Source organism: Bubalus kerabau, chromosome 13 (assembly GCF_029407905.1).
Source record: "Bubalus kerabau isolate K-KA32 ecotype Philippines breed swamp buffalo chromosome 13, PCC_UOA_SB_1v2, whole genome shotgun sequence".
Classification (NCBI taxonomy): Eukaryota; Metazoa; Chordata; class Mammalia; order Artiodactyla; family Bovidae; genus Bubalus; species Bubalus kerabau.
The window spans coordinates 74,719,051-74,790,672 of NC_073636.1; the positions used below are offsets into that span (position 1 = coordinate 74,719,051).

At 43.4% G+C, this 71,622-nt stretch overlaps 3 protein-coding genes across 3 annotated transcripts in view; 2 read left to right on the plus strand and 1 right to left on the minus strand.

Annotated features, from left to right (window-relative positions):
• The first annotated feature begins 1,272 nt into the window (after window positions 1–1,272).
• Window positions 1,273–14,685, plus strand: LOC129626003 (trophoblast Kunitz domain protein 1). Its single transcript, XM_055545117.1, has 12 exons — window positions 1,273–1,366; window positions 3,557–3,640; window positions 4,713–4,784; window positions 5,999–6,097; window positions 6,593–6,676; window positions 7,741–7,812; window positions 9,021–9,119; window positions 9,615–9,698; window positions 10,815–10,886; window positions 12,093–12,191; window positions 13,507–13,702; window positions 14,148–14,685. Coding segments are annotated over exons 1-12 (1,056 nt in total). The 3' UTR covers window positions 14,149–14,685.
• Window positions 14,686–31,997: 17,312 nt separating this feature from the next.
• On the plus strand, window positions 31,998–39,742 carry LOC129626005 (trophoblast Kunitz domain protein 1-like). Its single transcript, XM_055545120.1, has 6 exons — window positions 31,998–32,091; window positions 34,221–34,304; window positions 35,501–35,560; window positions 36,792–36,875; window positions 39,085–39,280; window position 39,742. Coding segments are annotated over exons 1-6 (519 nt in total).
• Window positions 39,743–65,229: 25,487 nt separating this feature from the next.
• LOC129625238 (trophoblast Kunitz domain protein 1-like) overlaps window positions 65,230–71,622 on the minus strand; it is a 12,238-nt gene continuing 5,845 nt past the window's right edge. Inside the window, exons 5-9 of the mRNA XM_055543351.1 lie at window positions 68,584–68,779; window positions 67,653–67,745; window positions 66,403–66,472; window positions 65,626–65,788; window positions 65,230–65,306 (exon numbers count right to left, since the gene is read on the minus strand). Of these exons, the coding sequence (XP_055399326.1) occupies window positions 65,230–65,306; window positions 65,626–65,788; window positions 66,403–66,472; window positions 67,653–67,745; window positions 68,584–68,779 (599 nt within the window). The remainder of the gene's footprint in view (window positions 65,307–65,625; window positions 65,789–66,402; window positions 66,473–67,652; window positions 67,746–68,583; window positions 68,780–71,622) is intronic.

The following is a 71,622-nucleotide window of genomic DNA, read 5'->3' on the forward strand; positions in this document are numbered from 1 at the left end:
TGCACTCTAATTTACAGCTTGCAGTGCAGCAGAGCGCATGTGCACGGACTCTAAGTCAGATCGCTGGGTCCAAATCCTCTCTCTACAAGCTATGATATAAGCTAATTGCTTTATTTCTTTATATCTCAGGTCCCTCCTCAGTAACACAAGGATATGTCAACAATTTCTCCCCCTTTCTTTAAAGATTTTTTAGGATTAGATGAACTCCATATTTCATGTGTCTAGGATAATGCTAGTTACATTAAAGAATCGAAGTTTTGCCTGGAGAAGTTACTCATTACTGTTTTTATTACTACTAGAAAGGACTTTGCCTTCTAGGGAGAAGGAAAATATGGCTGTTGCATCCATTGGTTCCATGGCAACCACATGGGTGCACAGCACGTGTCTCATGTGACTCCTGAAGACTTGGGGTTCTGAGAGGTTTAAATCCTCAGGCAAAAAGGTAGGAAAATGCAGAGCTGGTACCCAAACTGAGGTCCTATGGCCCCATCGACAGAGAGGGAGAGAGCAGGAGGAACTGTGTGGATACGGTGTTCTTCTGAGGTTGCCTGATGTCCACTCAGGGAGACCGCTGTCCTGTTGGTGAAACCAGGTGAGGGATGACTGCTGGACATGCTGTGGAGACAGATTCAGCTCCCTGTTTCCCCTGAGCCACCCCCATTACTCATTTTTTGATGCATAAACAGGGTTATTGCCCAGGACACCAGCACCTTCACCAGCTAAGTCCCTTCCTGGAGCAACGTCTGGTAAGGTGCACGTGTGCACCCACCGGAGAAGCTGTGGCAATGGCTGTGGGAAGGTGCCTGTGTCACACCTGTCATCTGAGGGGGGGTCAGGACATCGAGGTCCAGAGGAGACGACACCTGCAGCTGGCTGAAATGGAGGGCCTGGTTACCACACTGCTGGTCACTGGTCTGTCCTCTGATCTGCCCTCATCCACCTACTTATCATTCATCACATGCCAGGCGCTGCTGTAGGGGCTGGGATGCTCCCTGACTGTCCATATAGGACAAACTCCATCTCTCTGATCACAATCTGTGTTTACATGAGACCCACAGGCATCAATGAGAAGTGCTCTTTACTGGGCTTTTGAGCCCTGCAGACAGAAGCAGGAGGCATGGTTAGGTAGGGAGATTACGCAATAAACAGGACTGACCCAACTCCTCCCCTTGCCCACTCCCCTCCTCATCACCTGATCCCACCCCTCAGCCAGGATATTAAAGCTCAGTACATCCCCAGCATCCTCAGGAGCCCTCCTGCAAGGCCACCAAGATGAGACGCCTCTGTCTCTCCACAGCCCTTCTCTTCCTCCTGGTTATCCTGGTGGACAGCACCCCGCTGAATATACACCATATCCAGGATGAAGGTAGGTCCATCCTCACCTCTCTTCTACAGCTTCTGGGAAAATGATAGAAGTCCATGGAAGGGGGCAGGGCAGGTGTGGAGTGGTATTTCCAACCATCTCTGGATTTCTCCTGTCATGGTCAGGATTACTGTCTGTTTTTTCTTTGGTCTTGGCAGCACTGGTCTTCCTCCCTGTGGAAGGATATTCTCTAGTTCTGCAGTCTACTCTCTGGTTGTGGTGTGTAGCCTTCTAGTTGAAGTGGCTTCTTTGTTGCAGAGCAAGGGCTCTAGGAATTGGGCTCATAAGTTGCAGTTCACCTTCTTAGTTCCTGCAAGGCATGTGGAATCTTCCCAACCCGGGACAGAACCCATGTCCCCTGCCTTAGCATGAGCATTCTTATCTACTGGACAATCAGGGAAGACTTAACTTGCAAAGGTTTAACTCCACTGATATCTTGACTCTCATAAAGATATATATTACAATTTATACATATTTAACTCTACCAGATCAGGGTCCCCATTTTGGAGACTCTCTATTCCTGTTCCCTGTCATGTCCCTGAACCTCACTATAGTGTAGTAATAAAAGTAAGTAAAGTGAAAGTTGCTCAGTCAGGTCCAACTATTTGCAACTCTATGAACTGTATAATCCATGGAATTCTCCAGGCTGGAATCCTGGGATGGGATCCCTTTGCCTTCTCCAGGGGATCTTCTCAACACATATAGAAATCATGTCTCCTGCATTGCAGGTGGTTTCTTTACCAGCTGAGCCACCAGGAAAGCCCTGCATTGTAATAGAAAGCTTCAAATTTGTACCATCTCTTAGTTAATGGCCTAGTTCTCCTAAAACTGTTGGGGTTTCCTGCCGTTAGATGTCATGAGATGAGTCAGAAGAGGCAACTCAAGGGAATCTCAAGTGGTTGGTGTCCAGGAAATGACAAGCATGCCTTTACCGTTTGCAGTTTTCAACAACTGCCATTCCAGCACCTCTGAGGAGAAGGGAGGAAACTGAGAGTGAGATCAATCACAGTGGCTGACACTCCAGCCAACATACCTGCTCAGTGAACCCTCGGGAGAAATACATAAGAACTGGGCTCAGAGAGCTTGTGGGTTGATGAATACAGGAAGCTGATATGAAGCTGTGCTCACTAGGACACAGAGGCTGGGTACACCTCCCTCCTTCTTTGCCTGCACATCTCTTCCATTTTTCTGCCTCAAGTTCTATTTTGGGAATGCAAGCAATGGTTTTCCGAAGTTCAGCCACTGGTTCTATTGAGTTGTTGAATTTGAAGATGGGGTTATGGACCTGCAAGCCTCCCATTTTAATTATTTGGTCACAAGCATGCTTGACATGGGGTCTCATGGCTGGCATCTGAACTGAATATTCTTGAGCCCTCAACCTACAGAATCTGCAATAGCTCCATTGATTCCCCTCAGATGTAAATGGACTTGTTGGACACCTAGTGGATGTTTGGGGAATTGGTTGCTGTTGGTAGAGACACCACATATTTGGTGCCAGGGAAAAACACAGAATCACTCACCCCTGTGATTTGGGGCTCAGGTGATGCTCCAAAAATGGAGAGCAATGAAAGTACACATTGCAACCAGAAACTGATCTTAGTTATCTGTATTTCCAGAGTTCCTGGGAGAATCAGGGAGTGTATCAAATGGGTTGTAACATGCTAGTATCTTGTCCTGGCCCTGCCACCCGCATGCCATGTCCTGGAACAAGTCATCTGCAATTTTCTCATCAGAGCAGGAGATACATGTTACATGGGTTTTGGAACAGATTACCATTCATATGTATGAGGAAGTGAATCGCATTTCATGCTGATTTCCTACATTGTACACCAATATATGTTAATCTAAAAAAATTTGAAAAAATTTCCTTTACTATTTTGTGCAAGAAAGAATATTTATGTGTCAAATAGTGAGTGTTCATCTATCATGAAAAATAATCAGAAAGACCTGGAATAAATGTGTTGCAGGGAGTGTAAAAAACAGGCCGGTGTAGGTTGAGCACTGGGACCAAAGCTGAGACAGTATTAAGGAAGTGTCCAGGTCTTTCCCACGTTCCCTTCTGAGTATTGTTTATTATCCATATTTGTCCCTACCCTTGTCCAGTGTGGACTACTATTTTATTTGCATATTTGATTCTTACTTGGTTCATGTCCCAGACTTCCTGAAACTGTTAGAATTTACTGTCTTTCATAGGTGTGGAGACAAGCCATGGAAGGGGACCTGAGAAGCGTTCAGTCATAGATGTGGTTACAAGCATCATCGACGGTGTGGCTACAGGTGTGAACTTTCTGCAACTCTGGGGAGAGGAGAGGGCACTGAGATTGAGAACAGGCACCAATGGCCAATGATTCAATCAAAATGCCTGTTTGGTGAAACCTCAATAAGAATCGATAAATATGCATTTCAAGGAGCATTTGGGGTGGTAACACATGATGTGATGTGAGGGTCCTATGCTTTCTAGGGCGTGGAGGCTCCCCAAACCTCCACTTCCACTTTGCTCTGCACACCTCACTCATTTTGCTGTGCCTAGGTTTATCCTTTATGATAGTGTGACATCCATGTGGGGTGGTCATCCTCAGTATGGTCATCAGATTTACTGAGTTATTGAACATGGAGTGGGGCAATGGAACTTCCCAGTTTTAGACACATGTCAAATCAGGGGTGACTCGGGATAACATGGCTGGCATCTGAACTGAGGACTGTTCTGAGCCCTCAATTTACACAGTCTATACTAACTCCCTGGATTTGCTGTCAGAATTAAATGGCCTTGTTGGACACCCAGTGGGTGTTTGGAGGAATTGCATGTTGTTTCTAGAGACATCACAGGTTTGGTGTTGGAAACCCAGACTCATTCTCCCTGTGCTTTGGGAGCTCAGGTGAGTCCTGCGGACAGGGGAATAATGAAGGTAGGACACTGACCCAGAGGCTCTCAGCATTTATCCATATGTTCAGAGTTCCAGGCAGAAGAGGATAGTATATCAAGTGTTGTGACAGGGAAGTATCTTGTTCAGACCCTATCAGCCTCATGACGTCTCAGTCAGGTCATTTATAGTCCTCATCTGAACACCAGATAAGCGGTAAATGACTTCTTTGAACATCTACCAGTCATAAAACTAAACAGCTTTTCACATTTCATGACCACCTTTGGTCATTTTCCACCAGAGGATATTTATGAAAAGATTTCTCTACCTGCTCCCTTGGGCTCGTGTGACAAAGGCTGGCACAATATTAAAATTCTCCTGGCCTTTTCCTTTGTCCACTTTTGCCTATAATTTTATTTTCCATATTTGAAACTTGTCCTGGTTCATGGTTCAATATTTCTGAAAATTTGACATTTTTTCTTTCATAGGTACCAAGATTGTCAAAAATGGAGCCGGTATACTAACAGGATTGGCTGAAATAATCACTAAAGCAATTAAAGGTTTGAACTTTCTGCACCTATGGGGAGAGGAGGGCACTCACTGAGACTGAGATCAGTACCACTGGCTGACGATTCAATACTTATGCCTGTTGAGTGAAACCTCAGCACAAATCCATAAATATTGGCTGAGAGAGCTTATGAAGGGGGAGCAAATGGTCCTGAGGTGAGGGTGCTCTGCTCAGGAGGGCGTAGATGCTCTGCCTAACTCCACTCCTCCTGTGCCCTAAAGATCTCCTCCATTTCACCATTTCTGAGTTTTTTTCTGGACATTAATTTGAGAACAGTGATTAAGAGTTTTCCTGAGATTGGTCGCTTGTTCCATTGAGTGTTTGAGCATGGAGGTGGAGTGAGGGAAATTTCGAGTTTCAGTCACTTGATCAGAAGCATGATAACTCGAGAACACATGGCTGGCCTCTGAAGTCAGGGCATCCTTGATACCTCAACCTGTGGCATTGGCCCTGACTCCACAGATACGGTATCAGAAATCAAGGGACAGTGAGAGGCCTGTTGGGTGTTGGGAATTGGATGGTTGGGGGAAAAACCACGTATTTGGCATTAGGACAAAACCCAGACTCATGCTCTCTTTTGATTTGTGGTCTCAGGTGAGGCTTGGGGAGACATGAGTAGTGAAAGTAAGCACGTGGACCTGAAAACTGTCACCAGTTCTCTGTATTGTTGAGCTCCTAGCCAATCAATAGTGTATCAAATGGGTTGTGACATGAGAATACTGTATCCTGACCAGTCCACCCACATGCTTGTGTCCCGGCACAAGTCATCTGCAGTTTCCTCATCTGAGCAGGGGAAGCATGTACATGAGTTCTTAGAACAGATGATGAGTTATGAACAGAAAGACTTTACTCACGTCTCATGACCAGATTTGTCCATTTTCTACCACAAAGTGTTGATCTGAAAAAAATTCTCTACCTGCATGCTTTGGCCAAGTAAAAATATTTCTTTATCAAATAATGTTTATTTCTGTATTATTGAGAGTAATCCAAAGATATTGAACCACAGAGGAGGACAACTGCCTGGAAAGCAAGAAACACAGTCCCTGTGGGTTAGCCTGTGGGAGCAAGGCTGATACAATATAACGAAAGTCTCCAGGCCCTTTCCCTTGTTGTCTTTTGACTGTCATTTTCTTATCCATGTTTGATCCTTTTCCTGTTTCATGGACCAGGCCTCTTGAAACTCTTGAAATTTACTCTCTTTCATAGGTCAGGTGATGATTTCCAGAATACAGTTTGATAACCATACACGAGAGGAATTGCCAACACTCAATATTGAATACTCAACACTCAGTGAGGAAAATAAAGGTTTGTAGCTTCTGCATCTCAGGGAAGAGGGAAGGGCTCTGAGGTTCTGATCAATGACCAATGATTCAATCAATAAGCTTATTTCTTAAAACCTCAACAGTGCATAAATATTTCATGGTGAATTTTGCGCATGTTCCGCTAAGATGTGTTAATGTAAATAATTTTTTAACTACTTACTTTAGGCAGAAAAGAATATTTAGGTGTCAAGTAATGAGTATTATTCTTTCATGAAAACTAATTAGAAAAACCTGGGATGAATGTTCTAGAGGGAATGTAAGAAAGAGCCCTGTATAGGATGACTCCTGATACCAAAACTGAGACATTATTAGGAAAGTTTCCAGGCCCTTTCCCATGTCCCCTTTTGACTATTGTTTATTATCCATGTTTGTTCCCTCCCTTGCCTAGTGTTGACTACTATTTTATTTGCATATTTGATCCTTACTTGGTTCATGTCCCAGACTTCCTGAAACGGTTGGAATTTCCTGTCGTTCATAGGTGTGGAGACAAGTCATAGAAAGGGACCTGAGAAGCGTTCAGTCATAGATGTGGTTACAAGTATCATCGACGGTGTGGCTACAGGTGTGAACTTTCTGCAACTCTGGGGAGAGGAGAGGGCATTAGATTGAGAACAGGCACCGCTGGCCAATGATTCAATCAAAATGCCTGTTTAGTGAAACCCCAATAAGAATCCATTAATATGGGCACTCAGGGAGCGTTTGGGGTGGTAGCACACGGCGGTGATGTGAGGGTCCTGTGTTCTCCAGGGCATGGAGCCTCCCCACACCTCAACTTCCACTTTGCCTTGCACTACTCTCTCATCTCTCTGTGCCTAGATTCATCCTTGATGAAAACATGACATTCTTTTGAGAGTGGTCTTCCTGAGTATAGTCATCAGATTACTGAGTTATTGAACATGGAGTGGGGTAATGGAACTTCCCAGTTTTAGACACATGTCAAATCAGGCGTGACTAGGGATAACACGGCTAGCATCTGAATTGAGGACTGTTCTGAGCCCTCAACTTACACAATCTATACTAACTCCCTGCTGTCAGAATTAAATTGCTCTTTGGGCACCCAGTGGGTGTTTGGAGGAATTGCATGTTGTTTCAAGAGACACTACTGATTTGGTGTCAGGGAAACCCAGACTCACTCTCCCTGTGTTTTGGGAGCTCAGGTGAGTCCTGTGGACAGGGGAGTAATGAAAGTAGAGCCTCTCAGCATTCATCGATATTTTCAGAGTTCCTGGCAGAAAAGGATAGTATATCCAGTGGGTTTGACAGGGAAGTATCTTGTTTGGACCATATCACCCTCTTGCTTGTGACTTAAGGCTAGTCATCTGTAGTCCTCGTCTAAACAGTAAAGAAGTGCTAAATGAGTTGTTTGAACGTTTACCAGTCATAAAACTAAACAGCTTATTCTCATTTCATGGCAAAGTTTGGTCATTTTCCACATGGAGAGATTCATGAAAAGTTTTTTCTACCTGCTTCCTTGGGCTCCTGGGACGAAGGCTGGTACAATATTAGCAAATTCTGCAAGCCTTTTCCTTTGTCCACTGTTGCCTATGATTTTATTTTCCATATTTGAAACTTATCCTGGTTCATGGTCCAATATTACTGAAATTTTTGAAATCTTTTCTTTCATAGGTACCAAGATTGTCACAAAGGGAGCCAGTATACTAACAGGATTGGCTGAAATAATCAATAAAGCAATTAGAGGTTTGAACTTTCTGCACCTATGGGGAGAGGGGAGGGCACTGAGACTGAGATCAGTACCACTGGCTGATGATTCAGTACTTACGGCTGTTGAGTAGAAACCTCAGCACAAATCCATAAATGTTGGCCAGAGAGTTTGTGAGGGGGGAGTAAATGGTCCTGAGGTGAGGGTGTTCTGCACAGGAGGGCGTGGACGCTCTACCTATCTTCACTCCTCCTGTGCCCTAAAATTCTCCTCCATTTCACTGTTTCTGATTTTATCCTGTACCTTAATGTAAGGACAGTGAGTAAGAGGTTTCCTTAGTTTAGTCACTGGTTCAACTGAGTTTTTGAGCTTGGTATTGGGGTCATAGAAAGTGCACTTTCAGTCACTTGGCAAAACATGATAACGCGAGTCCACATGGCTGGCATCTGAAGTCAGAACAGTCTTGAGAACTCAACCTGTGGCATCGGCACTAACTCCACAGATATGGTATCAGATGTTAACTGACAGTGGTCTGCCCCTTGACTGTTGGGAATTGGATAATTGGTGGAAAATCCACGTATTTTTTTCAGGAAAAAACCCAGGCTCACCCTCCTCTGTGATTTGAGGCCTCATGTGAGGCCTGGGGAGAGGTGAGTAGAGAAAGTGAGACCCTGGTCTGGAAAATCTCATCAGTTTTCAGTATTTTCAAGTTCTGAGCCAATCAGTAGTGTATCAGGTGGGTTGTGACATGGCAGTATCTAGTCCTGACCAGTCCACACACAGGCCTGTATCCTGGGCCAGTCATCTGCAGGTTCCTCATCAGAACAGGGGAAACATATTCCATGAGTTCTTTGAATAGATGAAGAGTTATGAATGGAAAGTCTTTGTTAATGAATCATAGCCAGATTTGTCCATTTTCCACCACAAAGTGTTGATCTGAAAAAGATTTCTCTACCTACCTACTTGCTTTGGCCAAGTTAAAATGTTTCATTATCATATAATGTTTATTCCTGTATTACTAAAATAATAAAAAGACGGAGAACCACTCAGGAGCGCAAAGCAGGGAAACAAGAAACATAGCCTTTGTGGGGTGGCCTGTGGGAGCAAGGCTTATACAATATAACGAAAGTCTCCAGGCCCTTTCCCTTGTTGTCTTTTGACTGTCATTTTCTTATCCATGTTTGATCCTTTTCCTGTTTCATGGACCAGGCCTCCTGAAACTCTTGAAATTTATTCTCTTTCATAGGTCAGGTGATGATTTCCAGAATACAGTTTGATAACCATACACGAGAGGAATTGCCAACACTCAATATTGAATACTCAACACTCAGTGAGGATAATACAGGTTTGTAGATTCTGCACTCGGGAAAGAGGGAAGGACACTGAGATTGTGATCAATGACCAATGCTTCAATCAATAAGCCTAATTCTTGAAACCTCAACAGTGCATAAATATTTCATGGTGAATTTTGTCCATATTCCCCCAAGACGTGTAAATCTAAAAACATGTCTTTAATCTCTTACTTTGGGTAAGAAAGAATATTTAGATGTCAAATAATGAGGATTCTTTTTTCATGAAAAATAATTAGAAAATTTGGGTTGAATATTTTGCGAGGGATGTAAGAATGAGCCCTGTCTAGGATGACTCCTGATACCAAAGCTGAGACATTATTTGGAAAGTTTCCAGGCCCTTTCCCATGTCCCCATTTGACTATTATTTATTATCCATATTTGTACCCTCCCTTGTTCATAGTAGACTACTATTTTTTGTGCATATTTCATCCTTAGTTGGTTCACGTCCCAGGCTTCCTAAAACTATTGGAATTTCCTGTCTTTCATAGGTGTGGAGACAAGCCATAGAAGGGGACCTGAGAAGCGTTCAGTAATAGATGTGGTTACAAGTATCATCGATGGTGTGGCTACAGGTGTGAACTTTCTGCAACTCTGGGGAGAGGAGAGAGCACTAGATTGAGAAAAAGAACCACTGGTCTATGATTCAATCACAGTGCCTATTTAAAGAAACCTCTATAAGAATCCATGAATGTGGGCATTCAGAGAGCGTTTGGAGTGGTAACACATGGTGGTGATGTGAGGATCCTGTGCTCTCTAGGGCATGGAGGCTCCACACACCTCAACTTCCACTTTGCCCTGAACTTCTCACTCATTTTGCTGTGCCAGGATGTATTCTTTTTGATAATGCGACACTCCGATTCAAGTGGTCTTCCTGAGTATGGTCATCAGATTTACTGAGTTACTGAATGTGGAGTGGGGTGATGGAACTTCCCAGTTTTAGACACTTTATCAAATCAGGGGTGACTCGGGATAACATGGCTGGTATCTGAGCTGAGGACAGTTCTGAGCCCTCATCTTACACAATCTATACTAACTCCATGGATTTGCTGTCAGAATTAAATTGCCTTGTTGGACACCCAGTGGGTGTTTGGAGGAATTGCATGTTGTTTCTAGAGACACCACAGATTTGGTGTCAGGGAAACCCAGACTCACTCTCCCTGTGAGTCTCAGGGAAGCTCAGGTGAATCCTGGGGAGTAATGAAAGTTACTCATTAATCCTGGGGGAGTAATGAAAGTAGGACACTGCACCCAGAAGCTCTCAGCATTTATCGATATGTTCAGAGTTCCTGACAGACGAGGATAGTATATCAATTGGGTTTTGGCAGGGAAATATCTTGTTTGGACCCTATCACCCTCATGGCATGTGTCCTCAGTCAAGTCATCTATAGTCCTCATCTGAACAGTAGATCAGGCTAAGTGAGTCTTTTGAAATTTAGCAGCCATAAAACTAAACAGATTTTTTTTCATTTCATGGCAAAGTTTGGTCATTTTCCACCAGGAGAGATTCATGAAAAGATTTCACTACCTGCTTCCTTGGGGTCATGGGACAAAGGCTGGTACAATATTAGCAAATTCTCCAAACCTTTTCCTTTGTCCACTATTGCCTATGATTTTATTTTCCATATTTGAAACTTCTCTTGGTTCATGGTCCAATATTGCTGAAAGTTTTGAAATCTTTTCTTTCATAGGTACCAAGATTGTCACAAAGGGAGCCAGTATACTAACAGGATTGGCTGAAATAATCAATAAAGCAATTAGAGGTTTGAACTTTCTGCACCTATGGGGAGAGGGGAGGGCACTGAGACTGAGATCAGTACCACTGGCTGACGATTCAGTACTTATGGCTGTTAAGTGAAACCTCAGCACAAATCCATAAATATTGGCTCAAAGAGCTTATGAGGGGGAAGCAAATGGTCCTGAGGTGAGGGTGTTTTGCTCAGGAGGGCATGGAAGCCCCGCTCACCTCCACTCTTCCTGTGCCCTAAAGATCTCCTCCATTTCACTGTTTCTGATTTTATCCTGAACCTTAAAGTGAGGACAGTGAGTAAGAGGTTTCCTGAGTTTGGTTGCTGGTTCGATTGAGTTTTTGGGCATGGAGTTGGGGTCATGGAAAGTTCAACTTTCAGTCTCTTGGTCAGAGCATGATAAGGCCAGCCCACATGGCTGCATCTGAAGTCAGGGCAGTCTTGGTATCTCAACCTGTGGCATCGTCACTAACTCCACAGATATGGTATCAGAAGTCAATTGACAGTGGTCTGTCCCTTGGCTGCTGGTTTGGATGGTTGGTGGAAAAACCATGTATTTGGTGTCAGGAATAATCCCAGACCCACCCTCTCCTGTGATTTGAGGGCTCATGCAAGGCTTGGGGAGAGGTGAATAGAGAAAATAAGACCCTGGACCTGGAAAATCTCACCAGTTCTCTGTATTTTCGAGTTCTCAGCCAATCAGTAGTGTATCAAATGGGTTGGGACATGGCTGTGTCTTGTCCTGACTAGGCCACCCGCATGCTTGTATGCTGGGGCACGTCATCTGCACTTTCCTCATCTGAACAGGGGAAACATTCCATGAGTTCTTCAAATAGGTGACGAGCTATGAAGATAAAGACTTTGTTTGCTTGTCGTTACCATTTGTTCATTCTCCACCATAATGTGTTACTCTGAAATAATTTCTCTACCTACCTACTTGCTTTGGCCAAGTAAAAATATTTCTTTATCAAATAATGTTTATTCCTGTATTATTAAAGTTAATCAAAAGACGTTGAACCACGGAAGAGGGCAACTGCAGGGAAACCAGAAACAAAGCCCTTGTGTGGTAGGATGTGGGATGAGGGTGAGACAATATTACAAAAGTCTCAAGGCCCTTTATCTTATTGTCTTTTGACTGTTTCTATCTTGTCCATGTGTGATCCATTTCCTGTTTCATGAAGCAGGCCTCCTGAAACTCTTGAAATGTACTCTCTTTCATAGGTCAGGTGATGATTTCTGGAATACAGTTCGATAACCATACACTAGAGGAATACCAAACACTCAAGATTGAATACTCAGCATTCAACGAGGAGAATAAAGGTTTGTAGTTTCTGCACCTCGGGGAAGAGTGAAGGACACACAGATTCAGATCAATCACCAGTGACCGATGATTCAGTAAATATGCCCATTTCTTGAAACCTCGACAGTGCATAAATACATAGTTCAGAGTTTTCTGGGTGGTGAATACGATTGTGAGGGTGCAGTTCTCACAAAGAAATGGAGGCTTGGCACACCTCCACACCCCCTTTGCCCTACATGTCTCCTCCATTTCACTGTTTGTAAATGCTTCATGTATATTATCTGAGAACAACAAGTAAGTGTTTTCCTAGGTTTGGTCATAAGTAACTGTCAGTTATTGAACATGAAGGTGAGTTCATGGGCTTCCCCATTTTATCCATTTGGTCACAAGCCAAAGTAAGTAGGGACCACGTGTCTGGCACTAAACTGGGGACAGTCATGAGTGCTTAACCTTTGGGATCTGCACTAACTGCTTGAATTTCAAATCAGACGTCATTTCAATAGGGGACGCCCAGTGGGTGTTGGGGAATTCGTTGATGGTAGAGCCTGGTGGGCTGTGGTCTCTGGGGTCACACAGAGTCGGACACAACTGAAGCAACTTAGCAGCAGCAGCAGCAGCAGCAGAGACATCACAGATTTGTGTTAGGAGAAACCCAGGCTCGCTCTGGCCCGTGGTTGGGGGCTTGTGTTACCTTGGGTACAAGGAAGTAATGAGCATAGGACTGACTCCAGATACTCTTACAAGTGCACTGTATTTTCTGAATTCCTGGTAGAATTAGGTATTGTATTAGATGGGTTGTGACATCATAGCAATTTGTCCTGACTCTACCACCTGCATGCTCTGTTCCTGGGGAAAGTTATCTGCAGTTTCCTCATCTGAAGAGGGGAAATATGTTACATGGATTCTTTGAACAGGTTAACAATCATGAATATAAAGAATTTATGCCCTGCTGCCTTAGTGTCTACAGCACTGGAGAGTATAGTTTCCTGAGAGGGGATTGAACCTATGAGACCAGTATTGGAAGCCAGATTCTTAACCACTGGATGACCTCGGAAGTCTCACAGATGATTTAAGACTGTTCAAATACATTATACCAAACCTCCTTAGAAGACTGCATGAGGAGATATACATTTGTACATGATTACTACATCATGTCACCCTAGCAACATTCATGATTCTGTCCCAGAAAGGAGGTTTTCAAATGGTCTTTTCAATCTGGCATTCCTCCACAACCTTAACATTCTCTATGGCAAACGAACTAGGGGCTCTAGCTGTTGTCTTTGTATGGAGCTTGATGACATCCTCATAACTGAGCCATTGCCCCTCTCCTTCCAGCAGCTCCTAAGCCTGCCCTCTGCCTGGAGCCTAAAGTAACAGGTGGCTGCAATGCCGTGATGACCAGGTACTTCTACAACGCCCAGACCGGCCTCTGCGAGCAGTTTGTGTATGGTGGCTGTGAAGGGAATGGAAACAACTTCGAAAAGTTAGAGGACTGCATGAAGACCTGCTCTCAAGAGGCAGGGTCCCTGTGGTAAGACAGGGGCCAGGGCACAGGAGGAGGGGAAGGGCTGGGGAAAGGGGCGGAGCTCAGGGGGCCACACACCATTCACCCTGCACAGTGTCTTCCTCCTCGCTGCTGTCAGGAGGAGAGGCTGCAGTGTCCTGCGAAACCACACTGAGCGAGTTCTCCAGGGAGAGGATGGCAGAAGGTCAACCCCTGATGCCTCTTTGTGGTCATCTCAGCCTGATCACATGCTCCTCTTTCTCAGTTGGGGACACTGACTCAGCCACCCTGCAGGGCAGGTCTGCAGTGCTTCTGGGTGCCCTACATAGTCTTGGAAAATTCACTTCCTTCTTGTTCATGGTTCAGGAATGTGGTTCCATATTTTTTTGAAAATATGGGATCTATTAAGTTGACCATTGTCTAGGTCTGGGGCTATACTGATGGCAGTCAACAAGCTCCTTTCTTTTTGCAGAGGACATGCGAATAATGGATTCAGGAACTCTGAAGTCCGAGGAGGACCCCTGCAGGGCTGGGCTGTGGCTGCGTCTGAACCTCTTCAGTCTCCTCACAGTCCTTCCTTCCCCAACCATCCTTAGGAGAGCCTGCCTTTTCCTTTCCTCCATTGGTCAACGTGTCTAATTCTGTCTCATCCAGCTGGTTCTCAGCCCCATGAGAGCACGTCTTGTCTTTACCCCTAGCACTTCACCCAGTTCCTGACACCAATGAGACAGTTTATAGTTATTTGAAGAAAGTAGGAAGGAATGTAGAAGCACATCCCTCATGACCAGAGTAACTGCAGAGCCTGCGGTGTAACACAGGACTTTTGTTTTCACCCCAATCCTCAAGGCATCTTCACCTTCATCCAGGTCCCCACCATCACTGCTCTCCTTGTGGGTGTCCAAGGTGGAATTTCCAGCATCCAGTTCTCAACATCAGTAATGAGAGGAGAGTTTGGTTTAAAAAAGCCCCTTTTCCACACAATGATGTTGCAATTTTCATTTCTGTAGCTTCAAACACTATGGTTTATATTTCAGTAAATGTATATTTAAAATTAAACTGACTGGAGTCTGTTGTTTATAATTACAAACCTTAACAAATAGTGTCCATGGAAATGGTGGTCCTCCTAACTGTTCTGCAGACAGTGGGCACCTCCCATTCCCCTTTGCAGAGACTGTGCCCTATTGGGTATAGGAAGCAAACCCATTATACCATCATCGACTCCTTAATATCATCACAAGCTACAGAGAACCCTGAGAGATACTCACATCAACTTGACAACTTTTCCTTGTTACTTTTAATCTCAAACTGGGGAGCAGATTGTCCTCCTGACTCTCAGAAGGAGAATGGGTATGAGACTCAGTTGTCCACTTACCTAAGATATCTGATTCCCTGAGATCACATGTGGGGAGGAGGGTTCATACTTCAGGTAAAGAAAGGTCAACTACTGTTTAGTATCCCTGGCTCTGTGTTAGCATTTTGCCTACGTTTTTCCATTAATCAAGCTAAGAATCCATCAAGGGAGGAAATGCAGGTGTAGAGATGGCACTTAGCTGCTGTATTCAGTGCCTAACATAGCAGATCCGACTCTTCCAAGCAAAGGGACTTTGATGATGCTTTCCTGCTCTGCTTCTGGGAAGATTTAGAATGAAGGCAACTTTGGAAACAGACAGTATCTGTTTCACCACAGACTAGTAAAGTTTGTCATGGAGACCTCCGCAGGTAGTAGTATTAGTATTTGAATGAATGAGAACACACAGGGTGTCGGCGCTGTTTTTCATATCTTTCCAGTCTTGGGCAAATTCTCAACATCTCTAGCTTTGCTTTCTTTAGTATAAATAATGATAAGACTTGTACTTTTCAATGTTTCCAGCCAGAGACCAGTGAAATATTCCACTTTGTCTTCTTGCTTTTCTCTTTCTTTGGAATAGTTTTGTTTGTTGCCTCCTGTACAGTATTACGGACCTCCAAACATAAGTCTTCAGGCACACTGTTCACAAGTTCTAATCCCTTGAATCTATTTGTTACCTCCACTATATATTCACAGTAGATTGGGTTTAAGTCATACTTGGTTGGCTTAGTAGTTTTTTCGCTTTCTTTAGTTTAAGCCTAAATTTTGTTATAAGACTCTGATGATCTGAGCTACAGTCAGTTTCAGGTCTTGTTTTTACTGACTCTACACAGTTTCTCCATCTTCAGCTACAAAGAATGAAACCAATCTGATTTCAGTGTTGACCATTCAGTGATGTCCATGTGTAAAATCATCTATCGTGTTGTTGAAAAAGGGTATTGGCTGTGACCATGCATTCTCTTGGCAGAATTCAGCTAGTTGCCTTGTTTCATTTTGTTCTCCAAGGCCAAACTTGCCTGTTACTCCAAGTATCTCTTGACTTCCTACTTTTGAATTCCAATCTCCAATGATGAATAGAACATTTTTTTGTTATTGTTGTTAGTTATCAGAGTTCTTCTATGTCTTCATAGAACCAATCAACTTCAGTTTCTTCAGCATCAGTGGTATGGGGATAGACTTGAATTACTGTGATGTTGAATGGCTTGCCTTGGAAACAACCCAAGAACAGCTGTCATTTTTGAAGTTGCACTCAAGTACTGAATTTCAGACTCTTGTTGATTATGAGGGCTACTCCCTCCAAAGTTAACTGCAGGCAGAGCAAGATGCAGTACTTCCTTGAGTTTGCTTGTGGGGTCAAGACTGCTTTTTCCACGCTGGTACAATGTTAGTCAAGACTCAATGCTCTTCCTCTTACTCCCCTTCAGACCATATTTTATTTTCCTATAATGATATCAATGACAGTTACATGCGTAATTATAGACAGGGCTCATCCTCATAGAGACTCACAGGAATTTTACTTTATCCACTCTCTTCAATGATGGGGCACTTAGCATGAGTATTAAATAGGAGAGTCATTTGCTTAGAAATATTTATCAAAATTTATCCTTTTGGTTCCGAGAGCATGGTTTCTTGAGTAGGGAAACAGCTGTAAACAAAATACAGTAAATAGTAATAATATATCTTTCTAGGAGGGAGACAGACAATAAAAATGTGAAAATCCTATGCTAGGTCTTGATGAGAGTCATGAAGAAAGGGAGTGATGGGGATTCAGAAGGTGGTAGAGAGTCCAGGAAACCCTCTGTGATAAAGAGGCATTCAGCTGCGGCTGCTGCGTGGCTTTAGTCGTGTCTGACTCTGTGCGACCCCATAGACGGCAGCCCACCAGGCCCCCGTTCCTGGGATTCTCCAGGCAAGAACACTGGAGTGGGTTTCCATTTCCTTCTCCAGTGCGTGAAAGTGAAAAGTGAAAGTGAAGTCGCTCAGTCGTGTCTGACTCTAGCTACCCCGTGGTCTGCAGCCTACCAGGCTCCTCCGTCCATGGGATTTTTCAGGAAAGAGTACTGGAGTGGGGTGCCATTGCCTTCTCCGAGGCATTGAGCAGAGTCTGTCAAAAAATGTGCTTAGTGTGTTTGAGAGGCAGATAGGACCAGGGTGACTGGAGCCGAGTGGATTAAGGGGAAGTGAAGTGGAAGGGGACCAGACAGAGAGGCTATGGGGACAGATCATGGAGAACCTTTTAGAACTTTAAGAATCAGGATCTGACTTTCAGAAAACCAGAGTCACTGAGGGATTGGTCATGGGGACATAGGCTAGGATTCACTTTGAAACAGAATCCTGCAGCTGCAGCTGAAGAATGACTTCTAAGGGATGAAGGGCAGAGACAGAGGCCCCTGGGCAGGCTGCCGCAGTGGTCCAGTGAGCCATGATGGAGTGTGTACCCATATTGTTCCCTGGGTCGATCTCAGTTCACTAGAAAAACATGAATAATGTGCTCTGTTGAGGTTTCGGTGGAGGCTTCATCACAATCATGATTCATTAAATCTTGAGCCATTTGTGATGGACTCACTCTCCAAACCCTCTCCTTTCCTTGAGGTGTGGGGGCTGGGAAAAGTAGAAGGTAGGAATTAAAACTCCTTCCTTAAATAATTACAAATTACTTCCTTCTTGGTGGCCATTGTGATCCTGAGAGCACTGTGGTTGCTCATTTCTAGGAAGGTTTAGGTCCTGTCCAGGTACACAGTGTACAGTTCTGGGGCTTCAGAGATTCAGTCAGCAGGTTCCTCTCCTTTTGCAGAGGCCGTGGGAACTGGGCTCCTCTGAGAGGCAGAAGTCCAAGGAGCACCCGGTCAGGGCTGAGCTCTGGCTGCTTGTGATAATATTCAGCCTTTCCCTCTTGCTTCTTAACCCTACCTTCTCCAGCAGAAATCTGCCTCTTTCCTCTCCTGTAGGACTACCTGCTTTACTCCTGTCTCATCCAGTTGGCTCTAAGCACCATGAGAATACGCACCTAGAACCATGCACAGTTCCAGGCACATAGGATACAGTCCATAAATATAGAAATAAGGATGGAAACAGTGCAGGAGAAAAGCTCCCTGTGACTGTAGTGAGAGTAGAGCTTGGGATGTGAATTCATGATTCTTGCTGCAATCTTCTTTGTCTCTACATCCCAACCTTCATCCTCCACCCAGCAGCACTTCGAGAGCCTTGGGAACATGGCTGCCTGGATGCTGCCAGAAAGGCTGGGACCACCTCATATTCTTGTAAATATGATTGACATTCATGAAGTCATGTCCAAAATCTTTGATGCATCATCTGTGTTAATATCAGACAGGTTTGCCTGGGTGGTGTTTGTATGCTTGTGTATTAGTGACGTTGACTAACAGGAGAAACCTGACTAATAGGCAGGTGTCTTCTTCCTGATTTTCAGCAGCTTGTCTTTCCAGCAAGTCACTTTTCCATAGCTGTATTTCCGTATCTCCATCTCTAAAAAAGAATAATAATACTTAGGTGATAAGATTGTTAAAGAAGGATAAGCTATCTCTTTTTCAATACTTACTGTGAGCCTACATGACAGGTCACAAGTTTAAATGCCCTCCAGGACATGTGAGTAATATAAATGGAAGCCTGGGGACCATAAAGAATGGTGGTGAGTATGGAAACTGGAGAGATGCTCCCCTCCTGAGAGTAGAGCCACTCTCTTTAGTTTACTATATGGGTTTCAAAGCGTGGTCCTTTGAGCAGCACCCTAAGCACCTGGGGAACCCTGTTGATGCAGCTACTCAGGTCCCAACCTGTGCTCCTGAATCAAAACTCTGGGGATGAAGATCTCAAATCTGTTTGACCAAATGGCTAAGGGATTCTGATGCTTATGCAGGTTTTAGACCCTTGGCCCTTGTTAAATTACAGGACTGTGATGCCAGTTTGTTAACTTTTTCCAGCATTCATATAATTTTTTTAATATGAAATTTTCCTTTGTGAAATTGTATAAATGTTTAAAATGGTGAAATATACTCTGGGGGATCACCATACATATATTCCAGCCAGTTTTGCAACCTCTGGCTTAGGCTCTTCTGTTTAATCCTGATAATAATCTTTCAGAAACATACTATGTGGTCCAAAAATTGAGGTGCTGTTTTATCTTGTAGTGAGAAAATGGTCACCTATTACTTGAATATGAATGCACCTCTCAGAGGGCACAGCATCTCAAATATCTAAATATGTTCTGTCTGCGCCAAGATCATTCCATCCATTTGAAGATGCAGCCTTAGATAGCATGGAATCCTAGATTGTCATTTTTCAGAAGGAGATACTGAGAAAAAAAGAAACAGAGATATGATCTGGGGTCCCAGAGGGTTAGATCACTTGTCTTCATCCAGAAGTCAGCTATAGCTTTGTTCCTGTCCTGTAATTTCTGTAAAGAGGCCTGCAGGGGCCAGGACTGTTTCTAATTAGAGAACACACTTCCGTGAGCAGGGAGCGGGGAGGGGGAGGGAGAACTGGCCCATCAGGGGGCTCGCAAATCTTGAGGTCTCTAACTTGGACCAGAGTGAGGGGGGAACATGAGCGGAGGACACTGGGAGAAAAAGACAGACAGATGGCAGGGGGAGAAAAGAGGAGCTTCTGATATTAAGGGGAGTCTCTTCTATTCCTTGGTCTCAGATGCAGAGACTGAGGCAGGAAGAGGAGAAGCGGCAGAGGGCCTCCTGAACTAGAATCCTCGTTGTACCATCTGCAGGTTTGTGTCCTGGGCAAGTGGCTTCACCTCTGAGCCTCTGCTTTCTCCTTGACACAGCGGGATGAGAATCTCAGATGCTGTAGGATGGACATGAGGCTAAATGAAATCATCCATGTGAGATGTCTCAGGAGAGAGTAGACCCTCCACTCACAGTGGCTTGTTTGGTGAGTTACTGGCTACTGATGCCCTTCTGTCCTGGGGCAGCTCATTATTGAGAGCTTCTGCCCTTCTCCAGGGAAAGGGTGTCTGTGCAGGAAGGCAGCCCCCTGCGTTCTCTGCAGCTTATCACCCAGCTCTGTGCCTGCTTGACATTTGGATGGACTTGCTCCTGGGGCTTCTGGGCACTGAGCCCAGCTCCCTCCTCCTTGAGCCTGGAGTGGAGCACAGGATGTGTGTGTGTGTGTGCATGCCTGCATGTGTGCACATGAGTGGAAAATGCTTGTCTGAGTGCAGAGGGAGGCTAGTGCTACGTGATTGTAACTGGGAGTGAATATACAGGAGTGAGTGAAGGGACTGTGGGTGTGTCACCCCTCACACCTCCCCTGTAGATAACAGCTATCAAAGCAGCAGAGTGCATGTGCACAAACTCTGCAGCCAGATTCCTGGGTTAAAAACCTCTCTCTCCACTCAATGACTGTAACCAACTTACATTATTTGTGTAGCTCAGGTTCCTCCTCTATAATATGAGGAATTATCAATACTTCCTCATCCCCTCATTTAGAGTTTCTGAGAATTAAATCTGTAAATATGTGTCAGGTGCTTGGATAATGACTGACATATAAAAGAATTTACATTTTATCTGTTGTGATTACTCATACTTTTATTATTAATAGCACAAAGGACTCGGACTTCTCAAGGAGAAGGAACATATGTCTGCTGTGTCCGTTGCTTCCATAGCAACCCCTGATATGGGCAGCGCTGGCCTCATCTGACACCCGAAGACAGGAGGACTCTGGGAGGTTTCCATCTGTAGACACGAAGATGGCAAAAGGCAGAGTCGGTCATAAAAAGGAGGCCGTGTGACCCCAAAAAACAACTGGGACAGAGAGGAGGAGGAAGTGGGTTGTTGCAGGAAATCTTCCAAGGTCCCCTGAAGTCCACTCAGGCAGGCATCTGTCCTGTTTGTGAAACCAGGTGAAGGAGGGCAGGTGGTCAGGCTGTGGAGACATGTTCAGCTCCCTCCTTACCCTCTGCCCCCTTCCCTTACTCCTTGTTTGAAACAGAAAATAGGGTTGTTGCCCCAGCAGGACATCACCTTCACAGCTAAGTTCCTTCAGGGAACAGCAAGGTAAGGAGCAGGTCTCCATCCAGTAGAGAAGCTGTAGCAATGGATGCAGGAAGGTGTCTGTTTCACACTGGTCTTCTGAGCTAGGTGAGGGTGTGTGGGGGGAAGTAATTGATATCCAGACGTGATGACCAGATGTGATGACCCCTACAGGAGGCTGAAAAGGAGGACCTGAGCTCATACACTGCTGTTCACTTATTCATCCTGTGATTTGCTCTCATCCACTCACTGATTGTTCATTCATGCCATGCACTGCTCTAGGTGCTAGGATCCTCCCTGAGTGACCATACTGGACAAAGTTCCACCTGTACAACTACAAAACATGTTTCCATGAGACCCACAAGCAAAGTCAATTTAAGCAGCGCTGATACTGGACAATTTCCCCAGGCAGGCTGAAACAGGACAATGGATAGTGGGGGAGTACACACTGTACAATATTGACCCCTGGCCCTTCTCTTCCTCACTCCTCTCCTTGTCTCTCTTCCAGTCACTGAACTGGGGTGTGAGAAGCTCAGTCAGCTGCCATCTTTCCTCACCTACCAGGCCATGGAGATAAGCCAGCTCTGCTTTTTGGCAACCCATCTTGCCCTCCTGGGCACCCTTGTGGCCGGTATACCAGGGTGTGAAACTAGCAACCAAGCCCAAGGCAAGTCTCTCCTCTCTCCTCTCTGGAGGTGGGGGATGAGGGGAGTCTATGGAAGGGTTTGGGTTGCATGGGTGGGGTGAGTGCTGCCAACCATCTCTGGATATCTTCTGGGAAGTGGGCAGTATAACTCCATGAACAATTTTTGACTCTTAAAAGGTATTACTATGTGTTCAGTTTTTTAAACAAAAGTATCCCAACTAACTCGAGCAGATGAGGGACCCCATCACTGAAACTTCCTTCCTGGATACAACCTTCTGTGTACACCTCAGTGTAGTGTAATCACAAGATCCACGTTTGTTTTCTGACCTCATTCATGCCCAGGCTTCCTGAGACTCTTGGTAATTACTGTCTAACTGTAAGTCATGAGATAAGTCTAGGATGGAAACCTAGATAGCGTCTGGATGGGACTGGACTCCAGAACATACCTTCAGGTGCTTAGAGGGTTAGAACTATCAACTCCCAGTCCCTCTGGGGAGAGGAGAGGCCACTGATACTGAGTTCAGTCACCAATGGCCAATGGTTCTATCAAATTGCCTACATCCAATCTTCAATTAAAACCCTGAATACTGGGTTCAGAGAGCCTCAGGGGAAGTGAACATTTCAAGAGATTGTGAGAGGGAAAAGTCCTGAGAGGACTTGGAGGTTCGGCACCCTCAAGTCCCCATTTTCCCTACACATCTACATTTCTTTATGCTTTATAATAACTGAGGGCACTAAGTAAAGGGCTTTCCTGAGTTCTGTGAGTGATTCTAATACATTATTGAATGTGGAAGTGGGTCATATAACCTCTGAATTTATAGCTCATTGGTCATTTGTATAAATGATCACAGGACTCGTGATCAACACTTGAAATGTAGCCATCCTCAGAAACAGAGCCCTCACCTTGTGGGGTCTGGGTCACCTCTAGGGATTTAGTGTCAGAAGTGACTTGACTCCTGGAATTTCAGTGGGTATTGTGGAACTGGTTGCTGTTGGCAGAAACCCTGCATATTTCGAGTCTGGAACTCTTCTCTCCCATTTGTGCCTGGTGTGAGGGTCAGGGTCTCTGGGACTATATTATGTGGGGCAGAGCACTCAGAACCCCTTTCCAGTTCTCTGCATCATCAGAATTTCTGGCAGAATCAGGTACTTGATTAAGTGAATTGTGACAGAAGAGTGTCTTGTCCTGGTCCTGCCACTCACATGCTGTGTGTTGTGGGGCAAGTCATCTATTATTACCTCATCTGAACAGGGAGACCAGGTTATGAGAGTTTTTTGAAAGGATTACCAGTCATGAGTATAAAAGTTTGCAAATTTATGGACAACGATGTCCATTTTCAACCAAAATGTTTTAGTCTGAAACACTCGTCTATATACATTTCCTTACCACCCATTCAAAAAAAATTTATGTGTCAAATTATCATTCTTCTGTTATGAAATTAATCAAAACTTTGAGAGACAGCTAAACTTCATCCCTCCAGTGGCAACTGCAGTAAGAGCAAGAAATGCAGTACTTCCTAGAGTTTTCTCAAGGTGCAAAGACTGTTCTTTCCAGGTTGGTACAGTATTAATCAATGCAAGGTGCTTCACTGTGCTGTCCTGTCAGACTACGATTTCATTATCCTATCAGGATATAGGATATTAGAGGAGACTCAAAATTATATAGACAAGCCTCATCATCAAATAGACTAACAGAAATTTTATTATATCCAGTCTCTTTAATGACTATGCACTTGGCATGAGTATGAAATGGAAGATTCATTTACTTGAAAAATATTTATCAAATATTTGTGCTTTTTTCCCTAGAAGGCATATTTCTTGGTGTAGGGAACCAGCTGTAAACAAAATAAAGTAAAATAATATGCTTTCTAAGTGGCTGACAGACAGTGAAGACAGGGGAAAATCCTATGGCAGATGGTGATGAATGCCGCGAAGTAAGAGAGTGATGGGATTTCAGGAGGCTTAGAGGGTCAGGGGAACACTCTGTAATAAGAAGGCCTTGAGCAGAGGCTGCCAAAAATGAGCCTGGTGTGTTTGAGCAGCAACCAGAACCAGGGTGGCTGGAGCTGAGGAGGTGAGGGGAGGGGAGTGGAAGGGAATGAGGCAGAGAGGCCAGGGGGTCAGGTCGTGAGGAGCCTTGTAGGACTTTATAAAAATCTGAATTTGACTCTGGAAGAGCTGGAGAATCACTGAGGGATTAGTCATGGGAGCTATGTGATAGGACTCAAGTTTGAAGAGGATCCCTGCAGAGTGGAGAGTGGCTCCTCAGAAATGAGCAGAGACAGAGGCCCCGGGACAGCCTGCTGCAGTGGTCCAGTGAGCCATGGTGGAGTGTGTACCTGTGTTGCTCCTTGGGTAGATCGCAGTTCTTTAGAACATGAATGACTTGCCCTGTTAAGGTTTCTGTGGAGTCTTCATCAAAAATCATGAATCATTAAATCTTTAGGCATTTGTGTTGGACTAACCCCCCACCCCTCTTCCCTCTCTGAGTTGTGGGGGCAGAGAAGGGAAAAGGTGGAAATGAAAATTCCCATTCCTAATCAAGTGTTGGTTACCCAGGCAACCAATCTCATTTTGGGGTTAGGTGGTGGAAGTCACCTCCCTCACATGATAAAAGACTCCCTGTTGCTGTCATCTCTCAGGAAATTGCAATGGTTTTAGGAGCTCTGTGCCATAAATGGGAAAAAGACCAAATAAGTACTTCTTATATAGTCATAGTATCAATATTCTTTCAATATTCCATTATTCCAGTGCCCATGATGTAATCAAAATGAATACTCTGGTGGCTTTCCTTCCACACATTTTTCCAGTACAGCATGATGCCTTCAGACTTAAAAAAAAAACAAACAAAAAAAACTCTTTATTTTGTATTGGAGTATAGTTGATTAACAATATCGTGATAGTTTCAGGTGGACAGCAAACTCAGCCATATATACATGTATCCATTTTTCCCCAAACTCCCCTCCCACCCAGACTGCCACATAGCACTGTGCAGAGTTCTATGAATAACCAACAAGGACCTTCTATACAGTAGGTCCTTGTTGGTTATTCGCCTTCACACTTTCTTTTTTAGTGGTGAAAAGTTTGAACCACACACACTATGTCCAGAAAATAGTATTGCAAACCGACAGACCACTGTCCAGCTCTAATCATTATCAACATGTGGAGAATATTATTGATGCATAACCTCCATGTTTGTTCTTTTGGAGCTACTTAGTGGCATTTTTGCCAATTAATCTATAGATATTCAGTAACAGTATGTAGTTACCTACAGTACTACCGTCAGTGTGACACCTAACAATGCTGGTGATAATGCCCCAGACAGAGAATATCAAATGGCCTTTTCACATCCACACCCATGCACCCCTACCATCTTTACTGGAAACAAATTGGTGTCTCAGCTATGCACCCTGTAGACCGAACTGTGATGACCATCCTCCTTATTTGACTGAAATCCTCCCATCCCTGCAGCCCTGTGGTTGCAGCAGTACCTTCTGGAACCTGGGTCCCTGACTGTTGCCACTCCCATAGCCGAAACTGCTGGAATCTTCCTCCTTTTCTTGATCAATATGATTTACCACACATGAATTCAGGTCCAGCATTCAATTCATCATCTATGTTAGCACTGGGCTGCTTTGCTTGAGTGTTGTTTTTGTGTTAGTAATACTGAAAAAAACTGGGACCTATGACTAACACTTTACATAAGTGTCTTCCTTCTGATTTTCAGCAGTTTTGCTTCCAACAAGAAACTTTTCCTTAGGTGAATTTCATTTCTTCATCTCTAAAATAGGAATGTGTATGCATGCTCAGTTGCTAGGAGATGTCTGACTCTTTGCCATCCCATGGACTGTAGCCAGCCAGGTTCCTCTGTTCATGGGATTTTCCAGGCAAGAATACTGGTGTGGGTTGCCACTTCCTCCTCCAGAGGACCTTTTGGACATATGGATCAAACCAGAGTCTTCTGTGTCTCCTGCATTGGCTGGTGGATTCTTTACCACTGAGCCACTTGGGAAGCCCCAGAATAGGAATAATGATACTTCACTCATAAGGTTGATAAATAAGAACAAGCTACCTTTTCTTGGAGTGTGAATTCAAGTGGGTCTTAGGAAGTATTACTATGAACTAAGCTAGTGGAGGTGATGGAATTCCAGCTAAGCTGTTTAAAATCCTAAAAGATGATGCTGTTAAAGTGCTACACTCAATATGTCAGCAAATTTGGAAAACTCTACAGTGGCCACAGAACTGGAAAATGTCAATTTGCATCCCAACGACAAGGAAGGGAAATGCCAAAGAATGTTCAAATGACCATACATTGTGCTCATTTCACTTGCTAGCAAGGTAATGCTCAAAATCCTTCAAGTTTGGCTTTAGCAATATGTGAACTGAGAACTTCCTGATGTGCAAGCTGGATTTAGAAAAGGAAGAGGAACCAGAGAGCAAATTGCAAACATCCTTTGGATCGTATAAAAAGCAAGAGATTTCCAGAAAAACATTTATCTACTTCTGCTTCATTGATAATGCTAAAGTCTTCAACTGTATGGATCATAGGAAACTGTGGCAAACACTTCATATATCTTTGAGATACCTGTACGCAAGAAGGAAATGGCAATCCACAAGAAGCTACAGTAAGAACCAGACATTGACTAACAGACTGGTGCATATTGGGAAAGGAATGCGTCAAGGCTGTATATTGTCACTCTCCTTATTTAACTTACATGCAGAGTACATCATGCAAAATGCTGGGCTGGATGAATCACAAGCTGGAATTAAGATACTCCAGAGAAATATCAACAGCCCCAGATATGCAGATGATACCACTCTAAGGCAGAAAATGAAGAGGAATCAATGAGCCTCTTGATGAGGGTGAAAGAGGAAAGTGAAAAATCTGGCTTAAAACTCAACATTCAGAGAACTAAGACAATGTCATCTGGTCCCATTACTTCATGGCAAATAAATGAGGAAAAAATGGAAACAGTAACAGACTATTCTCTTGAGCTCCAAAATCCATGCAGACAGAGACTGCAGCCATGGAATTAAAAGACACTTGCTTGCTCCTTGGAAGAAAAGCTATGGCAAACCTAGGCAGCATATTTAAAACCAGAGACATCACTTTGCCAACAAAGGTCATATAGTCAAAGCTATGACTATTTTTCCAGTATTCCTGTATGGATGTGAGAGTTGGACCCTAAAGAAGGCTGAGTGCGAAAGAATTGATGCTTTCAAATTGCCGTGCTGGAGAAGACTCTTCAGAGTCCCTTGAACAGCAAGGAGATCAAACCAGTCAATGATAAAGGAAATCGACCCTGAATACACATTGGAAGGACTGATGCTGAAGCTGAAGTTCCAATACTTTGGCCACCTGATTTGAAGAGCTGACTCATTGGAAAAGGCCCTGATGCTGGGAAAGATGGAAAGCAAGAGGAGAAGGGGACAACAGAGGATGAGATGGTGGGATGGCATCATTGTTTCAATGAACATGAGTTTGAGCAAATTCCTAGAGACAGTGAAGGACAGGGAAGCCTGGAATGCTGCAGCCCATGGGGTCCTGAAGAGTGGAACATGACTTAGCAACTGAATAACAACAAACTTCTCCTGAGGGCATCCCTCAGGAGGTAACGGCCTTTACCCCATCATGGGTAAGGGCCTGCCTGCCAATGCAGGAGAGCAGGTTAGACCCCTGGATTGGGGAGATGCCTTGGAGAAGGGAATGGCAATCCTCTCCAGTATTCTTGCTTGAGAAATCCCACAGACAGAGGAGCCTGGAGGGCTACAGTCCATGGGGCCACAAAGGAGTCAAAGAGGACTTAGGGACTAAACAACAACAGTGGGATAATGGCTCGGTATTAATGAAGAGAGATTTGCTTAAGTAACTCACTGTGCTGCTGTGTGGTCTTGGGCAAGTCATTTCATCTCCTGGAAACACAGATTCTTTTTTTTGTAAAAGAGAATGATGGTGTCTGCATTAAGAAATCACCAGACTCAGTTACTTTTGAAAATCATGTTGATTACTCACTAATGTGCTTTGAACACCACAGAACAAGGCTAATTGTCTAGAACCAAAGAGTTTTAGTCTCCTCGGCTCCTGCTGCTCTTTAAATGTGCTGTCAACTATAGTAAATAAAGGGACAAATAGGATTGAAGTTCACCATCAGGAAGTTCCCTGAGTGTCATAGTGGAGTCATGGTGTCTCTTCCAAACAGGTCTCTTTCTTTCTTAGAGGTAACTGAAAGCCTTCTTGCTTCAGTGAGTGACCTTACCCAGGTCCAGCCCCTTTCTCACCCCACCTTGCCATTATTTGACTCTCTGGTCAAAAGAGTTAGTGTTAACTATCATAATTACCCATTATTATTATTTCAAAGGACTTTGGCTTTGCTGGGAAAAGAATATATATGTCTATGGAGGCCATAGACACTGCTTTCAAAACAACCCCACGATGTCAGCAGCATGATCTCATGTAACAAATGAAAATGAGGGAAATTTCAGGCCACAGATCACACAGTTAGGAAAAGGCAGAACTGGGACACAAACTGAGGTCCTCTGACCCCAAAAGCACAGGTGGCAAGACAGGAGTTGAGGGGAGAGAGTAGGGGGTTGCAAGTGGCTGCAGCAAAGCCTCTCTGGATTTCTTCTGGTAAATTAGGCATTTTTAATGCAGGAACATTTCTTGATCTCAAAAGGTATAATTATGTGTTTAGTGTAAACAACAACAACAACAAAATCCTACTTGACTCTATCAGATCAGGGACCTCATAACCGAGATCCTGGTCCTGGTCCCTGCCTTGTACCTACTGTAGTGTAATAAATAGTTGCAAATTTGATCCCTGTCTCTGTTCATGCCCCAGGACCCCTGAAACATTGGGAATTTTCTGCATATTCAAAATCATGAGATGAGTGAAGGATGGGACCTGAGATAGAGTCTGAATGGGACTGGACTCCAGAACACACCATCAGGTAATTAGAGGGTTTAAACTATTAACCCCTATTCCCTCTGGGAACAGGAGAGGGGACTGATACTGAGTTTAATCACCAGTGGCCAAAGATTCAATCAACTTTCCTACTTCCAACCCTCAATTAACACACAGGAACATTTGGTTCAGAGAGCTTCAGAGGAGATGATCTCATCAAGAGATTGAGAGCAGGGAGAACCCTAAGAGGGCCTGGAGGCTCAGCATCTCCAACTCTCTATTTATCCTACACTTCTCCTCCATTTGGCTTTCCCTGAGTTTTATGCTTTATAATAACTTGGGGCAGTAAGTAAAGGGCTTTTCTGAGTTCTGTGAGGGTTTCTAATAAATAATTAAATACGGCAGATGGGTCATGGAACCTCTGAATTTACAGCCAGTTGGTCACACATGCAAGTGACAGCAGGATTTGTTATCAACACTTGAAGGTATGACAGTCCTCAGAGACTAAGCCCTCCCTTGTGAGATCTGGGTCACCTCTGTGGATTTAGTGTCAGAAGTGAATTGACTCCTAGATGCCCAGTGGGTTTGAGAGAACTGGGTACTGTTGGAGACCCTGCATGTTTGGAATCAGGGACAAATCCCAAACTGACTCTTCTCTACCATTTGTGTCTACTATGAGGGTCAGGGCTCTGCAATTATATTATGTGGGGCAGAGCACTCAGAACCCCTTCCCTATTCTCTGCATTGTCAGAATAATTGGCAGAATAAGGTATTGATTAAACGGGTTGTGACTTATCCTGATCCTAACACTCAAATGCTCTGTGTCCTGGGGCAAGTCATCTACAGTTTCCTCACCTGAACATGGGGACCCAGTTACATGAATTTTTTGAAAGGATCACCAGTCCTGAGTACAAAAAGTTTGCACATTTGTGGTCAATGGTGTCCATTTTCCACCAGAATGTTTTACTCCAAAAGACTTGTATACCTACATTTGTTTACCCCTCTAAAAAAACTTATCTATCAAATCATGATCAGTTCTGTTATGAAATTCATCAGAACACTGAGTGGCAAATGAGCTTCTGTCCTGCAGAGGCAAGTGCAGGGAGAGCAGGAAATTTCTTATATACATCACAGTGTCAATATTGCCTCAATACGCCATTATTCCAGCTCTCATGATGTAACCAAAGTGAACATCCTGGTGGCTCTTCTTCCATACATTTCTCTAGTACAGCATACTGCCTTCCCACTTTTTCTTTTAACTCTTTATTTTGTATTGGAGTATAGTCGATTAACAATATTGTGATAGTTTCAAGTGGTCAGCAAAGGGACTCAGCCATACATATACATGTATCCATTCTCCCCTAAACTCTCCTCCCATCCAGCATGCCACACAACACTGAGAGGCTTTGCATGTGCTATACAATAAGTCTTGGTGGTTATCCAACTTCACACTTTATTTGGTAATGGTGAAAAGTTTATATCACATACATCCAGAAAATAGTATTATAAACCCACAGACCGTTTCCAGCTCTAATCATTACCAACATGTGGAGAACATTCCTAATATGTATCCTCTATTTTTGTTCTTTTGGAGTTAGTCAGTGGCATTATGCCAATTAATCTCTAGATATTCAGCAACAATATGTAATTATTTGCAGCATTATTTTGTCTCTGTGATGCCTAACAACATTGGTAATAATGCCCTGGACAGAAGGATATCAAAAGGCCTTTTCACATTCACCCTCTGCACCCCTACCATCTCTATTGCAAACAAACTGGTGGTTTCAGCTGTTCACCTGGTAGACCAAACAGTGATTACCATCCTCTATTTGACCAAGATCCTCCCATCTTTACAACCCTGTGGCCTGACTTCTGCCTGCAGTCTCCATACACAGATCCCTGCAAGGCTAAAATAACCAAGTCTGGGATCTTTGAGTCTTTTGTATTTGTCAGCTTCAAAGCAAAGAAGAACAATGTCAAGATGGGGGAGGACTATCCTGATGCACAGTGGTGCTATCAGGGCCTGGGCTAAGACAGGAGGCAGCACTGTAGAGGGGTAGAGGATGGGCTGCAGTCCATGGGGTCTCAGAGAGTTGGACATGACTGGGCGCCTAAACAGCAACAACACCCCTCACATGTGCACAGTAATTTACAGCTTGCAATGCAGCAGAGTGCATGTGCACAGACTCTTAAAGTCAGATCTTGGGTCCAACCCTCTCTCTACAAGTTATGAGCTAAGGAAATTACTTTATTTCTTGTTATCTCAGGTACTTCCTAGGTGACATGAGGACATATTAACAGTTTCTCCCCTTTAAAGATTTTTGAGGATTAGATGAGTTATATTTGTCAGGTGCTTAGGATAATGCCTGCCACAATGAAGAATTTAAGTTTTACCTGGAGTAATTACTCATTACTGTTATTACTAACACTGCAAAGGACATTGACTTCTCAAGGAGAAGGAATATATGCCTGTTGCATCCGTTGATTCCACAGCAACCACATGATGTGGGCAGCGCGGATCTCACGTGATAGCTGAAGACACGGGATTCTAGGAGATTTAAATCCTCAGGAATAAAGTTAGGAAAATGCAGAGGTGGCTCCCACACTGAGGTTATGTGACCCCAAAATCACTGAGGGAGAGAGCAGGAGTAAGGGGATGACTCCAGGTGATCATCCAAGGTCCCCCGAAGTCCACTTAGGCAGGCAGCTCTCCTGTTGGTGAAACTACATGAGGGACAGCTATTGGTTATGCTGTGGAGACATGTTCAGCTCACCGGTTCACCTCTGCCCCCTCCCCTATTGCTTTTTCAATGCATAAACAGGCTTATGTGCCAGAGCAAAATTACCTTCTCCAGCTAAGTCCCTGCCCAGACCAATGCCTGGTAAGGGCAAATGTCCATCCAGTGGAGAAGCTGGGGCAGTGATTGTAGCAAGGTGACCTGTGTCACACCTGTCATCAGAGGTAGGTGAGGGGGGTCAGGGCATGGAGGCCCAGATGTGATGACACCTGCATGAGGCTGAAAAGGAGGACCTGGGCTAACACACTACTTTTCACTCACATGTCTTGTGATTTGCTCTCATCTACCCATTGGCCATACACCGTGTGCCATGCACTACTGTATGGCAGATGCTCCCTGAGGGATCGTATTGGACAAAACTGCATCTGTCTGGTCACAATCTGTGTCTACATGAGACCATAGGCATAGGCAAATCTAAGAACTGCTGTTACTGGACATTTGGCCCCTGCAGACAGAAGCAGGACAGGAGGCATGCCTTGGAGGGAGATTTTGCAATAAACAAGACTGACCCAGCTCCTCCCCTTCTCAACTCCCCTCCTCATTGCCTGATCCCATCCCTCAGCCAGGATATTAGAAGCTCAGTCCGTTGCCAGCATCCTCAGGAGCCCCCCTGCAAGGCCACCAAGATGAGCCGGCTCTGCCTCTCTGCAGCCCTTCTCTTCCTTCTGGTTATCCTGGTGGACAGTACTCCGGTGTATGAACACCATACCCAGGACCAAGGTAGGTCCAGGCTCACCTCTCCTCTACAGATTCTGGGGAAATGATGGAAGTCCATGGAATGGGGAGGGCAGGTGTTAGGTGGGTGCTGCCAACCCTGTCTGGATTTCTCCTGTCACATTGGCCAGGATTTTTATTTGTCTGGTTGGTTTTGGCAGCATTGGTCTTCCTGACTATGAGAGAATATTCTCTAGTTACAGGATTACTTTCTCATTGTGGTGTGTGGGCTTCTCATCATGGTGGCTTCTCTTGTTGCAGATCAGGGACTCTAGGCATCTGGGCTCAGTAGTTGCAGATCACCTGCTTAGTTGTCCCAACGCATGTGGAATCTTTCCAAACCAGGAATCAAACTCATGTCCCCTGAATTGGCAGACCAATTCTTATCTCCTGGACCACCAGGGAAGTCTGAATTTGCAAACTTTTGTCTCCATTGACATCATGATTCTCATAAGGATATATATTAAAATTTTATATTAAATATGTATATACCACCCAAGTCTACCAGATCAGGGACCCCATTTCTAAGACTCTGTATTCCTGGTCCCTACCTTGTCCCTGAACCTCACTGTAGTGTAGTAATAGAAAGTTGCATGTTTGATCCTTCTCTTGGTTAATGGTCCAGGCCTCCTAAAAATTCTTGGAATTTACTGACTTTATAGACAGAGTAAAAAATGTGACTCAAGGTAACCTCAAGATGCAGTTGATCCCTAAGAAACCTCAAATATCCATTCTGAGGTTACAGTTTTCACCACCTCTCATTCTAGCACCTCTGAGCACAGGGGAGGGAACCGAGAGTGGCATCAATCACCAAAGGCAGATGATCCAACCAATACGGGTGTTTAGTGAACCCTAGAAAGAAGTACATAAATACTAGTCTCAGAGGGCTTGTGGATTGGTGAATACAAGAAGATGACATGAGGGTGCTCTGCTCACTAGGGCACAGAGGCTGGGCACACCTCCCTCCCTCTTTGCCATATAAATTTCCTCCATTCTACTTGCTTGAGTTATATTTTGTATATTAATTTGGGAATAGTTAGCAAGGCATTTTCCAAAATTTAGCAGGCAGTTCTATGGCACTGTTGAATTTGAAAGTGAGGTCATGGATACCCCGATTTTTTCCCTATTTGATCACAAGCATGAGTGACTCTGAACCTCATGGCTGGCATCTGAACTGAGGATGGTCTTGAGCCCTCAACCTGCAGAATCTGGATTAACTCAATAGATTTCAAATCAGAAGTAAACTGATTTGCTGGATACCCAGTGGGTGTTTGGGAAACTGGTTGCTGTAGGTAAAGATACCACATATTTGTTGTCGGAGAAAAACCCAGATTCACTGTGATTTAGGGATTCAGGTGATGCTTCGAAAGCAGGAGTAATGAAAGTAGGACATTGCACCCAGAAACTGTTCTCAGTTACCTGTATTTTCAGAATTCCTGGTAGAATCAGGTAGTGTATCAAATGGGTTGCAACATGATAGTATCTTGTTCTGGCCCTACCACCCACATGCCATGTGGGTAAGTCATCTGCAATTTTCTCATCTGAAGTGGGGTACATGTTGTATGGGGTTTTGAACAGATTACCAGTTATGAATATAAAGAGTTGACTCACATTTCATGGTGAATTCTGTGCATTTTCCACCAAGATGTGTTAATCTGAAAACAATTTCTCTACCTATTTGCTTTGGGCAAGAAAGATATTTAGGTTCAAATAATGATTATTCCTCTAATATGAAAAACAACCAGAAGGCCTTATGAATAAGCAGAGCCACTGCAAAGAAAACAAGAAACACAGCCCTGTGTAGATTTGCCCCTGGGACCAAGGCTGATACAATATTAGTAAAGTCTGGAGAAGGAAATGGCAACCCACTCCAGTGTTCTTGGCTGGAGAATCCCAGGGACGGGGGAACCTGGTGGGCTGCCATCTATGGGGTCACACAGAGTCGGACACGACTGAAGCGACTTAGCAGCAGCAGCAGTCAGGACCCTTCCTTTGTCCTCTTTTGACTATGATTTTATTATCTGTATTTGTCCTATCCCTTGTTAATTGCTATTATTTTATAATGTATATTTGATCCTTGTCCTGGTTCATGGGCCAGGCCTCTTTAAACTCCTGGAATTTACTGTCTTTCATAGGTCTGGAGACAAGCCATGGAAGGAGACTTGAGAAGCGTTCAGTAACAGATTTGATTTCAGCTTTCATGGATGCCGTGGTTATAGGTTTGAACTTCTTGCACCTCTGGGGAGAGGAGAGGGCACTAAGATTGAGAACAGTCACCACTGGCCAATGATTCAGTCAATATACCTGTTTAGTGAAACCTCAATACAAATCCATGAATGTCGGCATTCAGGGAGCTTTTCGAGTGGCAACATACGGCAGTGATTTGAGGGCTCTGTGTTCTCTAGGGAGTGGAGACTCCCCACATCTCCACTTTCACTTTGCCTTGCACATCTCACTCATTTTGCTGTGCCTAGATTTATCCTTTATAATAATGTGAGATTCGCATTTGAGTGGTCTTCCTGAGTTTGGTCATCAGATTTACTGAGTTATTGAACATGGAGTGGGATAATGAAACTTTTGTGCTTTGTATACTTTATCAAATCACTACCACTTCGCTGTCATCTGAACTGAGGACAACTTTGAGCCCTCAACATGCAGAATCTGTGCTAACTCCTTCAGTTCATATCAGAAGTAAATTGACTTGTACATTTAGTGGGTGTTTGGAGTATTGGATTTCTTACAGGAGACACCACATATTTGGTGTCAGGGTAACCCAGATTCACTCTCCCTGTGCTTTGGGAGCTGGCGAGAGTCTTGGGAAGGGGCGTAATGAAAATAGCATACTGCACCCAGAAACTCTCACAAATTATCAATATTTTCAGAGTTCCTGGCAGAATAGTGTAATACAGCAAATGAGTTGAGACAGGGCAATTTCTTGTCCCAATCCTGCCACCCACATGCTGTGTGTTCTGGGACAAGTCAGCTACAGTTTCCTCATCTGAACAGCAGGTACATGCTACATGGATTCTTTGAACATATTACCAGACATAAAGAGTTTATTTGCATGCCATGGCCAATTTGGTCATTTTCCACCACAATATGTACATTTGAAAAAATCCCCCTACCTACTTCCTTGGGGCCAGAAAGTATATTTATGTGTCAAATCATGATTATCCCTCTATTATAAAAATTAATCAGAAAGACCTGGGACCCCTGAGCAGAGTAACTGCAGGGAAAGAATGAAACACAGCCCTTGTGTAGCTGGTTCATGGGACCAAGGCTGATACAATATTAGCAAAATCTCCAGGCCTTTTCCCTTGTCTACTTTTGACTATCATTTTATTATCCATGTTTGATCCCTTCTTGATTCATGGTCCAAGACTCATGAAAATGTTGGAATTTTTGTCTTTTATAGTTGCCGAGCTTTTTAAAGGAATGGGATTCGATGAAATAAAAGGATTGGCTCAAACAATGAGTAAAGGTTTGAACTTTCTTTACTTGTGGGGAGAAGGGAGGGATCTGAGATTGAGATTGGTCACCACTGGCCAATGATTTAATAAATATGTCTATTAAGTGAAACCTCAAAAAAAATATCCATCAATATAGGCTCAGAGAGCTTATGAAGTAGAAACCAGTGGTGGTGATATGAGGGTGCTGTGCTCACCAGGACATGGAGGCTCCGCCCACCTCCACTCCTCCTTTGCCCTAAACATCTCCTCCAGTTCGTGGTTCCTGAGTTTTATCCTGTACATTAACCTTAGAACAGTAAGAGTCTTCCTGAGCTCATTCCCCTGTTCTATTGTTATTGAGCATTGAGGTGGGGTCATGGAAACTCCCACTTTTAGTCACTTGGTCAAGAGCACGAGTGACTCGAGAACACATGGCTGACATCTGAAGTCAGGACAATATTGATCCCTCAACCTGTGGAATCAGCACTAACTCCACAGATACGGTATCAGAAGTCAGCTGACTGTGGTTCACCCCTTGAGTGTTGGGAACTGGATGGTGTTTGTGGAGAAACCATGTATTTCATGTCAGGAAAAAAACCAGATTCACCCTCCCCTGTGATTTGAGGGCTCACATGAGGCTTGGGGAGAGGTGAGTAGTGAAAGTAGGACACTTCTCCCAGGAACTCTTACCAGTTATCTGTATTCTCAAGTTTCTAGCAAATCAGTAGCGTATCAAATGGCTTGTGACCTGACAGTATCTTGTCCTGATGAGGCCACCCACATGCTTGTGTGCTGGGGCAACACACAAGGAAACTTCATTTGCAGTTTCCTCATCTGAACAAGGGAAACATGTTACATGAGTTCTTTGAACAGATGACGAGTCATGAATACAAAGTTTATTCACTTTTGATGGCCAGATTTGCCCATTTTCCACCACAATATGTTGATCTGAAAAGCATTTCTCTACCTACTTGCTTTGGACAAATAAAAATATTTCTTTATCAAGTAATGATTATTCCTCTATTATTAAAAACTAATTAAAATATGTGGAACCACGGAGGAAAGCAACTTCAGGGAAAGCAAGAAACAGCCCTTGTGTAGTAGGCTGTGGGACCAAAGCTGGTACAATATTACAAAAGTCTCCAGGCCCTTTCCCTTGTCCTTTTTTGACTGTTATTTTTCTTATCCGCGTTGATCCTTTCCCTGTTTCATGGACCAGGCCTCCTGGACACTCTTGTAATTTACTTCCTTTCATAGGTCAGATGATGATTTCTGGAAGGCAACTGGAGAACCATGCAGTCGAGGTGTTCCCAACACAAATGGTCAGAGAAGAGAATAAAGGTTTGTAGTTTCTGCACCTCTGGGGAGTGGAAAGTTCACTGAGAGTGACAGCAATCACCAATGGCTAATGATCCAACCACTATGCCTGTTTAGTGAAATCTAGGAAGAAATACATAAATGCTGGGGTCAGGAAGCTTGTGGGTTGGCAAATACTGGAAGATAATGTAAGGGTGTTCTGCTCACTAGGGGACAGAGGCTGGGCACACCCCCACCCCCACACATCTCCTCCATTTTACTGCCTTGAATTATATTTTGTATATCAATCTGGGAAGAGTAAGCAAGGTTTTCCTCAGTTTAGCTGCAGATTCTATTTAGTTGTTGAATGTGAAGGTGGGATATGGATTCCCTGATTTTAGCCATTTGGTCACAAGCATGAGTGACTCGAGACCTCGTGGCTGGCATCTGAACTGAGGACAGTCTTGAGCCCGTAACCTGCAGAATCTGCAATAACTCCATGAATTTCAAATCAGAAGTAAATGGGCTAGCTGGACACCCAATGGGTGTTTGGGAAATTGGTTTGTGTTTGTAGGGACAGCACATATTTGTTGTCTGGGAAAAACCCAGACTCATTCTCCCTTGTGATTCAGGGGCTCAGAGATGCTCTAAAAAAGGCGAGCAATGATAATAGGGCATTGCATCCAGAAACTGTTTTCAGTTATCTATTTTTCCAGATTTCCTGGCAGAATCAGGTAGCATATCAGATGAGTTATAATTTGAGAGTATCTTGTCCTGGCCCTGCCACTCACATGCCATGTCCTGGGGCAAGACATCTGCAATTTTCTCATCTGAACAGGGGATGCATGTTGCATGGGTTTTTGAAGAGATTACCAGTCATGAATATAAAGATTTGAATCACATTTCATGGTGAATTTTGGGCATTTTCCACCAAGAAGTTTAATCTGGAAACAATTTCTCTACCTACTTGTTTTGAGTAAGAAAGTATATTTAGGCGCCATATAATGATTATTACCACTTCCCAGGTGGTGGCTAGTGGTAAAGAACCCACCTGCCAAAGCGGGAGACCTGGGTTTGATCCCTGGGTCAGAAAGATCCCCTGGAGAAGGGCACGGAAACCCACTCTAGCATTCTTGCCTGGAGAATCCCATGGACAGGGGAGCCTGGTAGGCTACAGTCCATGGGGTCGCAAAGAGTCGGAAATGACTGAGCAACTTCACTTTCACTTTTCACTTTTCTGGGCTCATGAGGGTCTTCCAAACTCATCAGCTTCACATACCAAAAGACACTTTTATTGTTCTCATCACATGAGAAATACTAAGATTTTTAGGAACAGTGTCAGGAAAAGGATGAAAAAACAAATATATACATTTCTTCTTACAACCACAATATCAATAGTATCAATATTCAATTTATAGAATCCCTGTGAGGTAACTGAAGTAAACACAGTGGGATGTTTTCTTCATGCCTTTTTCCATTATAGCACAATTCCTTCAAAATTGTTATTAATGATTAATTTTATTAATGATTTTATTAAAATTTTATTAATAACCGTACACATAAGTGCAGAGAATATTAATAGTATTATAAAACTCAGGCATTCAGACCCAGTAATTATTGACACATAAGGAATATTTCTTACCTGTGACCTGTTTATGTTGTAGAGTTGTGGGGTTTGGTTTTTTTTGAGCATTTCTGTGTTTATTGGGGTGAGTTAGTTATTAGTTGCAGACCCCAGGTTCAGTAGTTATGGCATACTGACTTAGTGCCTACAGTATTTGGGGTTTAGTTTTCTGACAATGGATTGAACCCAAAATTTCTTTCTTGGAAGGCAGATTCTTAACCACTGGACCACCAGGGAAGCCTTATAGAAGTTTTAAGGCTAATCAAAGGCATTATCCCAATTTTGCTTGATACTTCATGAAAAAGGATACATTTGTACATGATTACTGTATCCAGGAGATGGTGAAGGACAGGGAAGCCTGGCTGCAGTCCATGGGGTCGCAAAGAGTCCAACACGACTGAGTGCATGAACAACTACAACTGTATCATGTCACGCCTAGCGACATTCAGAATTATGTTCCAGAAAGAGGTTTTTCAATTTGGGGCTTTCAATTCAAATGGGCTTTTCAATTTGACCACCCCCCACAACCCTAACATTCTCTATTCCAAACAAACTGGTGGTTCTATTTGTTGACCTCTTACAGAGCTGAGATGACCATCATCATAACTGATGATTCCCCTCTCATTCCAGCAGATTCTAAGCCTGCCTTCTGCCTGGAGCATAAAGTAACAGGTCACGGCAAGTCCTCATGGTCCAGGTACTTCTACAATGCCAAAACTGGTCACTGTGAGCAGTTTACATATGGCGGCCTCGGAGGGAACAAAAACAACTTCATAACAGAAGAGGAGTGCATGAAGACCTGCGGTCAAGGGGCTGGTTCCCTGTGGTAAGACAGGGCCCAGGGCACAGGAGGAGGGGAAAGGCTGGGGAAAGGGGCGGAGCTCAGGGGACCACACACCATTCACCCTGCATCATGTCTTCCTCCTTGCTGCTGCCAGGAGGAGAGGCTGCAGTATCCTGTGAACCACACTGAGCGAGTTCTCCAGGGAGAGAATGGCAGAAGGTCAACCCCAGAGACCTCTTTGTGATCATCTCAGACTGATCACATGCTGCCTTTTCTCATTTGGGAACACTGACTCAGCCACCCTCCAGGGCAGGTCTGCAGTGCTCCTGAGCACTCCACCTAGGCTTGGAAAATTCAATTCCATTTTGTTCGTGATTTGGGTCATGGGACCATAGTTCCATATTTTTTTGAAAATATAGGATCTGTCAAGATGACAGGCCTAGAATGATGTCTGGGCCTACAATGTTGGCACTCAGCAAATTCTTTTTTCTTTTTTTTTGCAGAGAACATGCAAAAAGCGGTCCCCAGAAACCCTGAAGTCTGAGGAGGACCCCTGCAGGGCTGGGCTTTGGCTGTTTCTGAAACAGTTCAGTCTCCTCGCAGTTCTCTCCTCTACCCTCATCAGCCAGACGTGTCCATTTCCTTTCCTCCATGGGTCTACATGTCTTAATTCTGTCTCATCCAGTTGGCTTAGTACCATGATAACATGTCTTCCCTTTATCCCTAGCACTTTGCATGGTTCTTGGCTAAGGAGACAGTTCATAATTATTTGAGGAAGGAAGGAAGAAATGCAGAAACACATTCCCCATGACCAGAGTAACTAGAGAGCTGGCGGTTTTATGACAGGATTTTTGTTTTAACCCCCATCCTCATGGCATCCTCACGTTCAACCCCTTCCCCACCATCACTGCTTTCTTTGTGCGTGGCCAAGGTGGAATTTCCAGCCTCCAGTTTTCAGCATCAGTCATGAGAGAAGAGTTTGGGATAAAGAAGCTCCTTGACCCCACAATGATGCTGCATTTTCTTTTCTGTGGCTTCACCCACTGTGGCTTATATTACAATAAATGCATATTCAAAATTAAACTGACTGGAGTTTGCAACTACAAACCTTAACCAATAGGGTCCATGGAAATGGTGGTCCTTCTCAGTGTTCTGCAGAGTAGTGGGCCCCTCCTGTTTCCCAGTCCACAGACTGTGCACTACTGGGTATAGGAAGCAAATCCATTATAGCATCATCGACCTCTCAGTAGGCCCCCATGCTACACAAAACCTGGGAGACAGACACCTCTACATGACAGCTTTTATTCCTTTCTTCTAAGTTCAGTCAAATTTGGGGGCAAGTTGTCCTACTGGATTCTCAGAAGGAGAATGGGCTTTTGTGGGGAGGAGGTTTCTTAGTTCAGTTAAAGAAGAGCAAGTACCCTTTAGTGCCCCAGGCTCTGTGTTAGCCTGCATGTTGCCTGCATTGTTCTATTAACCATCCTAAGAGTCCTTCAAGAGAGGAAATGGAGGCATAGCGATGACACTTAGCTGCTGCATTCGTTTCCTAACACGGCAGCTTCCCACTCTCAAGTAGAGGCATGTTGATGATGCTTTCCTGCTCTGTGTCAGAGAAGATGTAGGATTGAGGCACTTTGGGAAAACAGAGTATCTGTTTCATGACAGATGAGTAAAGTGAGCCATGGAGACCACAGTAGGCACAGTATCGCAATAAACAAGAACACAGATGGTGCTGATGCTATTACTCCCACGTAGTCTTGGGCAAATTTCTCAGCATCTCTGAGCTCTCTTTTCTTTAGTTATAAAATAAGGATAACAATCTTACTTGTTAGTATTTCTACCCAGAGACCAGTAGAAACACCCTATTCCTAGTTTAATGCCCCGTTCCTAGTTGAACTCATTGGATTTATTACTCACAGCAGCAAGGAACAGGAATCATCTTGGAACAATATGCTGTCTCATTAAGACAACGTTAGAAAGAACTTACAGGATGTGGGCTGTGTTAGGTGATTTGGGGGAGGATTTCAGGAATTTGGCTTTGCTCTGGATGTTGCAATGCTCTCAAAACTGTGTTGCGGGAATAGAACAGACAATCAAAAATGCTCCGCAAGGTAGTCTTTACTTCTACAGAAGGGCATGCTACAGAGGAAGGTCTGGGAGCAAAGCACACAGAGCCGGAAGTCCCTTCAGTTTTTATTCCTAAGACTCAGGTTCCCTCCTCCGGCTCCTGGTAGGCTGAGAGTCACAGAGTTACAATCTTTCTCGATGTTGCCTAAATTTTTGATTGGACAACTTATAGTAACTATTTACCCCACCCTTTTAGTTCTTTGCGCATGTCCAGGCTAAGGCCCGCAAAATTAGGATGCCAAGACAAAGCCTGCGAAATTAGCCCGCCAAAATGTTCTTGTGAAGAAGGAGAATCAGGAAGTGAAAAGAACAAAGAATTGCCAGCTAGCCGCCATTTTAGGCTATATACCTTTCTGTTCAACTATTCTAAGAATGAATCGCTTCTTTATTTCTTATAAATTCTTTGATAGAAAAAATCATATCTTTCTTACATGGATGAAGGCTGTGAAGAAGTGGGACAGTTCTCTAAATGGGTATCTTGATTTTAACTCTAATAAGGGGAGACTAGATAGAGGTGAGAGCTGTACTTGGTCAAGAAGTAGCAATCATTCAAGATAAGAAGGTGCTTGGTCGTACTGGTGCTTTGTGTAATTTAACTCCTTTTGTCAGTGCTCAAACATGATAATTGAAAGTCCTATTTTAGTCTAGATCTTTCACAAACGTAGAATGGCCTCATCTGATGTTGAAATTTTGTAAAATATTTATGTTGAGCAGAAGAACATAGGACCATTGTGGTACCAGCTCAGGTCCTGACACTCAGGGGTTGCTTTTCTCTTTCTCTATCAATCTCATAGTGTCTGATGAGAAGAAAAAAGTCGTATTTGTTAAATGCTTTGTTCAAGTCCTGGCAGAATAACCGTTAAATGAATGTCAGATCTGATAGAAGTAATGCTGCTAAGTCACTTCAATCATGTCTGACTCTGTGCGACCCCCTAGACGGCAGCCCACCAGGCTTCCCCGTCCCTGGGATTCTCCAGGCAAGAACACTGGAGTGGATTGCCATTTCCTTCTCCAATGCATGAAAGTGAAAAGTGAAAGTGAAGTCGCTCAGTCTTGTCCGACTCTGTGCGACCCCATGGACTGCAGCCTACCAGGCTCCTCCATCCATGGGATTTTCCAGGCAAGAGTACTGGAGTGGGGTGCCATTGCCTTCTCCGGATAGAAGTAACAGTAATATTATAAATATATGTTAATTTTTATTAATAGCTATTAGTTTATAGCAGCATCATGAAATGACTTGGTATTAATGAAAGATTAGCTTCAGTAACTCACTATGTTGCTGTGTGATGTTGGGCAAGTCACTTCACCTCTCTGAGTCACAGATTCTTTTTTTGTGAAATAGAATGATGGCGTCTGTCTTAAGCAATAAGCGGGTTTGGGTACTTTTGAGAATCATGCTGACTTCACTGCTAAAGTGCAAACCCCTGGACTGTAGCCCTCCAGGTTTCTCTGTCTGTGGGATTTTCCAGGCAACAATGCTGGAGTGGGTTGCCATTTCTGTCTCCAGAGGAGCTTCCTGATTTCTGTATTGAGTTTTAAAAGGCTTTGAGGCTAAGAAAGCCTTGAAAACCCTCACCTCTGAGATTGGTCCTGTGTGGTCCGAGAGAGGGGATGGGATGGGGTGGGTTGAGATGAGGGGAAGCAGCCGGTTCCACCTCACTGCCCCCTCCTGACGCCCAGCTTCTGAATCTCCCACAGCTCGAGCTATTTCATGATGCTCTATTTGGAGCCTCTGCTGGTAAGCCTGCCCACGCCAGACTTCAGCATACCCCACAACGTCATCTGCCTCACATGCATGGTGGTGGTCGTGTGCCATGGCTCTTCCTACAGCCTATTCACCCACACCTTCCATATCAAAGAGGCGAGAAAGGGTGGCCTGACCAAGTGGCTGGCCAAACTCATCCGATGAGCCTGAGGACTTTCCCCTCCCCCCACCCCAGAGACTTCGAGTTGCACTGTTCAGGACAGTAGCCATGAGTCACACATGGCATTTGAATTTAAATTAATTTAAAATGAAAGTGCATTTCCTCAGGTGTACTAGCCACATTTCAAGTGCTCAGTAGCCACACGTGATTAGTGGCTGATGTACTGGGCATCGTGGGCACAAATGTTCCCACCACTGCAGCAAGTTCTGTTGGACAGCAAGGGCCTGGGTAACAGGATTTGTTAAAATATTCATACCACTGTGTGGTAGGTGGAGATTACTGGTTGTGGAATAAAAAGTATCTAATTCCTTGATTCTTTGTCTCCTGTCCTTGAGGCCTGGGGAGAGCTGGGGCCTAGGGAGTGTTTGGGAGGTACCGGAACTGGATCTCCTGTCCAATCCCCTCCCCTGCCAAAAAAACAACCAACCAACCAACCAAAGGCCCCTGCCTCCTCCCACCCCTGCCAGAAATTCCTTCTCATCTCCCACTTCCCTCCTCCCCCAGCATCCTCCTCTGAGTGGTTCCCAGAACTCCCTGGGTTTGATGGGGGAGTGTTTATGTCAACATCTCCATGGCCACGAAAGTGAATCATCCTGTGCCTTTTAGGAGCCCTGAGAGCCAGTCCCCTATCACCAGGGGTTGTGCTGGAGAGACGCTGGAGACACAGAAGAGCTTTGGGTGACCATTTTCCAACCAGATGCTGCATTGCAGCCATTTGGGGCTCTTGTGAAATAATGCAGGTTCCTGGGATCCAGACCTGTGAATTCAGTCAGTTTGGGTGGAGCCCAGCCTTCCAGTTTTTATGTGTTTATCTGACTCATTGAGAGCTTGGGTTCTGGGTGGTCCTCAGACCACCCACAGGCTTTGAAGCCCTTGGGTTAAAGCCTGCCTCTGCCCACCTCCTGGCTGTGTAACCCGATTCCTATGAAACAAGTCCTCTGGCAAGTGTCTGCCCTGCCCCCACCTTCGTTCTCTTCCTCTGACACGTTTGTCAAGTGTGTACATTACTTGTGGTCCGCCCCTCACTCCCGTAGTTTTCCTATCCCAGGCTTTTTGTGAATTACCCATCAAACAGAATGCCTTGCTCCACTAATCACCATGCTCCTCTCAACTGCCAGGCCTACTCTGTTTATGAAACCAGGTGACATGTTGCTTCCTCCAGGAAGGCTTCCTTGATACACCAAGGTTCTGTAGGTGCCCCTCCCCTCCCTGGACAGCTTTCATATTCCTTATCTCCCTGGTTGTTACTGTCCTTTAACTTCCATTAGACTAGGAGCTTCTTGGAGGTACAGGGGCTGTCCTCCACCTGAACGCCTCAGGACTCAGGACAAGCTGTCAGTGCTCAGTCAACAAACGTGATTGTTGGGTGGGTGTGGGCCGCTGTGGCTTGGGGCCTGGGGTCTAGAGGTAGGGATGGGGCTCTCTAGAAACCCCACCAGTATAAGTGCAGGGTCTTTAATACAGTGCATGCATCCAGTGTACAGCTAACAGAGATGGAACTATTCTGGTTACCTCTGAAGATTTTCCAAGAGCTTCTAGAATGTACAAACGATGTGTGTGCATGTGTAGGACAAGAGGTGGCCTGAGTGAGCTAGTCCAGACCATGGGCGAAAGCAACTGGGTCAAGACACTTTTACTCAAGTTTACTTCCAAGCAGTAAACACCCCTTGTGTGACATAAGAATGCAGGTGAGTATGGGATTTCCAAGGTGAGTATGGGACTTCTTAGCCACTGGTGGTCCAGTGGCTAAGAATCTGAGCTCCCAGTGCAGGAGGCACAGGTTCAATCCCTGGTCAGAGAACTAAGATCCCAGAGCGCCAAAACAAACAGCTAAACAAAATGAACCAATAAATAAATAAATAAAAAGAATGTAAATTTTTATATAGGCTTAAACTTTCATGCATTGGAGAAGGAAATGGCAACCCACTCCAGTGTTCTTGCCTGGAGAATCCCAGGGACAGGGGAGCCTGGTGGGCTGCCGTCTGTGGGGTCGCACAGAGTCGGACACGACTGAAGTGACTTAGCAGTAGCAAACATGGTTGAAACTTGAGGACATGATGCTATGTGAAACAAGCCAGTCGCAAAAGGACAAGTACTGTATGCTTCCATGTATATGAGGTTTCTGAAGTAGTTAAACTCATAGAGACAGAAATTAGAGTGGTGGCACCCAGGGATTGCAGGTAGGGAGAAAGAGGAGTTAATTTTTAATGGGTACAAAGTTTCAGTTTGGGAAGGTGAAAAAGTTCTGGAGGTGAGTGATGATCATGGTAGCACAACAATGTGTGTTTATGTAATGCCACTAAATGGTGAGAGGTAACAGGCAGGAAGGCCAGGGGTCTCCAAATAGAGGAAATAGCCTGCAAGTGTCAGACATTTTTATCTTTATTAAGCTGCAGGAGGAAACAAACTATCGATATTTTTTTCTTCTCTATACCAATTTAAAAGGAGGTTTCTCTTAAAATACTGTGTTGCCATAATGACACCTGGTTTCACCTGAAGTTAACTATTCTCAAACCTTGAGATAACCAAAGCATTTTTCTTATGAAAATGTTTGTCTTATGCTATGTTAATGTAGTATGCATTTACCCCAAACTCTGTCTTCAAGTCGGTTCCGCCTAATGGCTCAGAACCTACTTGACAAACCAGTATGTTATACTCAGATATAGTTCCTCTCATCTATGTAAATGAAACTATTTGTATGGTAATCTGCCCTTCTACAAGATTCAAGTTAATTATTTTATGGCTGGGGATGAATCGTCTCGTGTCAAGATTATCCCAAAATGCATCTTATGAGTGAGGGGCCTGGTGCCATTCTGAGTTTTAAGACATTCCTTTCTTTCTTTAACAGACTGCTAGTGACTATATAACATCCAGCTGAAGACTAGCAGGGGGGTACTTTTTCTGCTCCCTTCTGATGCCTATGTCAGAAGCTTTCTCTATCTCCTTTATACTTTAATAAAACTTTATTACACAAAATCTCTGAGTGATCAAGCCTCGTCTCTGGCCCCAGATTGAATTCTCCTCCAGAGGCCAAGAATCCTGGCGTCTTTTTGTTCAGCAACGACCTTTCTATGGTACACTTAGAAATGGTCAAAATGGTAAATTTCATGTAGTATATTGTTGTGTGTGCTCAGTTGTGTCTGACTCTTTTCTACTCCACGGATTTTAGCCTACCAGGTTCCTCTATCCAAGGGATTTTCCAGGCAAGAATACTTGAGCAGGTTGCCTTTTCCTCCTACAGGGGATCTTCTGGACTCAGGGATTGAACCCACATCTCTTGAGTCTCCTTCATTAGCAGGTAGATTCTTTACCACTGTGACACTTGGGAAGCTACATGTTGTATGTATTTTACCACAATTTTTAAAATATGTAAAAAAAATTTTCCAGTATTCCTCTGAGTGGAGAAGAGAAAACCAAGATTCCCTGAATTTGTACTCCCTCCACACTCCTCAAGGCCATGGTTCCTGCTGGATGGGAAGAACATTCTGGACCATCATGTAGCCCTGGATAAGAAAGAGCAGCAGGCCAGGATCGAGGGACAGACATCCAAGGTCCCCAAATTTCCATTCAGTCTGGCTTCCTTGAGGACTCCCTGGTGAAAGGGGAACTTTTGTCCTTTGTCCTGTCTTCATTCTAGGAACACAGGACAGTGAGGGCCTGGAGGGCTGGGGGTGGGGTGATGCAGGTTTGATCACCCCTTTGACTGTGAGCGATTTTTGAGGACAAGCCCAGGGCCCTTGTAGGAAGGTTTCAGGCCACATGAACTTTGAACACTTTATTGATCCAGTCCTGGAGGGATACAGGATGGGTTCAGAACAGCCTCTGAGCAAGAAGAGCAGCCAAGCCAGCTTTTGGTCAATGCCTGGGAACATGCAGGTTTCACCATCAGCTCTTGTCCTCAGTCTCTGTGATGGAGATGACGGTCCGCTCCCTTCTTGGCTGGCCCATTGGCATCCTAGAGCCAGAGCCATCAAGCTGGACTCCTTACCCAACACCAGCCTGGGGACCTCCTCACTTCTATCACGTCCCACCATGATCATTACTACAACCATGTTTATCACCTCTGCCAACAGGATCACCCATAAAGGTTACATTTCCATCTTCACCTCTGCCATCCCCACTACGTACTTTATTTATTTTTATTTATCTGGTTGCACTGAGTCTTCGGTGTGCCATGGGCTATCTTTTAGTTGTAGCGTGAGGGATCTGCTTCCCTGATCTGGGATCAAATCCAGGACCCCCACATTGGGAGGTGGAATCTTAGCCACTGGACCACCAGGGAAGACCCCTCACCATGTATTTTAAGAGGGATTGCTACAATAACCAATCTTCCTTTCGTCTTTACTATCCGAGTCATCATCCACCAAAGCCATGCTGTCTACACCTCCAACACCTTCACACCCCAGCACTCAGTGACAGGTATTCTCATCATCACCAGCTCCCATATTAACATAACCCCCTGCATCTCCATCAGCATCCTCACCAATACCCTGTCCCTTCACACCCAGCATCCTATCACCTCCATTACTCTTCCTGTGTCTATCAGAGGGTTCACCAGCGGGTCGAAAAACCATCAAACACATCTCTGTGGTCTCAAAATTCTTATAATTGCCCTGATAACCACCGTAGGTAAAGGGCTCACACACATTGGATGTAGAGGTATAGAAGTATCAGAACAAAGAAGCTCTGCCTGGGACTCTGACTTGGGCGAAGCTGGCACATGGCAGGGGTGGTTTGAAACAAGTCCTGGGAAGCCTCTAATTGAAGATTGTCTGCAAGGGTAAGAAAGAACAGAATGGTCACTGATGTGTCCTGTTAATGAACTGATCGACACTTTTTTCCCAGCACGTACTCTACACCAAGCACCCTCCTAGGTGTTTGCTATACTTGTCATTAGTTAAACAACCAAATGGAGAGGGTATTACTATCCCCGTTTCACAAATGTAGAAACCAAGGCTTGGAGAGGTTTGGGAATCTTCCCAAAATCATAAAGCCTGTAAATTGAGAGAGGCCTGGGGTTTAAACCCAGATCCAATTTCAAATCCCAAGTGCTGTATCCTCTCATAACTTGATATCAAGATATTGATTGGAGCTTTGTTTATAATGGGAAAAATTTCTAATTTGGAAAAAATGTACATGTTTACCAACAGGGGATCAGTGAACCATTATGCAGTCACTAAAAAGCATAGAGTTGATGATATACAGCAACATGGAGAGAGGCATTTACCTTTTGTTGAATAAAAAAAACAAATTATAAAATAAGACACCTGGTGTGTTCCTATGGCTATAAAATATACATATAAGCCCATAGAATGATGACATGAAGGTTATTCCTCAATATATTTAGAGCAGTTATCTCTGGGTGGTGGAATTTCAAATGATTTTTATTTTCTAAAATTATTTTTAGTGTCAGTTGAATGACAATGAGCAAGTTTCATTTTTCACTGCCAGGAAAAAGATATTCATATTAAATAATCTTTAATATCATGGGTAATCAGCAAATAAAGAAACTGGCTTCTTTTACTGAATCACTTGTGATTTTAACGCCTTTCACATCTAGCTCTGGGTATCAAACCCAGTGATTTATCAAACATGCGCGCACACACACACACACACACCCTCCCTCAACCATCTGCCTTGGACACTCAGGACCTCAGTGTATCTTTTTATGGATATAGCACACAGCACTTTGAGAATGACACTTTCCCTAATAAGGACAGCATTCCTCAAACTTATAAGCACAAATGTCAACTCAGCTCCACCAAACCATTTTGTGAATCCCCAATGAGAGTGACCTTGACCATGCTGGATTTCCTAGAAGTTTAACCTGGAATAGGGAAGAAGCATTGTAGAAAGAAACTTGAGACCTTCTATTTAGGCAGCAAATTCTCAATCTTGGTTAGAATATTAGAACCTCTTGAGGGAGTTAAAAAAAAATCCTGATGCCCATGCTTTGTCCCAGACCCATTAAATCAGAATTTTTGAATGTGGGACCCAGAGAGACCTCAGGGGACTTGCGTGTGCAGCCAAGTTTGAGAATCTGGCCTCCTGTCCAAAGCATCATCAATATTCTTTTCTTGCTTAAGAATTCTAGGGAGTAGGATTCTGAAGAGCAGGATTGTTGGGGCTGTGTGAAACAAGGAACCCACTTTTTAAACCTCACACATTTACATATGGTTTGTCTTTTTTTAAAAAACATATGTCTTGCTTTTTAAGAAAAATTAAAATCTGCTGATGTCAAAGAGACATCTGGGAGGTCTGGCCCCAGATTTTTCTGAGACTGAATGCTGACCACAGAGAACCTCTTCCCATGTCTAGGTCCTTGTTTTCTCTTGAGGTGGAAGTGACCAGATGGCTGGTTGGACCCAATACTCCCCCACCAGGCTATGATCAGGGACCCTGTGTCCAGCACCTCAGCTCACCTGAGGTCTCTCCTGAGCTTGACAAGCCCACCAGGCAGAGGGTGAGGCAAAGGGCAAGTAGGCAGCTGAGTATGAGTAGCTTCATGTTCTGGGGTGAGGCTGGGAAGCTGGAACTTATAGCTGCAGCTGAAAGAGAAGGCACCCTGTTCCCCAGGGTTAAGGGAAGTATTGTGCTTTTCATTACTTGGAATAAGAAGCACCCTGGGCCAGAGGTGTTGGCTGCAAGAACTGGACTTACCTGGAGGCAGTGCCAATGTCTTTGGATGGATTCTTCCTGGGCATTGGGCAAGTCCTCTAGGATGGTGCTTCTGTAGCATCTGGAATGTGTTCCCCAGCCTCATCTACTGCAGACTTGAGTCCCTGTGACCTTGCACTAAAAAGGGACCTTTGGAGACCTCAGCTTCCCTGTCTGTAAAACAGGTGGGCTGGACCACGTTGTCCCTGGAAGCCCAGCACAGCTCTTCTCCATTCTATTATTATTGGTTCCCATCCAGAGCCTCCCAGCTAGTGTCTCAACATCCCAAGAGAGAGAACACAGCTCTTTGTTCATTGGTTTATTTATTTCACTTTGGGATAATGAGTTTATTGTTCCATATATATCTTCATAGGCTTCCCAGATGGTGCTAATGGTAAAGAACCTGTTTGCCAATGCAGTAGACATAAGAGAATTGGGTTCCATCCCTGGGTCAGGAAGACCCCCTGGAAGAGGGCATAGCGGCCCACTCCAGTGTTCTTGGCTGAGGAATCCCATGGACAGGGGAGCCTGGAAGGCTATGATCCACAGGGTCTCAGAGAGTTGGACACAACTGAAGCAACTGGGCACAGCATACATCATCATATTTATTTCTAAAACATCAAGCTATAGTGAATACGAATAGCATAAGCAAAAGGCAGAATCACTCCCCCCCAAAATCTACCATAGTGCTGTGCGGCAGAAACACAATCCAAGCCACGAAGAGACTTTTAAATTTTCTAGTACCAGCATTTTTGGGGGGCTGTGCTGCACATGGATTTACTTAGTTCTTCATCCAGTGATCTAATCCCAGGCCTCCAGGGCAGTGAAAGCACTGAGTCTTAACCACTGAACTGACAAGAAATTCCCAGCATTTTTTTTTTTTTAAAAGTAGCAATATTTTAAAGAGTAAAAAGAAAGAGATAAAACTACTTTTTATAATAGTTTATTTAACCCAAGACACAGAATGAGATGGTTGGATGGCATCATCTACTCAATGGACATGAGTCTGAGCAACTTCGCGAGATGGTGAAGGACAGGGAAGCCAGACATGCTGCAGTCCGTGGGGTCACAAAGAGTCAGACACTACTGAGCGACTAAAGAACAACTCAGTAAATCCAAAATAGGGCAATTTCAACATATAATCTACATGTAATAAAGAGTAATATGATTTTTATTTTTCTTTATACTGTCTGGAATCTTGGTGTATTTTGCACTTAGGGTACAGTCACATTTCCTGTGCTCAGTAATCAGATGTAGCTGATGGCTACCATGGTGGACAGTCAAATTCCACCACGTGAAGTCAGTGTCTTTACAAGGTATCCTCATAAACATTTTGTTAGGTAGATTAAGCAATTCTACAAAAACAAAGGGTTTATAGGTGTTATTTTCCCTTAGTTTTTGCTTATTGCTTTTATACTTGAAGGACAATTTTTAAAAAACATTTTATCTTGTTTGGGTTATAGCTGATTAACAAACAAAGTTGTAATAGTTACAGGTGAACAGTATAGGGACTCAGCCATACGTGAACATGTATCCATCTCCCCCCTAACTCCCCCTTCCAGCCAGGCTGTTCAGGGACAATTCAACAGGACAAAAAACTCTTGATCAGATTTTCTTTCCCCAGAACAACTGTGGACCTTGACTGAATCCTGCCATGGAGTGTCCCCATTTAGTGGCCAGAATGCTTTTCTGCCTTAGAGATGACTTTTTTCCTACCTGAAAACCTAAACAAAGGCCTTGTTGCTTATTCTCAAGATAACATATTTGGGGATCATTCTGTATCTTTTTTTTTTTTTTTTTTGGTACTGAAATACGGAATGGTTTTTTAATCTACATATTTTTAAAGGGAAATTTTCTTGTACTGATTTCATTGGCCAGAAAGTTGTTTGGGTTTTTCTGTAACATCTTATGAGACTTTTTTTTTTCTTGCCAAACCAATACTCTATCTTGAAATAAGTTTTCTTTTCCATTTGAGTTTTCTATATGAGAAATCAGTTATGTTAGATTAGCTTCACATGTGGTTCAGTAGTTGTTAAAAGCCTCATCATTGGCGATAGAGGAATTTAAATTCCAGCTTTGCTGTTCATGATCTTTGTGAGCCAGACAAATTATTTAACTTCTATGGATGTAATTTCTATTTGGGGAAAATAAGAGAAACTGTTGCTGAAAACCCAGCCTCCGTTCACCTGTACCAAACAGAAAACACAGAGACACAGCTTTGCAGGAGTAGAAAGGAGCAGCTTTATTACTTTTCCAGGCACAGCAGGCCAACACTCAAGACAGTGCCCTCCCCTCCACTCCTTCCTGGGAAGTAAGAAGGAGTCTTACAGTTTCTGGCCACAAAATAGGTCTGAAGATAAGGATGGAGCTGATGTAGTCTTGCATTCTTCTTTTCTCTTGGAGACAGTGAGATCGTTAGGTGGTTCTGGAACATGTTCTGGTTGTCTCAAAGTTATCATTCTGAGACCTTTCTTCTGGATGGAGAATGCTCACAAAGGGCAAGTGTTAGGTAATGTTGTCTTAGAGAAGTAAGCATCAGGTGCATAATACAGTTGTAGCTAGAGGGCGATCATTTTCAGCATGCAATTAAGCAAGAAAGAGAGGGGGTAAACACCAACTGTAGGAGCCAAGTTGAATGGGTGGAAAGCATAAGGGCTTAATAAGGACAAACATAATGAGGGGGCTTCAGCTAGTTTGTGCTACAGCACAACTATTTGTGCTTAGAATCCCTAAGACCACCGTAGACTAAAAAAAAATTCACAATCTTAAAGTTGAGAGTTATGTTTTATCCAGTGGGATTTTTTAAGACTTTAAGCCCAGGAGGCAGCATCTCAGGTAACCCTCAGAAAATTGCTATGAGGAGGCAAGGTGGGGGGGAGTCAGGTTATATAGAACTTTTGCAACAAAGAGCAGGTAGTCTGAATGTCAAAGGATTATTGTAGATTAAAGAAAACCAAGTATTCCAAATTAAGGAATTTAGCACTTTTCTATGTGTGAAAAGATGCAAGAATCTGGGCTCACTGAAATTATTCCTTTGATATGCATCTCCTCTATCAGGGGACAGTATTCTGTGTTTTTACATCATGAGTTTCATCAGGGCTCACCTTAGGAAGTGGCTGCTGTCTGTTATCTGTTTAGATGGAGAGTATTCTTTTCTTACTGAGTTCCCTCAGGGCTCACCAGCTCACATTCCAGTGGTGGATGACTGTGATATCCTTTGTTTGCTGATATGGTAGGAAATAGTCCATTTCTCAACACTCAGGTTTAATTCATTAAAGGATTCACAGGACACAAAGGTGTTTTTTTTTTATTCTTGAGTTAATAGCAAATGGATGCAGAGAAGAATCAATAAAGGGAGAAAGTGCAAGGGATGAACCTGGAAGAACACAGGCCCAAGCTTTTGCTTGTTGGGTTCCCTCAACCCAACATGTCCTTGGTGTTACCAACTAGAGAAGCTCACTCCTATCTGGGAGCTTTTACTGTGCTCTGGCACATGGACATACATTGCCTGTGCCCTAGACCTCAGGGAAGTCCCACACCCCAGAAGAAAAGAGGCATTTTCCACATTAAAAATGATTAAGGGGAAAAAAAATGATTAAAAAAGATAGTTCAAACTTTTCTTAACACTTCATTAAGTGGGCAGTCTCCACTCCCAAGGACTCAAAGAACTGTAGATCATTTACAAAAACAGAATTATTTTTCAGTTTGCTGACATGGCACCTTGCACAACTTGAGTCTAGATATTTATTTCAACACAGGCATGAAATAGGATCCAGATATTCCTACTGGGAGTTGGGTGTCATACTGATGATCATAGGAGGAGCCCTGAATCTTTGAGCATCACCCAAGGGCACAGAGCAGAGCATTCTCTATTCTTTCTCTCAAGTGCATTCACAGCATCCCAAAGTAATGGGCTTGATTTCGTAACCGGAAGTGTTAATTTTGAACTTATGCTGGATCTGCTTCTATGACTTTAACTCTCATCCTGCAGATTTCTTGTTATTGGAGGCATACATAATGGCCTGCCTCAGGGAGATAACCTGAGTCACCCACCTGTAAAAGACTGTAAAGAGGTGAAACTAAACACTCCCCTGCCTGAGGCTTGTCATTCTAGGGGACATTTGCAGGGATTGAATAGTTTTTTGCTGTCTTTTGCTCACCTCCTCCCTTTTCTCTGATCCATAAAAGAACCTGGCAACCAGGCCCCTGTGCATGCTGACTCTTTTTGACTGTATCTCACCAGACTCCTGTCTGGGATGGGATTCTCCAGGCAAAAATACTGGAGTGGGTTGCTATGCCCTCCTCCAGGGGATCTTCCCTACCCAGAGATTGAAATGGCGTTTCATGTGGCTCCTGCATTTCAGGCAGATACTTTACCCCTGAGCCACAGGGAAGTCCTAACAAGGCCACTCAATTCAGTTCAGTCACTCAATCGAGTCTGACTTTTTGTAACCCCATGGGCTGCAGCAACTCCCTGACTATCACCAACTCCCGGAGTTCACCCAAACTCACATCCATTGAGTCGGTGATGCCACCCAACCATCTCATCCTCTGTTGTCTCCTTCTCCTCTTGGTTTCCATCTTTCCCAGCATCAGGGACTTTTCAAATGAGTCAGCTCTTCGTATCAGGTAGGCAAAGTATTGGCGTTTCAGCTTCAATATCAGTCCTTCCAATGAACATTGAGGACTAATCTCCTTTAGAATGGACTGGTTGGATCTCCTTGAAGTCCAAGGGACTCTCAAGAGTCTTCTCCAACACCACAGTTCAAAAGCATCAATTCTTCAGTGCTCAGCTTTCTTCACAGTCCAACTGTCACATCCATACATGACTACTGGAAAAACCATAGCCTTGACTAGATGGATCTTTGTTGACAAACTAATGTCTCTGCTTTTTAGTATGCTGTCTAGGTTGGTCATAACTTTCCTTCCAAGAAGTAAACGTCTTTTTATTTCATGGCTGCAGTCACCATCTGCAGTGATTTTGGAGCCCCCCAAAAAAAGTCTGCCACAGTTTCCACTGTTTTTCCATCTAGTTGCCATGAAGTGATGGGACCAGATGCCATGATCCTTGTTTTCTGAATGTTGAACTTTGAGCCAACTTTTCCACTCTCCTCTTTCAATTGCATCAAGAGGCTCTGTACATCTTCTTCAATTTCTGCCATAAAGGTGGTGTCATCTGCATATCTGAGGTTATTGATATTTCTCCTGGCATCCTTGATTCCAGCTTTTCTTATGACGTACTCTGCATATAAGTTAAATAAGCACGGTGACAATATATAGCCTTGAAGTACTCCTTTCCCTATTTGGAACCAGTCTGTTGTTCCATATGCAGTTCTAACAGTTGCTTCCTGACCTGTATACAGGTTTCTCAAGAGGCAGGTCAGGTGGTCTGGTATTCCCATCTCTTAAAGAATTTTCCACAGTTTATTGTGATCCACACAGTCAAAGGCTTTGGCATAGTCAATAAAACAGAAATAGATGTTTTTCTGGAACTCTATTGCTTTTTCAATGATCCAGTGGTTGTTGGCAACTTGATCTCTGGTTCCTCTGCCTTTTCAAAAACCAGCTTGAACATCTGGAAGTTCACAGTTCACGTACTGTTGAAGCCTGGCTTGGAGTATTTGAGCATTACTTTGCTAGTGTGTGAGATGAGTGCAATTATGCAGTAGTTTGAGCATTCTTTGGCATTGCCTTTCTTAGGGATTGGAATGAAACCTGACCTTTTGTGATCCTGTGGTCACTGCTGAGTTTTCCAAAATTTGCTGGCATATTGAATGCAACAGTTTCAGAGCGTCATCTTTTAGGACTTGAAATAGCTCAGCTGGAATTCTCTCACCTCTGCTAGCTTTGTTCATAGTGATGCTTCCTAAGGCCCACTTGACTTCACACTCCAGGATTTCTGGCTCTAGGTGTGTGATCACACCATCGATTATCTGGGATAAAAGATACACATTAAGAATATTCTCCATATGTTGATCATGATTGGAGCTAGACAATGGTCCACGGGTTTATAATACTATTTTCTGTACATGTGTTTGGTTGAAAGCTTCCACTATTAAAAAGAAAATGTGAAGGCATCATGATTTAACGCATAAAGGCATGGAAGAAAACCCATCATTGTGTTCACTTTGTTTAAGTTATTGGCAATGGAATAAAGAAATATTGAGGGAATACTGATACTGTGACCTATCTGTGAAAATGAAAGTCACTCAGTTGTATCTAACTCTTTGCAACCCCATGGACTATACAGTCCATGGAATTCTCCAGGTCACAATACCAGAATGGGTAGCCATTCCCTTCTCCAGGGGATCTTCCCAAGTTCAGTTCAGTTCAGTCTCTCAGTCATGTCCAACTCTTTGCGACCCCATGAATTGCAGCACGCCAGGCCTCCCTGTCCCTCACCAACTCCCGGAGTTCACCCAGACTCATGTCCATCAAGTCGGGGATGCCATCCAGCCATCTCATCCTCTGTCGTCCCCTTCTCCTCCTGCCCCCAATCCCTCCCAGCATCAGAGTCTTTTCCAAGGAGTCAGCTCTTCACGTGAGGTGGCCAAAATACTGGAGTTTCAGCTTTAGCATCATTCCTTCCAAAGAAATCCCAGGGCTGATCTCCTTCAGAATGGACTGGTTGGATCTCCTTGCAGTCCAAGGGACTCTCAAGAGTCTTTTCCAACACCACAGTTCAAAAGTATCAATTCTTCCGTGCTCAGTTTTCTTCACAGTCCAACTCTCACATCCATACATGACCACAGGAAAAACCATAGCCTTGACTAGACGAACCTTTGTTGGCAAAGTAATGTCTCTGCTTTTGAATATGCTATCTAGTTTGGTCATAACTTTCCTTCCAAGGAGTAAGCATCTTTTAATTTCATGGCTGCAATCACAATCTGCAGTGATTTTGGAGCCCCCCAAAATAAAGTCTGAAACTGTTTCCACTGTTTCCCCATCTATTTGCCATGAAGTGATGGGACCAGATGCCATGATCTTCGTTTTCTGAATGTTGAGCTTTAAGCCAACTTTTTCACTCTCCTCTTTCATCATTGCCATTTGCTAAATTCCATATATATGCGTTAATATACTGTATTGGTGGCTTTCTTTCTGACTTATGTCACTCTGTATAATAGGCTCCAGTTTCATCCATCTCATTAGAACTGGTTCAAATGCATGTTTTTAAATTGCTGAGTATATTACCACAGCTGTCTTATCCATTTGTCTGACGATGGGCATCTAGATTTCTTCCATATCCTAGCTATTGTAAACAGCGTTCTGATGAACATTGGGGTAGATGTGTCAGTTTCAACTCTGGTTTCCTCAGTGTGTTTGCCCAGCAGTGGGATTTCTGGGTCATATGGCAGTTCTATTTCCAGATTATAAGGAATATTTGGACTGTTTTACATAGTGGCTGTACAAGTTTGCATTCCCACCAACAGTGTAAGAGGGTTCCATTTCCTCCGTACCCTCTCCAGCATTTATTGTTTGTAAACTTTTGGATGGCAGCCATTCTGACTGGTATGAGATGGTACCTCATGGTGGTTTTGATTGCATTTCTCTCATAATGAGTGATATTGGTCATCTTTTCATGTGTTTGTTAGCCATCTGTATGACTTCTGTGGAGAAAGGTCTGTTTAGCTCTTCAGCCCATTTTTTGATTGGGTCGTTTATTTTTCTGGTATTGAGCTTCATGAGCTGCTTATATACTTTTGAGATTAATTCTTTGTCAGTTGCTTCGTTTGTTATTATTTTCTTCAATTCTGAAGGCTGTCTTTTGACCTTCCTTAGAATTTATTTCATTGTGCAAAAGCTTTTAAGTTTAATTAGGTCCCATTTGTTTATTTTTGCTTTTATTTCCATTTCTCTGGGGGGGGGGTGGCGTGTTGAACATAGAGGATCTTGCTGTGATTTATGTCAGATAGGGTTTTGCTTATGTTTTCCTCTTGGAGTTTTATAATTTATGGTCTTACATTTAGATCTGTAGTCCATTTTGAACTTATTTTTGTGTATGGTGTTAGGAAGTGCTTTAGTTTCATTCTTTTACAAGTGGTTGACCAGTTTTCCCAGCACCACTTATTAAAGAGATTGTCTTTTCTCCATTGTATATTCTTGCCTCCTCTGTCAAAGATTAGGCATCCATAGCTGCCTGGATTTATCTCCGGGCTTTCTATTTTGTTCCATGGATCTATATTTCTGTCTTTGTGCCAATACCATACTGTCTTGATGACTGTAACTTCACAGTATAGTCTGAAGTCAGGCAGGTTGATTCTTCCCATTCCATTCTTCTTTCTCAAGATTGCTTTGGCTGTTTGAGGTTTTTTTTGCATTTCCATACAAATTGTGAAATCATTTGTTCTAGTTCTCTGAAAAATACCACTGGTCTCTTGATAGGGATTGCACTGAATCTATAGATTGCTCTGGGAAGTATACTCATTTTCACTATAATGATTCTTCCGATTCATGAACATGGTACATTTCTCTATCTATTTCTGCCACCTTTGATTTCTTTCATCGGTGTTTTATAGTTTTCTACATATAGGTCTTTTGTTTCTTTAGGTAGATTTATTCCTAAGTATTTTACTCTTTTCTTTGCAATGGTGAATGGAATTGTTTCCTTAATTTCTCTTTCTTTTTTCTCATTGTTAGTGTACAGGAATGCAAGGGACTTCTGTGTGTTAATTTTATATCTTGCATATTTACTATATTCATTGATTAGCTCTAGTAATTTTCTGGTAGTGTCTTTAGGGTTTACTATGTAGACGATGATGTCATCTGCAAACAGTGAGAGTTATACTTCATCTTTTCTGATCTGGATTCCTTTCATTTCCTTTTCTTCTCTGACTGTTGTGGCTAAAACTACCAAAACTATGTTGAATAATAATGATGAGAGTGGGTACCCTTGCCTCATTCCTGACTTTAGGGGAAATGCTTCCAATTTTTCACCATTGAGGATAATGTTTGCTGTGGGTTTATCATATATGGCTTTTATTATGTTGATGTATGTTCCTTCTATGCCTGTTTTCTGGAGGGTTTTTTTTTAATCATAAATGGGTGTTGAATTTTGTCAAACACTTTCTCTGCATCTATTGAGATAATCATATGGTTTTTAATCTTTCAATTTGGCAATGTGGTGTATCACATTGATTGGTTGCCAATATTGAAGAATCCTTGCATCCTTAGGATAAGGCCCACTTGGTCATGATGTATGATCTTTTTAAATGTTGTTGGATTCTGTTTGCTAGAATTTTGTGAAGGATTTTTGCATCTATATTCATCAGTGATATTGGCCTGTAGTTTTCTTTTTTTGTGTGGCATCTTTGTATGATTTTGGTATTGGGTGAGGGTGGCCTCATAGAATGAGTTTGGCAGTTTACCTTCTTATGCAATATTCTGGAAGAGTTTGAGTAGGATAGGTGTTAACTCTTCTCTAAATTTTTGGTAAATTTCAGCTGTGAATCCATCTAGTACTGGGCTTTTGTTTGTTGGAAGATTTTTTTTATTACAGTTTCGATTTTGGTGCTTGTGATGGGTCTGTTAAGATTTTCTATTTCTTCCTGGTTCAATTTCAGAAGGTTATACTTTTCTAAGAATTCTTCCATTTCTTCCAAGTTGTTCATTTTATTGGCATATAGTTCATGACAGTAGTCTCTTATGATCTTTTGTATGTCTGTGTTGTCTGTTGTGATTTTTCTGTTTTCATTTCTAATTTTGTTGATTTGATTCTTCTCCCTTTTTTTCTTGATGAGTCTGCCTAACGGTGTGTCTATTTTATTTACCTTCTCAAAGAACCAGCTTTTAGTTTTGTTGATTTTTACTATAGTCTCCTTTGTTTTTTTTTGTTTTTTGTTTTTTTTTTTTTTCATTTATTTCTGCTCTAATTTTTATGATTTCTTTCCTTCTACTAACCCTGGGGTTCCTCATTTCTTCTTTTTCTAGTTGTTTTAAGTGTGGTTAGGTTATGTATTTTATTTTTCTCTTCTTCGCTGAGGTAAGCTTGGATTGCTATGAACCTTCCCCTTAGCACTACTTTTACTGAATCCCATAGGTTTTGGGTTCTCATGTTTTCATTTTCATTCATTTATATGGATATGTTGATTTATTTTCTGATTTCTTTCGTGATTTGTTGGCTATTCTGAAGCATGTTGTTTAGCCTCTATATGTTTGTATTTTTAATAGTTTTTTTCCCCTGTAGTGGATATCTAATCTTACTGCATTGTGATCAGAAAATATGCTTTAAATGATTTTAATTTTTTGAATTTACTAAGGCTGGATTAATGGCCCAGGATGTGATCTATCCTGAATAATATCCGGTGTGCACTTGAGAAAAAGGTGAAATTCTTTGTTTTGGAGTGAAATGTCCTATAGATATCAATTAGGTCTGATTGGTACATTGTATCATTTAGTTTGTGTTTCCTTGTCAATTTTCTGTTGAGTTGATCTATCCATAGGTGTGCATGGGGTATTAAAGTCACCCACTATTATTGTGTTACTGTTAATTTCCCCTTTCATACTTGTTATCATTTGTCTTACATATGCAGTGCTCCTAAGTTGGATGCATATATATTTATAATTGTTAAATCTTCTTCTTGGAATGAGCCTTTGATCATTATGGAGTTTCCTTCTTTGTCTCTTTTCATGGCCTTTATTTTAAAGTCTATTTTATCTGATATGAGTATGGCTACTCCTGCTCTTAGTTGGTCTCTATTTGCATGAAGTATCGTTTTCCAGCCCTTCACTTTCAGTTTGTATGTGTCTCTTGTTTGGAGGTAGGTCTGTTGTAGACAGCATATATAGGGGTCTCTTCTTTTGTATCCATTCAGTGAGACTTTGGCTTTTGGTTGGGGAATTCAACCCATTTACATTTAATGTAATTATTGATAAGTATGATCCTGTTGCCATTTAGTTGGTTGTTTTGGGTTTGAGTTAGAAACGCTTTCTGTGTTTCCTGTCTAGAGAAGATCCTTTAGCATTTGTTGAAGAGCTGGTTTGGTGGTGTTGAATTCTCTCTGCTTTTGCTTGTCTGTAAAGCTTTTTATTTCTCCTTCGTATTTCAATGAGATCCTTAATGGGTATAGTATACTGGGATGTAGATTTTTCTCTTTCATCACTTTAAGTATGTCCTGCCATTTCCTTCTAGCCTGAAGAGTTTCTATTGAAAGATCAGCTGTTATCCTTATGGGAATTCCCTTGTGTGTTATTTGTTGTTTTTGTTTTGCTGCTTTTAATATTGGATCTTTGTGTTTGATCTTCATTAATTTGATTAATATGTGTCTTGGGGTGTTTCAGCTTGGGTTTAACCTGTTTGGGACTCTTGATTTGTTGGACTTGGGTGGCCATTTCCTTCCCCATTGTATGGAAGTTTTCAACTATTATATCCTCGAGTATTTTCTCACGCACTTTCTTTTTGTCTTCTTCTTCTGGGACTCCTATGATTGAAATGTTGGGGTGTTTAACCTTGTCCCAGAGGTCTCTGAGGTTGTTCTCATTTCTTTTAATTCATTTTTCTTTGTTCCTTTCTGCTTCATTTATTTCCACCATTCTATCTTCCACCTCACTTATCTTATCTTCTGCCTTAGTTATTCTACTGTTGGTTCTCTCAGAGCAGTTTTTATCTCAGTTATTGCATTATTCATTATTGATTGACTCCTTTTCACTTCTTCTAGGTCCTTGTTAAACATTTCTTCCATCTTCTCAGTCCTTGTCTCTAGTCTATATATCTTTAACTCCACTTTGTTTTCAAGATTTTGGATCATCTTCCCTATTGTTATTCTGAATTCTTTTTCAGGTAGACTCCCTATCTCCTCCTCTTTTGTTTGGTTTGGTTACCATGTTCCTTTACCTGTTGAATATTTCTCTGCCTTGTCATTTTGTTTAGATTGCTGTGTTTGGGGTGGCCTTTCTGTATGCTGGAAGTTTGTGGTTCCTCTTTATTGTGGAGGTTGCTCCCTGTGGCTGGGGTTGGACTATTGGCTTGTCAAGGTTTCCTGGATGGGAGGCTTGCATTGGTGTTCTGGTGGGTGGAGCTGAATCTCTCCTCTCTGGAGTGCAATGAAGTGTCCAGTAGTGAGTTTTTAGGTGTCTATGGGTTTGGTGTAACCTTGGGCAGCCTGTATTTTAATGCACAGGGCTATGTTCCTACATTTCTGGAGAATTAGCACGGTATGTATTACTCTGGAACATGTTGGCTCTTGGGTGGAGCTTGATTTCAGTGTAGGTATGGAGGCTTTTGGATGAGCTTTTGTCAATTAATGTTCCCTGGAGCCAGGAGTTTTCTGGGGTTCTCAAGTTTTGGATTTAAGCTTCCTGCCACGGACTTTTAGTCTTATTCTTACAGTAGCCTCAATACTTCTCCATCCATACAGTACAGATGATAAAACATCTAGTTGATGGTGAAAAAATTCTCCATAGTGAGGGACACCCAGAGAGGTTCACAGAGTTACATGGAGAAGAGAGAAGGGAGCAGGGAGAGAGAGTTGACCAGAAGGACAAGAGAGGGACTCAAAAGGGGAACAATCAATCTAGGCAGTAATCAGTTATTTAAGTGTTCTCCACAGCCCTCAACACCCAAAGAGATTCACAGAGTTTAGTAGAGAAGAGAAGGGGGAGGGAGGAGATAGAGGTGACATGGGGGAGAAAAGGGAGAGTCAAAAGAGGAGAGAGCCATCAAGCCAGGAATCACACACCTAAGTAAAAATGGGTACTGAAGATTAGATTCTTAATGGTAGAAAATTGATAACAAATACCAAAAAGCAGAGATTAAAAATCTAGAGCAGAGGTTAGACTCCCAAAAATGCAATATTAAAAATACAAAACAAAACAAAAAATACAAAAAAAAATCAATCACAAAAATTATAAAAAAAATATATATGAAATTTGCTTTAATAATAGGGTATTTTTTTGCAAGGTAGTAGTAGGTTATAAAAAGGAAAATTAAAGGAGTAATAAAAAACTTAAAAATAAAAAATTGTTTTAAATTGAAAAATGATAATAGTAAAAATATATTTAGGAATTTCTCTGGAGCTGTAGAGGGCAGTGTGGGGTCAGTTCAGTTTCAGATAGTTCCCTGTTCCAGCTTATACTTCTCAAGATCTATACACCCCTTCCAATGCTTAGTCAATGCTAACTACAGGGTTTTAATCTATTGCACCTGTCACTTCCAAAGCGGTTCCCTCTTCTTTGTTTATTTTGGCTTCCTCTGTTGGCAAGTGTCTTCAGTGTTTAATTTCCACCCTGACACAAGAGGGCAAAGGTGGTCATTTATTTAGGCTCACTTGTTCAGTTATGCTGTGGGGAGGGAGGAACACTGCAAACAAATATCACTGGTGTGTGTAGGGAGTGCTCACAGTGTATGGACCACACTGGGTTTGCCCCAGCTCATGGCCTGTGTGCCTTCCCAGTCTACTCTGCTCAGGATCCCAGTGGTTCTGCAGGGAAACTGTCCAAAGTGGGCCCTGGATTTTGTGCACTTCCCAGGTCTAAACTGCTCAGGTTCAGGTTCTTGGGTACTCCACAAGGGCACAGACTTGGTTGGGCATGCGTTTTGTGCTGTTCCCAGGTCCGAGGAGCTCAGGAGACCAGGTGCTTGGTGAGCTCACTGTCCCACGTGTGTTGTGTGTCTTAATCACCTCCCCAGTCCCAGCCTCTTGGTTTCCCAAATGCGCTGCAAAGCACCGTCTAAAGCTGCCCTGTGTCTCCTCTGGGGAGCTAATATCTGGCTGCAACCTTCCTGGAAGATGTCAACCATCCAGGATCCCAGGAAGACTTGGTTAGCAATTGGGAGCTTGCTCACAGTTAGGTGGAGGGTGCCATCTCTGGGGAGGAGATTGCCCCTTGCCTTCTGGCTCTGGCTATTGGCTGCCTGCCTCTCTGCCTCTGGCAGGCGGATGGGCTGGTCCATTCCCGGTTAGCTCTCCTTTGGTATTCGCTCAATCTTTTGTTCTGTGAGCGGCCAGGCTGCGCCTTAGGTTAGAGCTTTTCACGGGAAAGTTCTCTCTCTCTCTCTCTCTTTTTTTTCTCTTTCTCTGGCTATCCCAAAGTTTTGGTTGGGATCACATTAGCTCCCTCATATTGTCCTCAGGGCATTCAGGCCCGGTCCTTAGCCTACACATACAACTTGCGCCTCCCTGCTCAGCCCCCGCTCACTGGTGGCGGACACAGGCATCTGGGTTACTTCTCTGCTAGGACTTGCCATTAGCCGCATATTGTGTGTGTGTGTGTGTGTTGGTGTGTGTTTCTCCTTCTAGTTATGTTGCCCTCTGAAATTACAAAACTCCTCCACAGACCCTCTGGTGAGAGGGTTTCCTGGTGTTTGGAAACTTCTCCTCCATGACTCCCTCCCTGGCATGGGTCTTCATACCTAACACTTCTGTCTCTCTTTTTGTCTCTTGTATTTTGTCCTGCATACCTAACACTTCTGTCTCTCTTTTTGTCTCTTATATTTTGTCCTGCCTCCTTTCGAAGAGAATGGGCTGCCTTTCTGGGTGCCTGGTGTCCTCTGCAAGCATTCAAAAGTTGTTTTGTGGAAGTTGCTCAGCAGTAAAATAATCTTTTGATGAATTTGTGCAGGAGAAATTGGTTCCCGGTCCCATTCCTCTGCCATCTTAGGACTGCCACACCCCCTGTGGTGAGGGATTTTGAGTACTCAGCTCAACATAATATAGTTCCCAGTGTCTGTGGCCCAGACACAAATGGTAGAAAAGAGAGAATCTGAGTTTGTCCCAGACACCAAATAAGTGGGATCTCTACCAGCAGGAACCAGTTCCTCCACACCAACTGGGCATCCAGAAGTCAATTCACTTCTGACGCTAAATCCTCAGAGGTGACCCTGAACCCACAGGGTGAGGACTCCATCTCTGAGAACTGCCCACAGATTAAGAGTTGATATCGAGCCCTGGGATCACATACACTTGTAAACAACTGGCTATAATTTCGGAGATCCTTTGACTCACCTCCCATGTTGAACATCAGAACCACTCACTGAATTCAGATAAGCCCTTTACATACTATTGCCAGTCATTATCAATGATAAAACTAGGGACAACAAAATGGAGGAGAAGCATAAGGTAAAGAAGGAGTAGGAAATGCTAAGTCTCCATGCGACCTCAGGATATGCCTCCCTTACAAACCCTTGATGTTATCACCTCCCTTGAAGCTCTCTGATTCTACTGTTGGTGGGTTTCAATTGAGGGTTGGATGGAGGCAAATTGATGGAATCTTTACCATTGTTAATGGAACTCAGTATCAGTGCTCACTCCTCTCCCCAGAGTAACTGGGGACTGATCACTTAACCCTCTAATCATCTGATGGCATGTTCCGGATCCTGGTGCACACAGACATATCTAAGGCCTCATCCTCCACTGATCTCATTACTTAGAGAACGACAATAAAATTCAAGTGTTTTAGGAGGCCTAGGGCATGAACTAGGGTAAGGATCAAATATGGATCTTTTTACTATTCTAAAGTGGTTTTTAGGGATGGGGTAGAGTCTAGCAATAGACAGTGTCAGAGATAAAGTTCATGATTCTGTAAAATGAGGTGGGAGATTTTTATTAAAAACAGAACACATAATGACAATTTTTGAGAGTCAAGAAATGTCCCTGGAGTTCAACTGCTCACTTTCCAGAAGAAATCCAGACAGGGCTAGCAGCATCCACCACACCCCTCTTCCTGCCCCTTCCAAGGACTCACCTCCTTTCCCTTCAGTCTGTAGAGGAGAGATGAGCTGGGACTTACACTGAGCCTGGTTGCTTGTTTCACCTCCAGGGATGCTGCCCAGCATGATGCCCAGGAGAATGAGCAGGGCTGCAGAGGAGCAGAGTCTACTCATGTTTGTGACTTTGAAGAAGGGCGTCTATGGAAAAACAGATGCTGAGAGATCAGTTTATGTCCCAGCAGATGGGTAAGAACAGGTGAGAAGGAGGGGAGTGAGGAAATGGAGGATTTGGGGTCAGTCATGTACAACGTGTAATCTCCCCAGCTTCCATTGTCCTGCTTCTGCCTGTGCATGCATGTCTGCTGAGTCACTCAGTCTGGTCTGACTCTGAGATTTCTATGGACTATAGCCCGCCAGGCTCCTCTGTCTTGTTTCTGTCTGGTGGGGCCAAATGCCAAGTACCCGGATTCTCAAACTTGACTCTGTCTGTGGTCTCATGAAAACACAGAATGTGATTCTACAGGTGGAATTTTGTGCAATATGATCACACAAGGAGCATCCCAGCTCCTAGAGCAGCGCATGGCATTGGATGGCCAGTCAGTGGATGAGAGCAGATCAAAAGCCAAGTAAGTAAACAATAGTGTGTTAGCTCCAGTCCTCCTTTACAGACTCATGCAGGTGTCATCACATTTGGGTGTCAATGCCCCCTCTCTTACATTAATGCTACCTACTTCAGAAGACAGGTATGACACAGGTAATCTATCAGCAACCATTGTGGCAGCATCTCTACTGGACAGACACCAGGTCTTTACCTGGCACTGGCCCAGGCAGATGTTGAGCTGGGGGAGGAGCATCTCCATCTGGGGCACAAAACCTGATATTCTGGGTAGAAACAAAGTAAAGGGAACCAGCAAAAGGGAGGAAGAGACAAACAGCGTCTCTAGAACTGACCACCCACTGCCCCTCACCTGGTTTCAACAACAGGAGAGTACCTCCCTGAGTGGATCCCAGGGACCTTGGAAATTGCTTGCAACACTACCCCACCACAACTGTGGACTCTGCACCAGTGGTTCTTAGAACAGAGGACCCAGTTGGAGTCCCAGTTCTTTCTTTTGCTAACTCTGTGATCTGGGGCCTTATTTTATAACTAAAGAAAGCGAAGCTCAGAGATGTTTAGAATTTGCCAAAGATTTCAAGGAAGGGAGTAACAGCACCAGTACCCTGTGTGTTCTCATTTATTTAAATACCCTACTTGCTGAGGTCCACAAGTCTAACTTCACCCATCTGAATTGAAACAGATACTCTCTGTTCTCCAGGTGCATCCATCCTAAATCTTTTAGAAGCAGAGCAGGGTAACGGCATCAAAATCCCTTTACTTGGGAGAGTGGGGACCTGCCATCTTAGAAAATGAATAAAGGAGAAAAGTGCCATCTCTATGCCACCATTCTCTTCCTTGAAGGATTCTAAGCATGATTAATAGAATAATGCAGGCAAAATGCTTACACAGAGCCTGGGATACTAAATGGTAATTGCCCTTCTTTAACTTAAGTAAGAACTCCCTCCCACCTGTGACTTCAGGGAATCGGATTCCTTAGAAAAGTGGACAACTGAGCCTCATGCCTATTCTCCTGAGAGTCCAGGAGGACAACCTTCCCCCAAATTTGACTGAACTTAGAAGAAAGGAATGAAAGCTCATGTGGAGATTTGTGTCTCCCAGGTTTCCGTGTAGCTTGGGGTGGCTATTAAGAGGTCAATGATGCTGTCATGTGTTTGCTTCCTATACTGGTAGGGTATTCTCTGGACAATGAACCGGGAGGTGCCCACTGTCTGGAGAACAGTGAGAAGGACCAATATTCCCATGGACCCTCTTGATTAAGGTTTGCAGTTCCAAGCAAAAGACACCACTCCAGTCAGTTTAATTTAGCATATGCATTTATTGAAATGCATTATTGAATTATTTATTAAAAATGCATAATTATTGAAATATAGCCCCAGTGTTTGAAGCTACAGAAAGGAAAATTGCAACATCATTGTAGGATCAGGAAGTTTCAATATTGCAAACCCATCTCCCATTACTGATTCTGAGAACTGGTTGTGAGAAATTCCACCTTGGACACCCACAAAGAGAGCAGTGATGGTAGGGAGGGGGATGAAGCTGAAGATGCAGTGAGGATATGGGTGAAGACAAAAATCCTTCATCAAACTGCAGGCTCTATAGTTACTCTGGTCATGAGGAATGTGCTTCTACATTCCTTCCTTTCTTCCTCAAATAATTAGGAACTGTTGCCTTGGTGCCAGGAGCTGAGTTACATGCTAGGAATAAAGGGAAGACATTCTCATGGTGCTGAGAGCCATCTGGGCGAGACAGAATTAGACATATTGACCAATAGAAGAAAGGAATTAGACAGGTTCTGCTGAAGAGGGGAGGGGAGAGAAGGATTGCAAGAGACTGAACAGTTTCAGAAGCAGCCATGGCCCAGCCCTGCAAAGGTCCTCCCCAGATGTCACATTTTCTGGGAAACACTCTTCACATGTCCTCTGCAAAAAGAAAGGAACTTGTTGAGTGCCATCATTTTAGCCCCAGACATGAACACCTATCATCTTGACAGAGCCTATAGTTTCCAGAAAATATGAAACTATAGTCCCCATGATCCAAATGGCCAACAAGAGGGAAGTGAGTTTTCCATGCCAAGGTGGGGCACTCAGGAGCACATCAGACCTGCCCTGGAGGGTGGTTGATTCAGTATTCCTATCTAAGATGGAAGAGCATGTGATTAGGCTTATATTGTCATAAAAGGCATCTCGGTTTGACCTTCTGCCAAGCTGACCCCTGGAGAACTTGCTCAGTGTGTGGTTTCACAGGACTCTGCCACCTCTTCTCCTGGGAAGCATTAAGGAGGAAGACACTGTGCAGGTGTGACTGGTGTGTGGTCCCCTGAGCTCCACCTCGTTCCCCAGTCCTTCCCCTCCCCTGTGCCCTGCCCCTGTCTTACCACATGGTCACAGTCACTGGACAGCAGGTCACTATGCAGTCCGATAACGTCTGGAAGTTGTTCTTGTTCCCTTCACAGCCGCCATATACAAATGGCTCGCAGTACCCGGTCTTGGAATTGTAGAAGTACCTGGTCATCTGGTCCTTGCAGGGACCCTTTAATTCAGGCTCCATGCAGAATTCAGGCTTAGAAGCTGCTGGGAAAGGAGGGGCAATGGCTCAGTTATGAGGACAGTCATCACAGCTCATACAAGGACAACAGCTAGAACTGTCAGTTTCTTTGGGATAGAGAATGCTAGGCTTGTGGAGGATGGTCAGATGGAAAAGACCATTTGAAAACCTTCTTTCTAGGAAAGAATTAGGAATGCTGCTAGGGGTGACATGATATATTAATCATGTACACTTCTATATCTCCTCATGAAGTATTTTAACAAAAATTGGCATAATGCCTTTGCTTAGCCTCAAAAACTTCTAGGGGACTTCCCTGGTGGGCCATTGGTTAAGAATCCACCTTTGAGTACAGGAGCCTGGGGTTCAATCCCTTTGTAAGAAAACTAAAGTCCCACATCCTGAGGGACATCTAAGTCAGCAGGCCACAGCTACTGAGCCTGTGGCCTGCAACTAACACCAAAAGCACCAAATAAATGCTCAAAAAAGAAAGAAAGAAAGAAAACAAAAACCAGAAATACACAACTCTATAGCAATGAAAACAGGTCAGAGGTGAAAATCATTCCCTATATGTCAATAATTACTGGGTCTGGGTACCTGGGTTTTATAATACTGTTCTCTGCACCTTTGTACACAGCAAAAACTTTCCACTGTGAATAAAAAATGTGAAGGAATCATGCTATAGTGAAAAAGGGCATGAAGAAAACATACCAGTGTGTTTACTTCTGATCCCTCAGGAGGACTGAATAAATCGAATGTTGAACTATCAATATGTTGATAGTGTGATTATAAGAAGAAATATATGTGATTTTTTAAAAATTCTTTTTCTGACACTGAGTTCCTAAACATCTTGGTATTTCTAAAGTGATGAGAACAATAAAAGTGTCTTCTGGTATGTGAAGACAGTGATTTTGGAAAAACCGTTGTAAACCATAATAGGCTCTTATTGCACAGGAAAGCACTATCTACAGGGCACTTTCATTCCCACCTTCCACCGTGGTCTTCTATCTACCATCCCTTTGCCTTCCCTCAACCTTTGGGAGGATAATGGAGCTGTCTGTTGAACAACCTCCAAATGCTAATGATTTAATGCATCATGACTAGGTAATTAAGCCTCCATAGAAACTTCAACAGAGCAAGACATTCATGTTATTAAAGAGACCTAGGATCCACACAGGGAACAACATAGATCACACTCCATGTGGACCACTGCAGCAGCCTGCTCACTGGCACTGGGCCTCTGTCTCTGCTCTTTCCCCTCTAGAGGATACTCTGTGCACTCAGGGATCCTGCTGTTGAGCCCAAACCCATTGTTCCCAAGACCACCTTCCTCAGTGACTCCCCTTTTCTCTGAGAATCAAATTCTGATTCTTATAAAGGCCCACAAAGGCTCCTCACGACCTGCCCCCATGACATCTCTGCCTCATCCCCTTCCACTCCCCTTCCCTCCACCCACTCAGCTCCAGCCTGTTGGGTCCCAGCTGCTGCTCAAACAGACCAGACACGTTACTTCTGCAGCCTCTACTCAATGCCTCCTTATCACAGAAGGTTTCTCTGAAACTGGAGAAAAAGCACAGTATCCTTTCTACACACCAATCTCTACTTTCTAAAAACGTATAACCTACCATAGGATTTCTCCTCTTTGCTATTGTTTGTATCCCTACTACAAGGCAAGCTATATTGCTATATTTTTTCACGGCTTTTGCTCCACCTCAAGAACAATGCACTGTAGCAACATAATAACTCCCATTGTCATTCTCTCCACAAGGGCACAGTCATAAAATAGAGTGGATATAATTGATTTCCTTTTAGTAAGAAATCACCTTGATGATGGGGCACATCTACATAATGGTCAATCTCCCTTTAACGTTCAGTCTCCTTCCAGGATAGTAAAATAGTCTGTATGGGTTATCATTAACCTCAAAACATCTCTTAAACCAAATATTTATAGATTTTTGTGGAGGTTAATAAATAGCCATATTGACTCAGTTAGTGGTCATTGCTGATTGATCTCAATCTCAGAGTCTTCCCTCCTCCCCAGAGGTGCTGGCAAGAAAGTGGTGAAATTTCCAACCTCTAAATGGGTGTTTGAGTGTTTTGGAGGACCAGCCCAGACCTGAAGATTTCCTAGGTGCTTTCCCTGAGTGGTCTCGTGACTTAACAAAGAAAGGAAATTCTAAGAGTTTTAGGAGGCCTGGGCAATGAAGAAAGACAAGGATCAAATATGGATCAAATATATGAATAATAAAATAATAGTCAAAAGAGGACAAGTGAAAGGGCCTGGAGACTTTGCTCGTATTGTCTTAACCTAGATCCCATGAGACAAAGACTGTGTTTCTTGTGTTCCTGCAGTTTCCCAGCTCAGTGATCCTATGTCTTTCTGCTTATTTTAATATTAAAGTAATAATCATTACTTGACATAATAATATTTTTTCTTGACCAAAGGAGGTCAAGGATCATGTTCTTCAGATGAACACACTGGTGGAAATGGACAAAATTGGTCATGAAATATGAATAGGTTATAGATAGTCATGACTGATAATCTGTTAAAGAATGCTTGTATATTTTTCCACTAGTCAGTTGAGGAAATTGCAGATGACTTGCCCCAGAACACAGAGCACAGGGGTGGTAAAGTCAGGACAAGATACTATCATGTTATAGCCCATCTGATACAATACCCGATTCTACCAGGAATTCCAAAAATTATGTTTACTTATAAGAGTTTCTGGATGCAGCATCCTACTTTCATTCCTTCCTTGTCCGCAAACCTCACCTAAGCTCCCAAATCACAGCAGAGAGTGAGTTTGGGTTTCCCTTGACACCAAATATGTGGTATCTACACTAACATGAACCAATTCCCCAAACGACTCCT

What these genes read in the sequence shown, in the direction of transcription:
- LOC129626003 (XM_055545117.1), top strand. Translation starts at nt 1,273, where the DNA reads ATGAGACGCCTCTGTCTCTCCACAGCCCTTCTCTTCCTCCTGGTTATC. An exon ending in ACTCAGTGAGGAAAATAAAG is followed by an intron (nt 6,098 to 6,592) that starts GTTTGTAGCTTC and finishes TGTCGTTCATAG; the next exon opens with GTGTGGAGACAAGTCATAGA. An exon ending in AATCAATAAAGCAATTAGAG is followed by an intron (nt 7,813 to 9,020) that starts GTTTGAACTTTC and finishes TCTCTTTCATAG; the next exon opens with GTCAGGTGATGATTTCCAGA.
- LOC129626005 (XM_055545120.1), top strand. Translation starts at nt 31,998, where the DNA reads ATGAGCCGGCTCTGCCTCTCTGCAGCCCTTCTCTTCCTTCTGGTTATC. An exon ending in CATGGATGCCGTGGTTATAG is followed by an intron (nt 34,305 to 35,500) that starts GTTTGAACTTCT and finishes TGTCTTTTATAG; the next exon opens with TTGCCGAGCTTTTTAAAGGA. An exon ending in AGGATTGGCTCAAACAATGA is followed by an intron (nt 35,561 to 36,791) that starts GTAAAGGTTTGA and finishes TTCCTTTCATAG; the next exon opens with GTCAGATGATGATTTCTGGA.